Here is a 72089-nt window from a genome sequence, read left to right on the forward strand (position 1 = left end):
ATTGAAAATAGCTTTTTAAAAAATCACATTTGAAAACCCTTGTATGTTATATTCTACATCTGTCCTTCTAGTGCTGAACGTTAAAAAAATAATTTAGACCCTTTTCATGCAAAATGTATAAAAAATATGTTTCACGTTTTTTATTTAAAAAATCGTATCCCTTCATATGCCGAACTAGTTGCATTGTGGATTTTGCCTAAAACATGATTTTAGAAAATATTCATTGAAAAAAGCTTTTAAAAAAATCACATTTGAAAACCCTTGTATGTTTTATTCTACATCTGTCCTTCTAGTGCTGAACGTAAAAAAAACATTTTTGACCCTTTTCATGAAAATGTATAAAAAATATTTTTCTCGTCTGTTTTAAAGAACTTTGTATCCCTTCATATGCCGAACTAGTTGCATTGTGGATTTTGCCTAAAACATGATTTTTAGACAATATTCATTGAAAAAAGCTTTTAAAAAAATCACATTTGGAAAAAATATTTTAGACCCTTGTCATGCAAAATGTATAAAAAATAATTTTCTTGTTTGTTATAAAGAACTTTGTATCCCTTCATATGCCGAACTAGTTGCATTGTGGATTTTGCCTAAAACATGATTTTAGAAAATATTCATTGAAAAAAGCTTTTTAAAAAATCACATTTGAAAACCCTTGTATGTTATATTCTACATCTGTCCTTCTAGTGCTGAACGTAAAAAAAATAATTTAGACCCTTTTCATGCAAAATGTATAAAAAATATGTTTCACGTTTTTTATTTAAAAAATCGTATCCCTTCATATGCCGAACTAGTTGCATTGTGGATTTTGCCTAAAACATGATTTTAGAAAATATTCATTGAAAAAAGCTTTTAAAAAAATCACATTTGAAAACCCTTGTATGTTGTATTCTACATCTGTCCTTCTAGTGCTGAACGTTAAAAAAATAATTTAGACCCTTTTCCTGCTAAATGTATAAAAAATATGTTTCACGTTTTTTATTTAAAAAATCGTATCCCTTCATATACCGAACTAGTTGCATTGTGGATTTTGCCTAAAACATGATTTTAGAAAATATTCATTGAAAAAAGCTTTTTAAAAAATCACATTTGAAAACCATTGTATGTTGTATTCTACATCGGTCCTTCTAGTGCTGAACGTAAAAAAAATAATTTAGACCCTTTTCATGCAAAATGTATTAAAAATATATTTCACGTTTTTTATAAAAAAAATTGTATCCCTTCATATGCCAAACTAGTTGCATTGTGGATTTTGCCTAAAACATGATTTTAGAACATGTTAATGGAAAACTTTTTTTTTTAAATCACATTTGAAAACCCTTGTATGTTGAATTCTACATATGTCCTTCTAGTGCTGAACGTAAAAAAAATATTTTTGACCCTTTTCATGAAAATGTATAAAAAATATTTTTCTCGTCTGTTATAAAGAACTTTGTATCCCTTCATATGCCGAACTAGTTGCATTGTGGATTTTGCCTAAAACATGATTTTAGAAAATATTCATTGAAAAAAGCTTTTTAAAAAATCACATTTGAAAACCCTTGTATGTTTTATTCTACATCTGTCCTTCTAGTGCTGAACGTAAAAAAAACATTTTTGACCCTTTTCATGAAAATGTATAAAAAATATTTTTCTCGTCTGTTTTAAAGAACTTTGTATCCCTTCATATGCCGAACTAGTTGCATTGTGGATTTTGCCTAAAACATGATTTTTAGACAATATTCATTGAAAAAAGCTTTTAAAAAAATCACATTTGGAAAAAATATTTTAGACCCTTGTCATGCAAAATGTATAAAAAATAATTTTCTTGTTTGTTATAAAGAACTTTGTATCCCTTCATATGCCGAACTAGTTGCATTGTGGATTTTGCCTAAAACATGATTTTAGAAAATATTCATTGAAAAAAGCTTTTTAAAAAATCACATTTGAAAACCCTTGTATGTTATATTCTACATCTGTCCTTCTAGTGCTGAACGTAAAAAAAATAATTTAGACCCTTTTCATGCAAAATGTATAAAAAATATGTTTCACGTTTTTTATTTTAAAAATCGTATCCCTTCATATGCCGAACTAGTTGCATTGTGGATTTTGCCTAAAACATGATTTTAGAAAATATTCATTGAAAAAAGCTTTTTAAAAAATCACATTTGAAAACCATTGTATGTTGTATTCTACATATGTCCTTCTAGTGCTGAACGTGAAAAAAATAATTTAGACCCTTTTCATGCAAAATGTATAAAAAATATGTTTCACGTTTTTTATACAAAAAATGTATCCCTTCATATGCCGAACTAGTTGCATTGTGGATTTTGCCTAAAACATGATTTTAGAACTTGTTAATGGAAAACATTTTTTTTTAAAATCACATTTGAAAACCCTTGTATGTTGTGTTCTACATCTGTCCTTCTAGTGCTGAACGTTAAAAAAATATTTTAGACCCTTTTCATGCAAAATGTATAAAAAATATTTTTCTTGTTTGTTATAAAGAACTTTGTATCCCTTCATATGCCGAACTAGTTGCATTGTGGATTTTGCCTAAAACATGATTTTAGAAAATATTCATTGAAAAAAGATTTTTAAAAAATCACATTTGAAAACCCTTGTATGTTATATTCTACATCTGTCCTTCTAGTGCTGAACGTAAAAAAAAATATTTAGACCCTTTTCATGCAAAATGTATTAAAAATATGTTTCACGTTTTTTATTTTAAAAAATGTATCCCTTCATATGCCGAACTAGTTGCATTGTGGATTTTGCCTAAAACATGATTTTTAGACAATATTCATTGAAAAAAGCTTTTAAAAAAATCACATTTGGAAAAAATATTTTAGATCCTTTTCATGCAAAATGTATAAAAAATATATTTCACGTTTTTTATAAAAAAAATTGTATCCCTTCATATGCCAAACTAGTTGCATTGTGGATTTTGCCTAAAACATGATTTTAGAACATGTTAATGGAAAACTTTATTTTTTAAATCACATTTGAAAACCCTTGTATGTTGAATTCTACATATGTCCTTCTAGTGCTGAACGTAAAAAAAACATTTTTGACCCTTTTCATGCAAAATGTATAAAAAATATGTTTCACGTTTTTTATTTTAAAAAATGTATCCCTTCATATGCCGAACAAGTTGCATTCTGGATTTTGCCTAAAACATGATTTTAGAACATGTTAATGGCAAACATTTTTTTCAAAATCACATTTGAAAACCCTTGTATGTTGTATTCTACATCGGTCCTTCTAGTGCTGAACGTTAAAAAAATAATTTAGACCCTTTTCATGCAAAATGTATAAAAAATATGTTTCACGTTTTTTATTTAAAAAATTGTATCCCTTCATATGGCGAACTAGTTGCATTGTGGATTTTGCCTAAAACATGATTTTAGAACTTGTTAATGGAAAACATTTTTTTTTTAAATCACATTTGAAAACCCTTGTATGTTGTATTCTACATCTGTCCTTCTAGTGCTGAACGTAAAAAATATATTTTAGACCCTTTTCATGCAAAATGTATAAAAAATATTTTTCTCGTTTGTTATAAAGAACTTTGTATCCCTTCATATGCCGAACTAGTTGCATTGTGGATTTTGCCTAAAACATGATTTTAGAAAATATTCATTGAAAATAGCTTTTTAAAAAATCACATTTGAAAACCCTTGTATGTTATATTCTACATCTGTCCTTCTAGTGCTGAACGTTAAAAAAATAATTTAGACCCTTTTCATGCAAAATGTATAAAAAATATGTTTCACGTTTTTTATTTAAAAAATCGTATCCCTTCATATGCCGAACTAGTTGCATTGTGGATTTTGCCTAAAACATGATTTTAGAAAATATTCATTGAAAAAAGCTTTTTTAAAAATCACATTTGAAAACCCTTGTATGTTGTATTCTACATCTGTCCTAGTGCTGAACGTAAAAAAAACATTTTTGACCCTTTTCATGAAAATGTATAAAAAATATTTTTCTCGTCTGTTTTAAAGAACTTTGTATCCCTTCATATGCCGAACTAGTTGCATTGTGGATTTTGCCTAAAACATGATTTTTAGACAATATTCATTGAAAAAAGCTTTAAAAAAAATCACATTTGGAAAAAATATTTTAGACCCTTTTCATGCAAAATGTATAAAAAATAATTTTCTTGTTTGTTATAAAGAACTTTGTATCCCTTCATATGCCGAACTAGTTGCATTGTGGATTTTGCCTAAAACATGATTTTAGAACTTGTTAATGGAAAACATATTTTTTTTAAATCACATTTGAAAACCCTTGTATGTTGTATTCTACATCTGTCCTTCTAGTGCTGAACGTAAAAAATATATTTTAGACCCTTTTCATGCAAAATGTATAAAAAATATTTTTCTCGTTTGTTATAAAGAACTTTGTATCCCTTCATATGCCGAACTAGTTGCATTGTGGATTTTGCCTAAAACATGATTTTAGAAAATATTCATTGAAAATAGCTTTTTAAAAAATCACATTTGAAAACCCTTGTATGTTATATTCTACATCTGTCCTTCTAGTGCTGAACGTTAAAAAAATATTTTAGACCCTTTTCATGCAAAATGTATAAAAAATATGTTTCACGTTTTTTATTTAAAAAATCGTATCCCTTCATATGCCGAACTAGTTGCATTGTGGATTTTGCCTAAAACATGATTTTAGAAAATATTCATTGAAAAAAGCTTTTAAAAAAATCACATTTGAAAACCCTTGTATGTTTTATTCTACATCTGTCCTTCTAGTGCTGAACGTAAAAAAAACATTTTTGACCCTTTTCATGAAAATGTATAAAAAATATTTTTCTCGTCTGTTTTAAAGAACTTTGTATCCCTTCATATGCCGAACTAGTTGCATTGTGGATTTTGCCTAAAACATGATTTTTAGACAATATTCATTGAAAAAAGCTTTTAAAAAAATCACATTTGGAAAAAATATTTTAGACCCTTGTCATGCAAAATGTATAAAAAATAATTTTCTTGTTTGTTATAAAGAACTTTGTATCCCTTCATATGCCGAACTAGTTGCATTGTGGATTTTGCCTAAAACATGATTTTAGAAAATATTCATTGAAAAAAGCTTTTTAAAAAATCACATTTGAAAACCCTTGTATGTTATATTCTACATCTGTCCTTCTAGTGCTGAACGTAAAAAAAATAATTTAGACCCTTTTCATGCAAAATGTATAAAAAATATGTTTCACGTTTTTTATTTAAAAAATCGTATCCCTTCATATGCCGAACTAGTTGCATTGTGGATTTTGCCTAAAACATGATTTTAGAAAATATTCATTGAAAAAAGCTTTTAAAAAAATCACATTTGAAAACCCTTGTATGTTGTATTCTACATCTGTCCTTCTAGTGCTGAACGTTAAAAAAATAATTTAGACCCTTTTCCTGCTAAATGTATAAAAAATATGTTTCACGTTTTTTATTTAAAAAATCGTATCCCTTCATATACCGAACTAGTTGCATTGTGGATTTTGCCTAAAACATGATTTTAGAAAATATTCATTGAAAAAAGCTTTTTAAAAAATCACATTTGAAAACCATTGTATGTTGTATTCTACATCGGTCCTTCTAGTGCTGAACGTAAAAAAAATAATTTAGACCCTTTTCATGCAAAATGTATTAAAAATATATTTCACGTTTTTTATAAAAAAAATTGTATCCCTTCATATGCCAAACTAGTTGCATTGTGGATTTTGCCTAAAACATGATTTTAGAACATGTTAATGGAAAACTTTTTTTTTTAAATCACATTTGAAAACCCTTGTATGTTGAATTCTACATATGTCCTTCTAGTGCTGAACGTAAAAAAAATATTTTTGACCCTTTTCATGAAAATGTATAAAAAATATTTTTCTCGTCTGTTATAAAGAACTTTGTATCCCTTCATATGCCGAACTAGTTGCATTGTGGATTTTGCCTAAAACATGATTTTAGAAAATATTCATTGAAAAAAGCTTTTTAAAAAATCACATTTGAAAACCCTTGTATGTTTTATTCTACATCTGTCCTTCTAGTGCTGAACGTAAAAAAAACATTTTTGACCCTTTTCATGAAAATGTATAAAAAATATTTTTCTCGTCTGTTTTAAAGAACTTTGTATCCCTTCATATGCCGAACTAGTTGCATTGTGGATTTTGCCTAAAACATGATTTTTAGACAATATTCATTGAAAAAAGCTTTTAAAAAAATCACATTTGGAAAAAATATTTTAGACCCTTGTCATGCAAAATGTATAAAAAATAATTTTCTTGTTTGTTATAAAGAACTTTGTATCCCTTCATATGCCGAACTAGTTGCATTGTGGATTTTGCCTAAAACATGATTTTAGAAAATATTCATTGAAAAAAGCTTTTTAAAAAATCACATTTGAAAACCCTTGTATGTTATATTCTACATCTGTCCTTCTAGTGCTGAACGTAAAAAAAATAATTTAGACCCTTTTCATGCAAAATGTATAAAAAATATGTTTCACGTTTTTTATTTTAAAAATCGTATCCCTTCATATGCCGAACTAGTTGCATTGTGGATTTTGCCTAAAACATGATTTTAGAAAATATTCATTGAAAAAAGCTTTTTAAAAAATCACATTTGAAAACCATTGTATGTTGTATTCTACATATGTCCTTCTAGTGCTGAACGTGAAAAAAATAATTTAGACCCTTTTCATGCAAAATGTATAAAAAATATGTTTCACGTTTTTTATACAAAAAATGTATCCCTTCATATGCCGAACTAGTTGCATTGTGGATTTTGCCTAAAACATGATTTTAGAACTTGTTAATGGAAAACATTTTTTTTTAAAATCACATTTGAAAACCCTTGTATGTTGTGTTCTACATCTGTCCTTCTAGTGCTGAACGTTAAAAAAATATTTTAGACCCTTTTCATGCAAAATGTATAAAAAATATTTTTCTTGTTTGTTATAAAGAACTTTGTATCCCTTCATATGCCGAACTAGTTGCATTGTGGATTTTGCCTAAAACATGATTTTAGAAAATATTCATTGAAAAAAGATTTTTAAAAAATCACATTTGAAAACCCTTGTATGTTATATTCTACATCTGTCCTTCTAGTGCTGAACGTAAAAAAAAATATTTAGACCCTTTTCATGCAAAATGTATAAAAAATATGTTTCACGTTTTTTATTTTAAAAAATGTATCCCTTCATATGCCGAACTAGTTGCATTGTGGATTTTGCCTAAAACATGATTTTTAGACAATATTCATTGAAAAAAGCTTTTAAAAAAATCACATTTGGAAAAAATATTTTAGATCCTTTTCATGCAAAATGTATAAAAAATATATTTCACGTTTTTTATAAAAAAAATTGTATCCCTTCATATGCCAAACTAGTTGCATTGTGGATTTTGCCTAAAACATGATTTTAGAACATGTTAATGGAAAACTTTATTTTTTAAATCACATTTGAAAACCCTTGTATGTTGAATTCTACATATGTCCTTCTAGTGCTGAACGTAAAAAAAACATTTTTGACCCTTTTCATGCAAAATGTATAAAAAATATGTTTCACGTTTTTTATTTTAAAAAATGTATCCCTTCATATGCCGAACAAGTTGCATTCTGGATTTTTCCTAAAACATGATTTTAGAACATGTTAATGGCAAACATTTTTTTCAAAATCACATTTGAAAACCCTTGTATGTTGTATTCTACATCGGTCCTTCTAGTGCTGAACGTTAAAAAAATAATTTAGACCCTTTTCATGCAAAATGTATTAAAAATATGTTTCACGTTTTTTATTTAAAAAATTGTATCCCTTCATATGGCGAACTAGTTACATTGTGGATTTTGCCTAAAACATGATTTTAGAACTTGTTAATGGAAAACATTTTTTTTTTAAATCACATTTGAAAACCCTTGTATGTTGTATTCTACATCTGTCCTTCTAGTGCTGAACGTTAAAAAAATATTTTAGACCCTTTTCATGCAAAATGTATAAAAAATATTTTTCTTGTTTGTTATAAAGAACTTTGTATCCCTTCATATGCCGAACTAGTTGCATTGTGGATTTTGCCTAAAACATGATTTTAGAAAATATTCATTGAAAAAAGCTTTTTAAAAAATCACATTTGAAAACCCTTGTATGTTGTATTCTACATCTGTCCTTCTAGTGCTGAACGTAAAAAAAATTATTTAGACCCTTTTCATGCAAAATGTATAAAAAATATGTTTCACGTTTTTTATTTTAAAAAATGTATCCCTTCATATGCCGAACTAGTTGCATTGTGGATTTTGCCTAAAACATGATTTTTAGACAATATTCATTGAAAAAAGCTTTTAAAAAAATCACATTTGGAAAAAATATTTTAGACCCTTTTCATGCAAAATGTATAAAAAATATATTTCACGTTTTTTATAAAAAAAATTGTATCCCTTCATATGCCAAACTAGTTGCATTGTGGATTTTGCCTAAAACATGATTTTAGAAAATATTCATTGAAAATAGCTTTTTAAAAAATCACATTTGAAAACCCTTGTATGTTATATTCTACATCTGTCCTTCTAGTGCTGAACGTAAAAAAAATAATTTAGACCCTTTTCATGCAAAATGTATAACAAATATGTTTCACGTCTTTTATTTAAAAAATCGTATCCCTTCATATGCCGAACTAGTTGCATTGTGGATTTTGCCTAAAACATGATTTTAGAAAATATTCATTGAAAAAAGCTTTTTAAAAAATCACATTTGAAAACCCTTGTATGTTGTATTCTACATCTGTCCTTCTAGTGCTGAACGTAAAAAAAACATTTTTGACCCTTTTCATGAAAATGTATAAAAAATATTTTTCTCGTCTGTTTTAAAGAACTTTGTATCCCTTCATATGCCGAACTAGTTGCATTGTGGATTTTGCCTAAAACATGATTTTTAGACAATATTCATTGAAAAAAGCTTTAAAAAAAATCACATTTGGAAAAAATATTTTAGACCCTTTTCATGCAAAATGTATAAAAAATAATTTTCTTGTTTGTTATAAAGAACTTTGTATCCCTTCATATGCCGAACTAGTTGCATTGTGGATTTTGCCTAAAACATGATTTTAGAACTTGTTAATGGAAAACATATTTTTTTTAAATCACATTTGAAAACCCTTGTATGTTGTATTCTACATCTGTCCTTCTAGTGCTGAACGTAAAAAATATATTTTAGACCCTTTTCATGCAAAATGTATAAAAAATATTTTTCTTGTTTGTTATAAAGAACTTTGTATCCCTTCATATGCCGAACTAGTTGCATTGTGGATTTTGCCTAAAACATGATTTTAGAAAATATTCATTGAAAATAGCTTTTTAAAAAATCACATTTGAAAACCCTTGTATGTTATATTCTACATCTGTCCTTCTAGTGCTGAACGTTAAAAAAATAATTTAGACCCTTTTCATGCAAAATGTATAAAAAATATGTTTCACGTTTTTTATTTAAAAAATCGTATCCCTTCATATGCCGAACTACTTGCATTGTGGATTTTGCCTAAAACATGATTTTAGAAAATATTCATTGAAAAAAGCTTTTTAAAAAATCACATTTGAAAACCCTTGTATGTTTTATTCTACATCTGTCCTTCTAGTGCTGAACGTAAAAAAAACATTTTTGACCCTTTTCATGAAAATGTATAAAAAATATTTTTCTCGTCTGTTTTAAAGAACTTTGTATCCCTTCATATGCCGAACTAGTTGCATTGTGGATTTTGCCTAAAACATGATTTTTAGACAATATTCATTGAAAAAAGCTTTTAATAAATCACATTTGGAAAAAATATTTTAGACCCTTGTCATGCAAAATGTATAAAAAATAATTTTCTTGTTTGTTATAAAGAACTTTGTATCCCTTCATATGCCGAACTAGTTGCATTGTGGATTTTGCCTAAAACATGATTTTAGAAAATATTCATTGAAAAAAGCTTTTTAAAAAATCACATTTGAAAACCCTTGTATGTTATATTCTACATCTGTCCTTCTAGTGCTGAACGTAAAAAAAATAATTTAGACCCTTTTCATGCAAAATGTATAAAAAATATGTTTCACGTTTTTTATTTAAAAAATCGTATCCCTTCATATGCCGAACTAGTTGCATTGTGGATTTTGCCTAAAACATGATTTTAGAAAATATTCATTGAAAAAAGCTTTTAAAAAAATCACATTTGAAAACCCTTGTATGTTGTATTCTACATCTGTCCTTCTAGTGCTGAATGTTAAAAAAATAATTTAGACCCTTTTCCTGCTAAATGTATAAAAAATATGTTTCACGTTTTTTATTTAAAAAATCGTATCCCTTCATATGCCGAACTAGTTGCATTGTGGATTTTGCCTAAAACATGATTTTAGAAAATATTCATTGAAAAAAGCTTTTTAAAAAATCACATTTGAAAACCATTGTATGTTGTATTCTACATCGGTCCTTCTAGTGCTGAACGTAAAAAAAATAATTTAGACCCTTTTCATGCAAAATGTATTAAAAATATATTTCACGTTTTTTATAAAAAAAAATTGTATCCCTTCATATGCCAAACTAGTTGCATTGTGGATTTTGCCTAAAACATGATTTTAGAACATGTTAATGGAAAACTTTTTTTTTTAAATCACATTTGAAAACACTTGTATGTTGAATTCTACATATGTCCTTCTAGTGCTGAACGTAAAAAAAATATTTTTGACCCTTTTCATGAAAATGTATAAAAAATATTTTTCTCGTCTGTTATAAAGAACTTTGTATCCCTTCATATGCCGAACTAGTTGCATTGTGGATTTTGCCTAAAACATGATTTTAGAAAATATTCATTGAAAAAAGCTTTTTAAAAAATCACATTTGAAAACCCTTGTATGTTTTATTCTACATCTGTCCTTCTAGTGCTGAACGTAAAAAAAAACATTTTTGACCCTTTTCATGAAAATGTATAAAAAATATTTTTCTCGTCTGTTTTAAAGAACTTTGTATCCCTTCATATGCCGAACTAGTTGCATTGTGGATTTTGCCTAAAACATGATTTTTAGACAATATTCATTGAAAAAAGCTTTTAAAAAAATCACATTTGGAAAAAATATTTTAGACCCTTGTCATGCAAAATGTATAAAAAATAATTTTCTTGTTTGTTATAAAGAACTTTGTATCCCTTCATATGCCGAACTAGTTGCATTGTGGATTTTGCCTAAAACATGATTTTAGAAAATATTCATTGAAAAAAGCTTTTTAAAAAATCACATTTGAAAACCCTTGTATGTTATATTCTACATCTGTCCTTCTAGTGCTGAACGTAAAAAAAATAATTTAGACCCTTTTCATGCAAAATGTATAAGAAATATGTTTCACGTTTTTTATTTTAAAAATCGTATCCCTTCATATGCCGAACTAGTTGCATTGTGGATTTTGCCTAAAACATGATTTTAGAAAATATTCATTGAAAAAAGCTTTTTAAAAAATCACATTTGAAAACCATTGTATGTTGTATTCTACATATGTCCTTCTAGTGCTGAACGTGAAAAAAATAATTTAGACCCTTTTCATGCAAAATGTATAAAAAATATGTTTCACGTTTTTTATACAAAAAAATGTATCCCTTCATATGCCGAACTAGTTGCATTGTGGATTTTGCCTAAAACATGATTTTAGAACTTGTTAATGGAAAACATTTTTTTTTTAAATCACATTTGAAAACCCTTGTATGTTGTATTCTACATCTGTCCTTCTAGTGCTGAACGTTAAAAAAATATTTTAGACCCTTTTCATGCAAAATGTATAAAAAATATTTTTCTTGTTTGTTATAAAGAACTTTGTATCCCTTCATATGCCGAACTAGTTGCATTGTGGATTTTGCCTAAAACATGATTTTAGAAAATATTCATTGAAAAAAGATTTTTAAAAAATCACATTTGAAAACCCTTGTATGTTATATTCTACATCTGTCCTTCTAGTGCTGAACGTAAAAAAAATTATTTAGACCCTTTTCATGCAAAATGTATAAAAAATATGTTTCACGTTTTTTATTTTAAAAAATGTATCCCTTCATATGCCGAACTAGTTGCATTGTGGATTTTGCCTAAAACATGATTTTTAGACAATATTCATTGAAAAAAGCTTTTAAAAAAATCACATTTGGAAAAAATATTTTAGATCCTTTTCATGCAAAATGTATAAAAAATATATTTCACGTTTTTTATAAAAAAAATTGTATCCCTTCATATGCCAAACTAGTTGCATTGTGGATTTTGCCTAAAACATGATTTTAGAACATGTTAATGGAAAACTTTTTTTTTTAAATCACATTTGAAAACCCTTGTATGTTGAATTCTACATATGTCCTTCTAGTGCTGAACGTAAAAAAAACATTTTTGACCCTTTTCATGCAAAATGTATAAAAAATATGTTTCACGTTTTTTATTTTAAAAAATGTATCCCTTCATATGCCGAACAAGTTGCATTCTGGATTTTGCCTAAAACATGATTTTAGAACATGTTAATGGCAAACATTTTTTTCAAAATCACATTTGAAAACCCTTGTATGTTGTATTCTACATCGGTCCTTCTAGTGCTGAACGTTAAAAAAATAATTTAGACCCTTTTCATGCAAAATGTATAAAAAATATGTTTCACGTTTTTTATTTAAAAAATTGTATCCCTTCATATGGCGAACTAGTTGCATTGTGGATTTTGCCTAAAACATGATTTTAGAAAATATTCATTGAAAAAAGCTTTTTAAAAAATCACATTTGAAAACCATTGTATGTTGTATTCTACATATGTCCTTCTAGTGCTGAACGTGAAAAAAATAATTTAGACCCTTTTCATGCAAAATGTACAAAAAATATGTTTCACGTTTTTTATACAAAAAAATGTATCCCTTCATATGCCGAACTAGTTGCATTCTGGATTTTGCCTAAAACATGATTTTAGAACTTGTTAATGGAAAACATTTTTTTTTTTAAATCACATTTGAAAACCCTTGTATGTTGTATTCTACATCTGTCCTTCTAGTGCTGAACGTTAAAAAAATATTTTAGACCCTTTTCATGCAAAATGTATAAAAAATATTTTTCTTGTTTGTTATAAAGAACTTTGTATCCCTTCATATGCCGAACTAGTTGCATTGTGGATTTTGCCTAAAACATGATTTTAGAAAATATTCATTGAAAAAAGCTTTTTAAAAAATCACATTTGAAAACCCTTGTATGTTGTATTCTACATCTGTCCTTCTAGTGCTGAACGTAAAAAAAATTATTTAGACCCTTTTCATGCAAAATGTATAAAAAATATGTTTCACGTTTTTTATTTTAAAAAATGTATCCCTTCATATGCCGAACTAGTTGCATTGTGGATTTTGACTAAAACATGATTTTTAGACAATATTCATTGAAAAAAGCTTTTAAAAAAATCACATTTGGAAAAAATATTTTAGACCCTTTTCATGCAAAATGTATAAAAAATATATTTCACGTTTTTTATAAAAAAAATTGTATCCCTTCATATGCCAAACTAGTTGCATTGTGGATTTTGCCTAAAACATGATTTTAGAACATGTTAATGGAAAACGTTTTTTTTTAAATCACATTTGAAAACCCTTGTATGTTGAATTCTACATATGTCCTTCTAGTGCTGAACGTAAAAAAAACATTTTTGACCCTTTTCATGCAAAATGTATAAAAAATATGTTTCACGTTTTTTATTTTAAAAAATGTATCCCTTCATATGCCGAACAAGTTGCATTCTGGATTTTGCCTAAAACATGATTTTAGAACATGTTAATGGCAAACATTTTTTTCAAAATCACATTTGAAAACCCTTGTATGTTGTATTCTACATCGGTCCTTCTAGTGCTGAACGTTAAAAAAATAATTTAGACCCTTTTCATGCAAAATGTATAAAAAATATGTTTCACGTTTTTTATTTAAAAAATTGTATCCCTTCATATGGCGAACTAGTTGCATTGTGGATTTTGCCTAAAACATGATTTTAGAAAATATTCATTGAAAAAAGCTTTTTAAAAAATCACATTTGAAAACCATTGTATGTTGTATTCTACATATGTCCTTCTAGTGCTGAACGTGAAAAAAATAATTTAGACCCTTTTCATGCAAAATGTATAAAAAATATTTTTCACGTTTTTTATACAAAAACATGTATCCCTTCATATGCCGAACTAGTTGCATTGTGGATTTTGCCTAAAACATGATTTTAGAACTTGTTAATGGAAAACATTTTTTTTTTAAATCACATTTGAAAACCCTTGTATGTTGTATTCTACATCTGTCCTTCTAGTGCTGAACGTTAAAAAAATATTTTAGACCCTTTTCATGCAAAATGTATAAAAAATATTTTTCTTGTTTGTTATAAAGAACTTTGTATCCCTTCATATGCCGAACTAGTTGCATTGTGGATTTTGCCTAAAACATGATTTTAGAAAATATTCATTGAAAAAAGCTTTTTAAAAAATCACATTTGAAAACCCTTGTATGTTGTATTCTACATCTGTCCTTCTAGTGCTGAACGTAAAAAAAATTATTTAGACCCTTTTCATGCAAAATGTATAAAAAATATGTTTCACGTTTTTTATTTTAAAAAATGTATCCCTTCATATGCCGAACTAGTTGCATTGTGGATTTTGCCTAAAACATTATTTTTAGACAATATTCATTGAAAAAAGCTTTTAAAAAAATCACATTTGGAAAAAATATTTTAGACCCTTTTCATGCAAAATGTATAAAAAATATATTTCACGTTTTTTATAAAAAAAATTGTATCCCTTCATATGCCAAACTAGTTGCATTGTGGATTTTGCCTAAAACATGATTTTAGAACATGTTAATGGAAAACTTTTTTTTTTAAATCACATTTGAAAACCCTTGTATGTTGAATTCTACATATGTCCTTCTAGTGCTGAACGTAAAAAAAACATGTTTGACCCTTTTCATGCAAAATGTATAAAAAATATGTTTCACGTTTTTTATTTTAAAAAATGTATCCCTTCATATGCCGAACAAGTTGCATTCTGGATTTTGCCTAAAACATGATTTTAGAACATGTTAATGGCAAACATTTTTTTCAAAATCACATTTGAAAACCCTTGTATGTTGTATTCTACATCGGTCCTTCTAGTGCTGAACGTTAAAAAAATAATTTAGACCCTTTTCATGCAAAATGTATAAAAAATATGTTTCACGTTTTTTATTTAAAAAATTGTATCCCTTCATATGGCGAACTAGTTGCATTGTGGATTTTGCCTAAAACATGATTTTAGAAAATATTCATTGAAAAAAGCTTTTTAAAAAATCACATTTGAAAACCATTGTATGTTGTATTCTACATATGTCCTTCTAGTGCTGAACGTGAAAAAAATAATTTAGACCCTTTTCATGCAAAATGTATAAAAAATATTTTTCACGTTTTTTATACAAAAACATGTATCCCTTCATATGCCGAACTAGTTGCATTGTGGATTTTGCCTAAAACATGATTTTAGAACTTGTTAATGGAAAACATTTTTTTTTTAAATCACATTTGAAAACCCTTGTATGTTGTATTCTACATCTGTCCTTCTAGTGCTGAACGTTAAAAAAATATTTTAGACCCTTTTCATGCAAAATGTATAAAAAATATTTTTCTTGTTTGTTATAAAGAACTTTGTATCCCTTCATATGCCGAACTAGTTGCATTGTGGATTTTGCCTAAAACATGATTTTAGAAAATATTCATTGAAAAAAGCTTTTTAAAAAATCACATTTGAAAACCCTTGTATGTTGTATTCTACATCTGTCCTTCTAGTGCTGAACGTAAAAAAAATTATTTAGACCCTTTTCATGCAAAATGTATAAAAAATATGTTTCACGTTTTTTATTTTAAAAAATGTATCCCTTCATATGCCGAACTAGTTGCATTGTGGATTTTGCCTAAAACATGATTTTTAGACAATATTCATTGAAAAAAGCTTTTAAAAAAATCACATTTGGAAAAAATATTTTAGACCCTTTTCATGCAAAATGTATAAAAAATATATTTCACGTTTTTTATAAAATAAATTGTATCCCTTCATATGCCAAACTAGTTGCATTGTGGATTTTGCCTAAAACATGATTTTAGAACATGTTAATGGAAAACTTTTTTTTTTAAATCACATTTGAAAACCCTTGTATGTTGAATTCTACATATGTCCTTCTAGTGCTGAACGTAAAAAAAACATGTTTGACCCTTTTCATGCAAAATGTATAAAAAATATGTTTCACGTTTTTTATTTTAAAAAATGTATCCCTTCATATGCCGAACAAGTTGCATTCTGGATTTTGCCTAAAACATGATTTTAGAACATGTTAATGGAAAACATTTTTTTTTAAATCACATTTGAAAACCCTTGTATGTTGTATTCTACATCGGTCCTTCTAGTGCTGAACGTTAAAAAAATAATTTAGACCCTTTTCATGCAAAATGTATAAAAAATATGTTTCACGTTTTTTATTTAAAAAATTGTATCCCTTCATATGGCGAACTAGTTGCATTGTGGATTTTGCCTAAAACATGATTTTAGAACATGTTAATGGAAAACATTTTTTTTTTAAATCACATTTGAAAACCCTTGTATGTTGTATTCTACATCTGTCCTTCCAGTGCTGAACGTTAAAAAAATATTTTAGACCCTTTTCATGCAAAATGTATAAAAAATATTTTTCTTGTTTGTTATAAAGAACTTTGTATCCCTTCTTATGCCGAACTAGTTGCATTGTGGATTTTGCCTAAAACATGATTTTAGAAAATATTCATTGAAAAAAGCTTTTAAAAAAATCACATTTGAAAACCCTTGTATGTTGTATTCTACATCTGTCCTTCTAGTGCTGAACGTTAAAAAAATATTTTAGACCCTTTTCATGCAAAATGTATAAAAAATATGTTTCACGTTTTTTATTTAAAAAATCGTATCCCTTCATATGCCGAACTAGTTGCATTGTGGATTTTGCCTAAAACATGATTTTAGAAAATATTCATTGAAAAAAGCTTTTAAAAAAATCACATTTGGAAAAAATATTTTAGACCCTTTTCATGCAAAATGTATAAAAAATATATTTCACGTTTTTTATAAAAAAAATTGTATCCCTTCATATGCCAAACTAGTTGCATTGTGGATTTTGCCTAAAACATGATTTTAGAAAATATTCATTGAAAAAAGCTTTTAAAAAAATCACATTTGAAAACCCTTGTATGTTGTATTCTACATCTGTCCTTCTAGTGCTGAACGTTAAAAAAATATTTTAGACCCTTTTCATGCAAAATGTATAAAAAATATGTTTCACGTTTTTTATTTAAAAAATCGTATCCCTTCATATGCCGAACTAGTTGCATTGTGGATTTTGCCTAAAACATGATTTTAGAAAATATTCATTGAAAAAAGCTTTTAAAAAAATCACATTTGAAAACCCTTGTATGTTGTATTCTACATCTGTCCTTCTAGTGCTGAACGTTAAAAAAATATTTTAGACCCTTTTCATGCAAAATGTATAAAAAATATGTTTCACGTTTTTTATTTAAAAAATCGTATCCCTTCATATGCCGAACTAGTTGCATTGTGGATTTTGCCTAAAACATGATTTTAGAAAATATTCATTGAAAAAAGCTTTTAAAAAAATCACATTTGAAAACCATTGTATGTTGTATTCTACATATGTCCTTCTAGTGCTGAACGTGAAAAAAATAATTTAGACCCTTTTCATGCAAAATGTATAAAATATATGTTTCACGTTTTTTATACAAAAAAATGTATCCCTTCATATGCCGAACTAGTTGCATTGTGGATTTTGCCTAAAACATGATTTTAGAACTTGTTAATGGAAAACATTTTTTTTTTTAATCACATTTGAAAACCCTTGTATGTTGTATTCTACATCTGTCCTTCTAGTGCTGAACGTAAAAAAAACATTTTTGACCCTTTTCATGCAAAATGTATAAAAAATATGTTTCACGTTTTTTATTTTAAAAAATGTATCCCTTCATATGCCGAACAAGTTGCATTCTGGATTTTGCCTAAAACATGATTTTAGAACATGTTAATGGCAAACATTTTTTTCAAAATCACATTTGAAAACCCTTGCATGTTGTATTCTACATCGGTCCTTCTAGTGCTGAACGTTAAAAAAATAATTTAGACCCTTTTCATGCAAAATGTATAAAAAATATGTTTCACGTTTTTTATTTAAAAAATTGTATCCCTTCATATGGCGAACTAGTTGCATTGTCTGATCTGCGCTGGCTGAGGCATTAGCCTGCAGCAAGGCGTCATTCCCGGCTAGCGGCTGCGTCTTCATGTCACATTGGGACAGAGACAGCTGCCTGCTGTGTGAGACCTTTACTACAGAGCTCCTAGGAGTCTGTAGTAAAATATCTTTATTAAGTGAGCTAAGGCTGCGCCTTGCTACCTTTTCCCTTTTCCTCTCCTGAATGCGCTCAACTACGCACTCTTGGTGGGTTGAGCTACACTCAGGATGGTGAGGGAAAACCATAGAACGTGAAGTGTTCTGTAGTACGTTATGGAATAAATGTCCTTCTTTGACAATGTCAGTGAGAACCAGCTCTTTATTCACATAATCAGAAAACACACCCTCAACGCCCTGAACAGTGGGGTGGGGGGGAACAGTAGGCTCAATTGCGTCTTGCGCCGAGCCGTCTTCCGTCCTCTCCCCCTCGCCTCGTCATTGGTGCCGCCTTTTTTGGGAGACCTTCTGGTGCTGCCAGGCCGGCTTGACGACAACCTCCCTCGCCGGCGGGACCGTCGCTGCCACTGTCGCTGCTGGAGGGGCCGAACCCGCTCTCTTGCTGCCTGTGGTGGACGCCTGTCGCCTGGCCCGTCGCCTCCCTGTAGCTCTACTGGGGGCGTTGGAGGTGGACGGAGTAGCTGGGGCTCTGCTGGCCTTCATTGCCAATGGCAGATGTTTGGCCAGGTGCTTCCTCTCCTCATCCAGTTTAGCGATACGCTCTGTTGCGTCTTTCACAGCGACCCCAAATAGGCCCTCGCTGGAGACGGGAGCGTTGAGCAGTGAGGCTCTGTCGGTCTCCTTCATGGCCGTCATGGACAGCCACAGGTGACGCTCTGTGACCACCGAGGTGGCCATGGTCCTGCCTGCGCAAATTGCCACAGCCTGCGTCAGATGGAGGATGGCCCCGGAAATCCTGGACGCCTCCTCGATTTCCTCGCTGGTCAACTCAGACCTACCCGTTGTGAGACGGGATAGGGAGGCCGCGAGGAGGGCGATGTTATTCGCCGCTGACACGCCCTGGGCTCCCAGCGTGAAGGACTTCTCAGCCAGCTGTGCTGTGAGCCTGTCCTTTTGTGCTGGCAGGGTGGCCTTCTTGGAGGCTGCCCAGGGACTCGAACCTGGCACTAAGTACGCCGCCATGGCGCCTTCGAGCCTAGGGATTCCCTTAGCCGCCCACTCATTACCGGCCACTCTGGTGAATGGGATATACGCTCTGGCCGGCGAACGCGCCGCCAGAGGTGAACCCCACGAGCCCTCGACATATTTGCCAAGGGAAGGCATGGCTGGAGCCATTGGCTCAGCCGCCCTCCTTGGCTTGGAGTAGGGGCCGCCTTCCATCAGGTCCACTTCCACAGGAAGGGGAGCTGGGGGCAGCGCTATCTCCAGTCGATTAGCCGCCTTCTCAATGAGTTCGGGAAAGTCCGAACGCAGAGAGGCTGCCGCGAAGGACAGGGCTTCTGATCTCACAGAGCCCATGTCGTCATCGTACAAGGAGCCTTCAGACCTCGCGCTCTCCAACGGAAAGGGGGTCTTGAAAGCTGGCGCCAGAGCTCCGGATTGTCCCACTGGGATATCCATCTCTGCGCCTTCCTTGTCGTCCTCTGAGCCAGCACTGTCCGTCGACGCCTCTGAAGCAGAGGCGAGAGTGGACAACACATTCTCTAGAGGGACGTCCTCTCTAAAGAACGCCCAACGCTGCTTCCTCTCCTTCATAGGAAGGAGGGCGCAGGAGGCGCAGTTAGGAGGGTTGTCGAGACCGTCCTTAGCATGCTGCGGTCCCAAGCACACGAAACAAAGGTCGTGGGGGTCCGTAGCTGCCATGTCAGTGCATCGACATAGAGCCCTAAAAAGGGCTTTTGGGGGTGGGAATTTCCCTGGTGCGCTCATGCTGGAAGACGTTGATGGCTGGAAATCAACGACGAGATCTTCCTGAGTCTTCTATGGCTTCTTCAATTCTAGTCCAGTCGCTGAAGATAATGGGAGGCAGATTGAGGGAACGGGTCCCTGTATATAGGGGCACCTGTGCTCCCATTGGCTGCAGGTGTGTGCATAATTTTTGCTTCAGGCTGTTTCTGCCGTAGGGCAGAGGGTAAACCACTAGGAGCATAGCTCCCCTATGGGGCGGAGCGCCTGTCCTTCCAGTGCTGAACGAAAACCAATGAATTTGGACCCTGTTTTCATGCGAAATGGCTAAAAGAAATGTTTCACGTTTGTTACACTCAAACAGTGTCTCCTGTCATATGCTGAACTGGTCGCATTGTGGATTTTGCCTAAAACATGATTTTAGACAATGTTCATGGAACTCATCTTAAAACGTACTTGCAGACTTGAAAACCCTTGCCTACCGTAGAGCGCGCCTGTCCTTCCAGTGCTGAACGAAAACCAATGAATTTGGTCCCTGTTTTCATGCGAAATGGCTAAAAGAAATGTTTCACGTTTGTTACACTCAAACAGTGTCTCCTGTCATATGCTGAACTGGTCGCATTGTGGATTTTGCCAAAAACATGATTTTGGACAATGTTCATGGAACTCAGCTTAAAACGTACTTGCAGACTTGAAAACCCTTGCCTATTGTAGAGCGCGCCTGTCCTTCCATTGCTGAACGAAAACCAATTATTTTGGACCCTGTTTTCATGCGAAAAGGCTAAAAGAAATGTTTCACGTTTGTTACACTCAAACAGTGTCTCCTGTCATATGCTGAACTGGTCGCATTGTGGATTTAGCCTAAAACATGATTTTGGACAATGTTCATGGACTCAGCTTAAAACGTACTTGCAGACTTGAAAACCCTTGCCTACCGTAGAGCGCGCCTGTCCTTCCAGTGCTGAACGAAAACCAATGATTTTGGACCCTGTTTTCATGCGAAATGGCAAAAATAAATGTTTCACGTTTGTTACACTCAAACAGTGTCTCCTGTCATATGCTGAACTGGTCGCATTGTGGATTTTGACTAAAACATGATTTTGGACGATGTTCATGGAACTCAGCTTAAAACGTACTTGCAGACTTGAAAACCCATGCCTATTGTAGAGCGCGCCTGTCCTTCCAGTGCTGAACGAAAACCAATGATTTTGGTCCCTGTTTTCATGCGAAATGGCTAAAATAAATGTTTCACGTTTGTTACACTCAAACAGTGTCTCCTGTCATAAGCTGAACTGGTCTCATTGTGGATTTTGCCTAAAACATGATTTTGGACAATGTTCATGGAACTCAGCTTAAAACTTACTTGCAGACTTGAAAACCCTTGCCTATTGTAGAGCGCGCCTGTCCTTCCAGTGCTGAACGAAAACCAACGATTTTGGACCCTGTTTTCATGCGAAATGGCAAAAATAAATGTTTCACGTTTGTTACATTCAAACAGTGTCTCCTGTCATATGCTGAACTGGTCGCATTGTGGATTTTGCCTAAAACATGATTTTGGACAATGTTCATGGAACTCAGCTTAAAACGTACTTGCAGACTTGAAAACCCTTGCCTATTGTAGAGTGTGCCTGTCCTTCCAGTGCTGAACGAAAACCAATGATTTTGGACCCTGTTTTCATGCGAAATGGCTAAAATAAATGTTTCACGTTTGTTACACTCAAACAGTGTCTCCTGTCATATGCTGAACTGGTCGCATTGTGGATTTTGCCTAAAACATGATTTTGGACAATGTTCATGGAACTCAGCTTAAAACTTACTTGCAGACTTGAAAACCCTTGCCTATTGTAGAGCGCGCCTGTCCTTCCAGTGCTGAACGAAAACCAATGATTTTTGACCCTGTTTTCATGCGAAAAGGCTAAAAGAAATGTTTCACGTTTGTTACACTCAAACAGTGTCTCCTGTCATATGCTGAACTGGTCGCATTGTGGATTTTGCCTAAAACATGATTTTGGACAATGTTCATGGAACTCAGCTTAAAACGTACTTGCAGACTTGAAAACCCTTGCCTATTGTAGAGTGCGCCTGTCCTTCCAGTGCTGAACGAAAACCAATGATTTTGGACCCTGTTTTCATGCGAAATGGCAAAAATAAATGTTTCAAGTTTGTTACATTCAAACAGTGTCTCCTGTCATATGCTGAACTGGTCGCATTGTGGATTTTGCCTAAAACATGATTTTGGACAATGTTCATGGAACTCAGCTTAAAACGTACTTGCAGACTTGAAAACCCTTGCCTATTGTAGAGTGTGCCTGTCCTTCCAGTGCTGAACGAAAACCAATGATTTTGGACCCTGTTTTCATGCGAAATGGCTAAAATAAATGTTTCACGTTTGTTACACTCAAACAGTGTCTCCTGTCATATGCTGAACTGGTCGCATTGTGGATTTTGCCTAAAACATGATTTTGGACAATGTTCATGGAACTCAGCTTAAAACGTACTTGCAGACTTGAAAACCCTTGCCTATTGTAGAGCGCGCCTGTCCTTCCAGTGCTGAACGAAAACCAATGATTTTGGTCCCCGTTTTCATGCGAAATGGCTAAAAGAAATGTTTCACGTTTGTTACACTCAAACAGTGTCTCCTGTCATAAGCTGAACTGGTCTCATTGTGGATTTTGCCTAAAACATGATTTTGGACAATGTTCATGGAACTCAGCTTAAAACTTACTTGCAGACTTGAAAACCCTTGCCTATTGTAGAGCGCGCCTGTCCTTCCAGTGCTGAACGAAAACCAACGATTTTGGACCCTGTTTTCATGCGAAATGGCTAAAAGAAATGTTTCACGTTTGTTACATTCAAACAGTGTCTCCTGTCATATGCTGAACTGGTCGCATTGTGGATTTTGCCTAAAACATGATTTTGGACAATGTTCATGGAACTCATCTTAAAACGTACTTGCAGACTTGAAAACCCTTGCCTATTGTAGAGTGCGCCTCTCCTTCCAGTGCTGAACGAAAACCAATGATTTTTGACCCTGTTTTCATGCGAAAAGGCTAAAAGAAATGTTTCACGTTTGTTACACTCAAACAGTGTCTCCTGTCATATGCTGAACTGGTCGCATTGTGGATTTTGCCTAAAAAATGATTTTGAACAATGTTCATGGAACTCAGCTTAAAACGTACTTGCAGACTTGAAAACCCTTGCCTACCGTAGAGCGCGCCTGTCCTTCCAGTGCTGAACGAAAACCAATGATTTTGGACCCTGTTTTCATGCGAAATGGCTAAAATAAATGTTTCACGTTTGTTACACTCAAACAGTGTCTCCTGTCATATGCTGAACTGGTCGCATTGTGGATTTTGCCTAAAACATGATTTTGGACGATGTTCATGGAACTCAGCTTAAAACGTACTTGCAGACTTGAAAACCCATGCCTATTGTAGAGCGCACCTGTCCTTCCAGTGCTGAACGAAAACCAATGATTTTGCACCCCGTTTTCATGCGAAATGGTAAAAGAAATGTTTCACGTTTGTTACACTCCAACAGTGTCTCCTGTCATATGCTGAACTGGTCGCATTGTGGATTTTGCCTAAAACTTGATTTTAGACAATGTTCATGGAACTCAGCTTAAAACGTACTTGCAGACTTGAAAACACTTGCCTATTGTAGAGCGCGCCTGTCCTTCCAGTGCTGAACGAAAACCAATGATTCTGGACCCTGTTTTCATGCGAAATGGCTAAAATAAATGTTTCACCTTTGTTACACTCAAACAGTGTCTCCTGTCATATGCTGAACTGGTCGCATTGTGGATTTTGCCTAAAACATGATTTTGGACAATATTCATGGAACTCATCTTAAAACGTACTTGCTGACTTGAAAACCCCTGCCTACCGTAGAGCGCGCCTGTCCTTCCAGTGCTGAACGAAAACCAATGAATTTGGTCCCTGTTTTCATGCGAAATGGCTAAAAGAAATGTTTCACGTTTGTTACACTCAAACAGTGTCTCCTGTCATATGCTGAACTGGTCGCATTGTGGATTTTGCCTAAAACATGATTTTGGACAATGTTCATGGAACTCATCTTAAAACGTACTTGCAGACTTGAAAACCCTTGCCTACCGTAGAGCGCGCCTGTCCTTCCAGTGCTGAACGAAAACCAATGATTTTGGACCCTGTTTTCATGCGAAATGGCTAAAAGAAATGTTTCACGTTTGTTACACTCAAACAGTGTCCCCGTCATATGCTGAACTGGTCGCATTGTGGATTTTGCCTAAAACATGATTTTGGACAATGTTCATGGAACTCAGCTTAAAACGTACTTGCAGACTTGAAAACCCTTGCCTATTGTAGAGCGCGCCTTTCCTTCCAGTGCTGAACGAAAACCAATGATTTTGCTCCCTGTTTTCATGCGAAATGGCTAAAAGAAATGTTTCACGTTTGTTACACTCAAACAGTGTCTCCTGTCATATGCTGAACTGGTCGCATTGTGGATTTTGCCTAAAACATGATTTTGGACAATGTTCAAGGAACTCAGCTTAAAACGTACTTGCAGACTTGAAAACCCTTGCCTATTGTAGAGCGCGCCTGTCCTTCCAGTGCTTAACGAAAACCAATGAATTTGGTCCCTGTTTTCATGCGAAATGGCTAAAAGAAATGTTTCACATTTGTTACACTCAAACAGTGTCTCCTGTCATATGCTGAACTGGTCGCATTGTGGATTTTGCCTAAAACATGATTTTGGACAATGTTCAAGGAACTCAGCTTAAAACGTACTTGCAGACTTGAAAACCCTTGCCTATTGTAGAGCGCGCCTGTCCTTCCAGTGCTGAACGAAAACCAATGATTTTGGACCCTGTTTTCATGCGAAATTGATAAAATAAATGTTTCACCTTTGTTACACTCAAACAGTGTCTCCTGTCATATGCTGAACTGGTCGCATTGTGGATTTTGCCTAAAACATGATTTTGGACAATGTTCATGGAACTCAGCTTAAAACGTACTTGCAGACTTGAAAACCCTTGCCTATTGTAGAGCGCGCCTGTCCTTCCAGTGCTGAATGAAAACCAATGATTTTGGACCCTGTTTTCATGCGAAATGGCTAAAATAAATGTTTCACGTTTGTTACACTCAAACAGTGTCTCCTGTCATATGCTGAACTGGTCGCATTGTGGATTTTGCCTAAAACATGATTTTGGACAATGTTCATGGAACTCAGCTTAAAACGTACTTGTAGACTTGAAAACCCTTGCCTATTGTAGAGCGCGCCTGTCCTTCCAGCGCTGAATGAAAACCAATGAATTTGGTCCCTGTTTTCATGCGAAATTGCTAAAAGAAATGTTTCACGTTTGTTACACTCAAACAGTGTCTCCTGTCATATGCTGAACTGGTCGCTTTGTGGATTTTGCCTAAAACATCATTTTGGACAATGTTCATGGAACTCAGCTTAAAACGTACTTGCAGACTTGAAAACCCTTGCCTACCGTAGAGCGCGCTTGTCCTTCCAGTGCTGAGTGAAAACCAATGAATTTGGTCCCTGTTTTCATGCGAAATGGCTAAAAGAAATGTTTCACGTTTGTTACACTCAAACAGTGTCTCCTGTCATATGCTGAACTGGTCGCATTGTGGATTTTGCCTAAAACATGATTTTGGACAATGTTCATGGAACTCAGCTTAAAACGTACTTGTAGACTTGAAAACCCTTGCCTATTGTAGAGCGCGCCTGTCCTTCCAGCGCTGAATGAAAACCAATGAATTTGGACCTTGTTTTCATGCGAAATGGCTAAAAGAAATGTTTCACGTTTGTTACACTCAAACAGTGTCTCCTGTCATATGCTGAACTGGTCACTTTGTGGATTTTGCCTAAAACATCATTTTGGACAATGTTCATGGAAATCAGCTTAAAACGTACTTGCAGACTTGAAAACCCTTGCCTACCGTAGAGCGCGCTTGTCCTTCCAGTGCTGAACGAAAACCAATGAATTTGGTCCCTGTTTTCATGCGAAATGGCTAAAAGAAATGTTTCACGTTTGTTACACTCAAACAGTGTCTCCTGTCATATGCTGAACTGGTCGCATTGTGGATTTTGCCTAAAACATGATTTTGGACAATGTTCATGGAACTCAGCTTAAAACGTACTTGCAGACTTGAAAACCCTTGCCTATTGTAGAGTGTGCCTGTCCTTCCAGTGCTGAACGAAAACCAATGATTCTGGACCCTGTTTTCATTCGAAATGGCTAAAATAAATGTTTCACGTTTGTTACACTCAAACAGTGTCTCCTGTCATATGCTGAACTGGTCGCTTTGTGGATTTTGCCTAAAACATCATTTTGGACAATGTTCATGGAACTCAGCTTAAAACGTACTTGCAGACTTGAAAACCCTTGCCTACCGTAGAGCGCGCTTGTCCTTCCAGTGCTGAGTGAAAACCAATGAATTTGGTCCCTGTTTTCATGCGAAATGGCTAAAAGAAATGTTTCACGTTTGTTACACTCAAACAGTGTCTCCTGTCATATGCTGAACTGGTCGCATTGTGGATTTTGCCTAAAACATGATTTTGGACAATGTTCATGGAACTCAGCTTAAAACGTACTTGTAGACTTGAAAACCCTTGCCTATTGTAGAGCGCGCCTGTCCTTCCAGCGCTGAATGAAAACCAATGAATTTGGACCTTGTTTTCATGCGAAATGGCTAAAAGAAATGTTTCACGTTTGTTACACTCAAACAGTGTCTCCTGTCATATGCTGAACTGGTCACTTTGTGGATTTTGCCTAAAACATCATTTTGGACAATGTTCATGGAAATCAGCTTAAAACGTACTTGCAGACTTGAAAACCCTTGCCTACCGTAGAGCGCGCTTGTCCTTCCAGTGCTGAACGAAAACCAATGAATTTGGTCCCTGTTTTCATGCGAAATGGCTAAAAGAAATGTTTCACGTTTGTTACACTCAAACAGTGTCTCCTGTCATATGCTGAACTGGTCGCATTGTGGATTTTGCCTAAAACATGATTTTGGACAATGTTCATGGAACTCAGCTTAAAACGTACTTGCAGACTTGAAAACCCTTGCCTATTGTAGAGTGTGCCTGTCCTTCCAGTGCTGAACGAAAACCAATGATTCTGGACCCTGTTTTCATTCGAAATGGCTAAAATAAATGTTTCACGTTTGTTACACTCAAACAGTGTCTCCTGTCATATGCTGAACTGGTCGCATTATGGATTTTGACTAAAACATGATTTTGGACGATGTTCATGGAACTCAGCTTAAAACGTACTTGCAGACTTGAAAACCCTTGCCTATTGTAGAGCGCGCCTGTCCTTCCAGTGCTGTACGAAAACCAATGATTTTGGACCCTGTTTTCATGCGAAATGGCTAAAAGAAATGTTTCACGTTTGTTACACTCAAACAGTGTCTCCTGTCATATGCTGAACTGGTCGCATTGTGGATTTTGCCTAAAACATGATTTTGGACAATGTTCATGGAACTCAGCTTAAAACGTACTTGTAGACTTGAAAACCCTTGCCTATTGTAGAGCGCACCTGTCCTTCCAGCGCTGAATGAAAACCAATGAATTTGGACCCTGTTTTCATGCGAAATGGCTAAAAGAAATGTTTCACGTTTGTTACACTCAAACAGTGTCTCCTGTCATATGCTGAACTGGTCGCTTTGTGGATTTTGCCTAAAACATCATTTTGGACAATGTTCATGGAACTCAGCTTAAAACGTACTTGCAGACTTGAAAACCCTTGCCTACCGTAGAGCGCGCTTGTCCTTCCAGTGCTGAACGAAAACCAATGAATTTGGTCCCTGTTTTCATGCGAAATGGCTAAAAGAAATGTTTCACGTTTGTTACACTCAAACAGTGTCTCCTGTCATATGCTGAACTGGTCGCATTGTGGATTTTGCCTAAAACATGATTTTGGACAATGTTCATGGAACTCAGCTTAAAACGTACTTGCAGACTTGAAAACACTTGCCTATTGTAGAGTGCGCCTGTCCTTCCAGTGCTGAACGAAAACCAATGATTTTGGACCCTGTTTTCATGCGAAATGGCTAAAAGAAATGTTTCACGTTTGTTACACTCAAACAGTGTCTCCTGTCATATGCTGAACTGGTCGCATTGTGGATTTTGCCTAAAACATGATTTTGGACAATGTTCAAGGAACTCAGCTTAAAACGTACTTGCAGACTTGAAAACCCTTGCCTATTGTAGAGCGCGCCTGTCCTTCCAGTGCTTAACGAAAACCAATGAATTTGGTCCCTGTTTTCATGCGAAATGGCTAAAAGAAATGTTTCACGTTTGTTACACTCAAACAGTGTCTCCTGTCATATGCTGAACTGGTCGCATTGTGGATTTTGCCTAAAACATGATTTTGGACAATGTTCAAGGAACTCAGCTTAAAACGTACTTGCAGACTTGAAAACCCTTGCCTATTGTAGAGCGCGCCTGTCCTTCCAGTGCTGAACGAAAACCAATGATTTTGGACCCTGTTTTCATGCGAAATTGATAAAATAAATGTTTCACCTTTGTTACACTCAAACAGTGTCTCCTGTCATATGCTGAACTGGTCGCATTGTGGATTTTGCCTAAAACATGATTTTGGACAATGTTCATGGAACTCAGCTTAAAACGTACTTGTAGACTTGAAAACCCTTGCCTATTGTAGAGCGCGCCTGTCCTTCCAGTGCTGAATGAAAACCAATGATTTTGGACCCTGTTTTCATGCGAAATGGCTAAAATAAATGTTTCACGTTTGTTACACTCAAACAGTGTCTCCTGTCATATGCTGAACTGGTCGCATTGTGGATTTTGCCTAAAACATGATTTTGGACAATGTTCATGGAACTCAGCTTAAAACGTACTTGTAGACTTGAAAACCCTTGCCTATTGTAGAGCGCGCCTGTCCTTCCAGCGCTGAATGAAAACCAATGAATTTGGTCCCTGTTTTCATGCGAAATGGCTAAAAGAAATGTTTCACGTTTGTTACACTCAAACAGTGTCTCCTGTCATATGCTGAACTGGTCGCTTTGTGGATTTTGCCTAAAACATCATTTTGGACAATGTTCATGGAACTCAGCTTAAAACGTACTTGCAGACTTGAAAACCCTTGCCTACCGTAGAGCGCGCTTGTCCTTCCAGTGCTGAGTGAAAACCAATGAATTTGGTCCCTGTTTTCATGCGAAATGGCTAAAAGAAATGTTTCACGTTTGTTACACTCAAACAGTGTCTCCTGTCATATGCTGAACTGGTCGCATTGTGGATTTTGCCTAAAACATGATTTTGGACAATGTTCATGGAACTCAGCTTAAAACGTACTTGTAGACTTGAAAACCCTTGCCTATTGTAGAGCGCGCCTGTCCTTCCAGCGCTGAATGAAAACCAATGAATTTGGACCTTGTTTTCATGCGAAATGGCTAAAAGAAATGTTTCACGTTTGTTACACTCAAACAGTGTCTCCTGTCATATGCTGAACTGGTCACTTTGTGGATTTTGCCTAAAACATCATTTTGGACAATGTTCATGGAAATCAGCTTAAAACGTACTTGCAGACTTGAAAACCCTTGCCTACCGTAGAGCGCGCTTGTCCTTCCAGTGCTGAACGAAAACCAATGAATTTGGTCCCTGTTTTCATGCGAAATGGCTAAAAGAAATGTTTCACGTTTGTTACACTCAAACAGTGTCTCCTGTCATATGCTGAACTGGTCGCATTGTGGATTTTGCCTAAAACATGATTTTGGACAATGTTCATGGAACTCAGCTTAAAACGTACTTGCAGACTTGAAAACCCTTGCCTATTGTAGAGTGTGCCTGTCCTTCCAGTGCTGAACGAAAACCAATGATTCTGGACCCTGTTTTCATTCGAAATGGCTAAAATAAATGTTTCACGTTTGTTACACTCAAACAGTGTCTCCTGTCATATGCTGAACTGGTCGCATTATGGATTTTGACTAAAACATGATTTTGGACGATGTTCATGGAACTCAGCTTAAAACGTACTTGCAGACTTGAAAACCCTTGCCTATTGTAGAGCGCGCCTGTCCTTCCAGTGCTGAACGAAAACCAATGATTTTGGACCCTGTTTTCATGCGAAATGGCTAAAAGAAATGTTTCACGTTTGTTACACTCAAACAGTGTCTCCTGTCATATGCTGAACTGGTCGCATTGTGGATTTTGCCTAAAACATGATTTTGGACAATGTTCATGGAACTCAGCTTAAAACGTACTTGTAGACTTGAAAACCCTTGCCTATTGTAGAGCGCACCTGTCCTTCCAGCGCTGAATGAAAACCAATGAATTTGGACCCTGTTTTCATGCGAAATGGCTAAAAGAAATGTTTCACGTTTGTTACACTCAAACAGTGTCTCCTGTCATATGCTGAACTGGTCGCTTTGTGGATTTTGCCTAAAACATCATTTTGGACAATGTTCATGGAACTCAGCTTAAAACGTACTTGCAGACTTGAAAACCCTTGCCTACCGTAGAGCGCGCTTGTCCTTCCAGTGCTGAACGAAAACCAATGAATTTGGTCCCTGTTTTCATGCGAAATGGCTAAAAGAAATGTTTCACGTTTGTTACACTCAAACAGTGTCTCCTGTCATATGCTGAACTGGTCGCATTGTGGATTTTGCCTAAAACATGATTTTGGACAATGTTCATGGAACTCAGCTTAAAACGTACTTGCAGACTTGAAAACACTTGCCTATTGTAGAGTGCGCCTGTCCTTCCAGTGCTGAACGAAAACCAATGATTTTGGACCCTGTTTTCATGCGAAATGGCTAAAAGAAATGTTTCACGTTTGTTACACTCAAACAGTGTCTCCTGTCATATGCTGAACTGGTCGCATTGTGGATTTTGCCTAAAACATGATTTTGGACAATGTTCATGGAACTCAGCTTAAAACGTACTTGCAGACTTGAAAACCCTTGCCTATTGTAGAGTGTGCCTGTCCTTCCAGTGCTGAACGAAAACCAATGATTTTGGACCCTGTTTTCATGCGAAATGACTAAAAGAAATGTTTCACGTTTGTTACACTCAAACAGTGTCTCCTGTCATATGCTGAACTGGTCGCATTGTGGATTTTGCCTAAAACATGATTTTAGACAATGTTCATGGAACTCAGCTTAAAACGTACTTGCAGACTTGAAAACCCTTGCCTATTGTAGAGCGCGCCTGTCCTTCCAGGCTGAACGAAAACCAACGATTTTGGACCATGTTTTCATGCGAAATGGCTAAAAGAAATGTTTCACGTTTGTTACACTCAAACAGTGTCTCCTGTCATATGCTGAACTGGTCGCATTGTGGATTTTGCCTAAAACATGATTTTGGACAATATTCATGGAACTCATCTTAAAACGTACTTGCAGACTTAAAAACCCCTGCCTACCGTAGAGCGCGCCTGTCCTTCCAGTGCTGAACGAAAACCAATGAATTTGGTCCCTGTTTTCATGCGAAATGGCTAAAAGAAATGTTTCACGTTTGTTACACTCAAACAGTGTCTCCTGTCATATGCTGAACTGGTCGCATTGTGGATTTTGCCTAAAACATGATTTTGGACAATGTTCATGGAACTCATCTTAAAACGTACTTGCAGACTTGAAAACCCTTGCCTACCGTAGAGCGCGCCTGTCCTTCCAGTGCTGAACGAAAACCAATGATTTTGCACCCCGTTTTCATGCGAAATGGTAAAAGAAATGTTTCACGTTTGTTACACTCAAACAGTGTCTCCTGTCATATGCTGAACTGGTCGCATTTTGGATTTTGACTAAAACATGATTTTGGACGATGTTCATGGAACTCAGCTTAAAACGTACTTGCAGACTTGAAAACCCATGCCTATTGTAGAGCGCGCCTGTACTTCCAGTGCTGAACGAAAACCAATGATTTTTGACCCTGTTTTCATGCGAAAAGGCTAAAAGAAATGTTTCACGTTTGTTACACTCAAACAGTGTCTCCTGTCATATGCTGAACTGGTCGCATTGTGGATTTTGACTAAAACATGATTTTGGACGATGTTCATGGAACTCAGCTTAAAACGTACTTGCAGACTTGAAAACCCATGCCTATTGTAGAGCGCGCCTGTCCTTCCAGTGCTGAACGAAAACCAATGATTTTTGACCCTGTTTTCATGCGAAAAGGCTAAAAGAAATGTTTCACGTTTGTTACACTCAAACAGTGTCTCCTGTCATATGCTGAACTGGTCGCATTGTGGATTTTGCCTAAAACATGATTTTGGACAATGTTCATGGAACTCATCTTAAAACGTACTTGCAGACTTGAAAACCCTTGCCTATTGTAGAGTGCGCCTGTCCTTCCAGTGCTGAACGAAAACCAATGATTTTGGACCCTGTTTTCATGCGAAATGGCAAAAATAAATGTTTCACGTTTGTTACACTCAAACAGTGTCTCCTGTCATATGCTGAACTGGTCGCATTGTGAATTTTGCCTAAAACATGATTTTGGACAATGTTCATGGAACTCAGCTTAAAACGTACTTGCAGAATTGAAAACCCTTGCCTATTGTAGAGCGCGCCTGTCCTTCTAGTGCTGAACGAAAACCAATGATCTTTGACCCTGTTTTCATGCGAAAAGGCTAAAAGAAATGTTTCACGTTTGTTACACTCAAACAGTGTCTCCTGTCATATGCTGAACTGGTCGCATTGTGGATTTTGCCTAAAACATGATTTTGGACGATGTTCATGGAACTCAGCTTAAAACGTACTTGCAGACTTGAAAACCCATGCCTATTGTAGAGCGCGCCTGTCCTTCCAGTGCTGAACGAAAACCAATGATTTTTGACCCTGTTTTCATGCGAAAAGGCTAAAAGAAATGTTTCACGTTTGTTACACTCAAACAGTGTCTCCTGTCATATGCTGAACTGGTCGCATTGTGGATTTTGCCTAAAACATGATTTTGGACAATGTTCATGGAACTCATCTTAAAACGTACTTGCAGACTTGAAAACCCTTGCCTATTGTAGAGTGCGCCTGTCCTTCCAGTGCTGAACGAAAACCAATGATTTTGGACCCTGTTTTCATGCGAAATGGCAAAAATAAATGTTTCACGTTTGTTACACTCAAACAGTGTCTCCTGTCATATGCTGAACTGGTCGCATTGTGGATTTTGCCTAAAACATGATTTTGGACAATGTTCATGGAACTCAGCTTAAAACGTACTTGCAGAATTGAAAACCCTTGCCTATTGTAGAGCGCGCCTGTCCTTCCAGTGCTGAACGAAAACCAATGATTCTGGACCCTGTTTTCATTCGAAATGGCTAAAAGAAATGTTTCACGTTTGTTACACTCAAACAGTGTCTCCTGTCATATGCTGAACTGGTCGCATTTTGGATTTTGACTAAAACATGATTTTGGACGATGTTCATGGAACTCAGCTTAAAACGTACTTGCAGACTTGAAAACCCATGCCTATTGTAGAGCGCGCCTGTCCTTCCAGTGCTGAACGAAAACCAATGATTTTGCACCCCGTTTTCATGCGAAATGGTAAAAGAAATGTTTCACGTTTGTTACACTCAAACAGTGTCTCCTGTCATATGCTGAACTGGTCGCATTTTGGATTTTGACTAAAACATGATTTTGGACGATGTTCATGGAACTCAGCTTAAAACGTACTTTCAGACTTGAAAACCCTTGCCTATTGTAGAGCGCGCCTGTCCTTCCAGTGCTGAACGAAAACCAACGATTTTGGAACATGTTTTCATGCGAAATGGCTAAAATAAATGTTTCACGTTTGTTACATTCAAACAGTGTCACCTGTCATATGCTGAACTGGTCGCATTGTTGATTTTGCCTAAAACATGATTTTGGACAATGTTCATGGAACTCATCTTAAAACGTACTTGCAGACTTGAAAACCCTTGCCTATTGTAGAGTGCGCCTGTCCTTCCAGTGCTGAACGAAAACCAATGATTTTTGACCCTGTTTTCATGCGAAAAGGCTAAAAGAAATGTTTCACGTTTGTTACACTCAAACAGTGTCTCCTGTCATATGCTGAACTGGTCGCATTGTGGATTTTGCCTAAAACATGATTTTGGACAATGTTCATGGAACTCATCTTAAAACGTACTTGCAGACTTGAAAACCCTTGCCTATTGTAGAGTGCGCCTGTCCTTCCAGTGCTGAACGAAAACCAATGATTTTGGACCCTGTTTTCATGCGAAATGGCAAAAATAAATGTTTCACGTTTGTTACACTCAAACAGTGTCTCCTGTCATATGCTGAACTGGTCGCATTTTGGATTTTGACTAAAACATGATTTTGGACGATGTTCATGGAACTCAGCTTAAAACGTACTTTCAGACTTGAAAACCCTTGCCTATTGTAGAGCGCGCCTGTCCTTCCAGTGCTGAACGAAAACCAACGATTTTGGACCATGTTTTCATGCGAAATGGCTAAAATAAATGTTTCACATTTGTTACATTCAAACAGTGTCACCTGTCATATGCTGAACTGGTCGCATTGTGGATTTTGCCTAAAACATGATTTTGGACAATGTTCATGGAACTCATCTTAAAACGTACTTGCAGACTTGAAAACCCTTGCCTATTGTAGAGTGCGCCTGTCCTTCCAGTGCTGAACGAAAACCAATGATTTTGCACCCCGTTTTCATGCGAAATGGTAAAAGAAATGTTTCACGTTTGTTACACTCAAACAGTGTCTCCTGTCATATGCTGAACTGGTCGCATTTTGGATTTTGACTAAAACATGATTTTGGACGATGTTCATGGAACTCAGCTTAAAACGTACTTGCAGACTTGAAAACCCATGCCTATTGTAGAGCGCGCCTGTCCTTCCAGTGCTGAACGAAAACCAACGATTTTGGACCATGTTTTCATGCGAAATGGCTAAAATAAATGTTTCACGTTTGTTACATTCAAACAGTGTCACCTGTCATATGCTGAACTGGTCGCATTGTGGATTTTGCCTAAAACATGATTTTGGACAATGTTCATGGAACTCAGCTTAAAACGTACTTGTAGACTTGAAAACCCTTGCCTATTGTAGAGCGCGCCTGTCCTTCCAGCGCTGAATGAAAACCAATGAATTTGGACCTTGTTTTCATGCGAAATGGCTAAAAGAAATGTTTCACGTTTGTTACACTCAAACAGTGTCTCCTGTCATATGCTGAACTGGTCACTTTGTGGATTTTGCCTAAAACATCATTTTGGACAATGTTCATGGAAATCAGCTTAAAACGTACTTGCAGACTTGAAAACCCTTGCCTACCGTAGAGCGCGCTTGTCCTTCCAGTGCTGAACGAAAACCAATGAATTTGGTCCCTGTTTTCATGCGAAATGGCTAAAAGAAATGTTTCACGTTTGTTACACTCAAACAGTGTCTCCTGTCATATGCTGAACTGGTCGCATTGTGGATTTTGCCTAAAACATGATTTTGGACAATGTTCATGGAACTCAGCTTAAAACGTACTTGCAGACTTGAAAACCCTTGCCTATTGTAGAGTGTGCCTGTCCTTCCAGTGCTGAACGAAAACCAATGATTCTGGACCCTGTTTTCATTCGAAATGGCTAAAATAAATGTTTCACGTTTGTTACACTCAAACAGTGTCTCCTGTCATATGCTGAACTGGTCGCATTGTGGATTTTGCCTAAAACATGATTTTGGACGATGTTCATGGAACTCAGCTTAAAACGTACTTGCAGACTTGAAAACCCATGCCTATTGTAGAGCGCGCCTGTCCTTCCAGTGCTGAACGAAAACCAATGATTTTGCACCCCGTTTTCATGCGAAATGGTAAAAGAAATGTTTCACGTTTGTTACACTCAAACAGTGTCTCCTGTCATATGCTGAACTGGTCGCATTTTGGATTTTGACTAAAACATGATTTTGGACGATGTTCATGGAACTCAGCTTAAAACGTACTTGCAGACTTGAAAACCCATGCCTATTGTAGAGCGCGCCTGTCCTTCCAGTGCTGAACGAAAACCAACGATTTTGGACCATGTTTTCATGCGAAATGGCTAAAATAAATGTTTCACGTTTGTTACATTCAAACAGTGTCACCTGTCATATGCTGAACTGGTCGCATTGTGGATTTTGCCTAAAACATGATTTTGGACAATGTTCATGGAACTCAGCTTAAAACGTACTTGTAGACTTGAAAACCCTTGCCTATTGTAGAGCGCGCCTGTCCTTCCAGCGCTGAATGAAAACCAATGAATTTGGACCTTGTTTTCATGCGAAATGGCTAAAAGAAATGTTTCACGTTTGTTACACTCAAACAGTGTCTCCTGTCATATGCTGAACTGGTCACTTTGTGGATTTTGCCTAAAACATCATTTTGGACAATGTTCATGGAAATCAGCTTAAAACGTACTTGCAGACTTGAAAACCCTTGCCTACCGTAGAGCGCGCTTGTCCTTCCAGTGCTGAACGAAAACCAATGAATTTGGTCCCTGTTTTCATGCGAAATGGCTAAAAGAAATGTTTCACGTTTGTTACACTCAAACAGTGTCTCCTGTCATATGCTGAACTGGTCGCATTGTGGATTTTGCCTAAAACATGATTTTGGACAATGTTCATGGAACTCAGCTTAAAACGTACTTGCAGACTTGAAAACCCTTGCCTATTGTAGAGTGTGCCTGTCCTTCCAGTGCTGAACGAAAACCAATGATTCTGGACCCTGTTTTCATTCGAAATGGCTAAAATAAATGTTTCACGTTTGTTACACTCAAACAGTGTCTCCTGTCATATGCTGAACTGGTCGCATTATGGATTTTGACTAAAACATGATTTTGGACGATGTTCATGGAACTCAGCTTAAAACGTACTTGCAGACTTGAAAACCCTTGCCTATTGTAGAGCGCGCCTGTCCTTCCAGTGCTGAACGAAAACCAATGATTTTGGACCCTGTTTTCATGCGAAATTGCAAAAATAAATGTTTCACGTTTGTTACACTCAAACAGTGTCTCCTGTCATATGCTGAACTGGTCGCATTGTGAATTTTGCCTAAAACATGATTTTGGACAATGTTCATGGAACTCAGCTTAAAACGTACTTGCAGAATTGAAAACCCTTGCCTATTGTAGAGCGCGCCTGTCCTTCCAGTGCTGAACGAAAACCAATGATCTTTGACCCTGATTTCATGCGAAAAGGCTAAAAGAAATGTTTCACGTTTGTTACACTCAAACAGTGTCTCCTGTCATATGCTGAACTGGTCGCATTGTGGATTTTGCCTAAAACATGATTTTGGACGATGTTCATGGAACTCAGCTTAAAACGTACTTTGCAGACTTGAAAACCCATGCCTATTGTAGAGCGCGCCTGTCCTTCCAGTGCTGAACGAAAACCAATGATTTTGCACCCCGTTTTCATGCGAAATGGTAAAAGAAATGTTTCACGTTTGTTACACTCAAACAGTGTCTCCTGTCATATGCTGAACTGGTCGCATTTTGGATTTTGACTAAAACATGATTTTGGACGATGTTCATGGAACTCAGCTTAAAACGTACTTGCAGACTTGAAAACCCATGCCTATTGTAGAGCGCGCCTGTCCTTCCAGTGCTGAACGAAAACCAACGATTTTGGACCATGTTTTCATGCGAAATGGCTAAAATAAATGTTTCACGTTTGTTACATTCAAACAGTGTCACCTGTCATATGCTGAACTGGTCGCATTGTGGATTTTGCCTAAAACATGATTTTGGACAATGTTCATGGAACTCAGCTTAAAACGTACTTGTAGACTTGAAAACCCTTGCCTATTGTAGAGCGCGCCTGTCCTTCCAGCGCTGAATGAAAACCAATGAATTTGGACCTTGTTTTCATGCGAAATGGCTAAAAGAAATGTTTCACGTTTGTTACACTCAAACAGTGTCTCCTGTCATATGCTGAACTGGTCACTTTGTGGATTTTGCCTAAAACATCATTTTGGACAATGTTCATGGAAATCAGCTTAAAACGTACTTGCAGACTTGAAAACCCTTGCCTACCGTAGAGCGCGCTTGTCCTTCCAGTGCTGAACGAAAACCAATGAATTTGGTCCCTGTTTTCATGCGAAATGGCTAAAAGAAATGTTTCACGTTTGTTACACTCAAACAGTGTCTCCTGTCATATGCTGAACTGGTCGCATTGTGGATTTTGCCTAAAACATGATTTTGGACAATGTTCATGGAACTCAGCTTAAAACGTACTTGCAGACTTGAAAACCCTTACCTATTGTAGAGTGTGCCTGTCCTTCCAGTGCTGAACGAAAACCAATGATTCTGGACCCTGTTTTCATTCGAAATGGCTAAAATAAATGTTTCACGTTTGTTACACTCAAACAGTGTCTCCTGTCATATGCTGAACTGGTCGCATTGTGGATTTTGCCTAAAACATGATTTTGGACGATGTTCATGGAACTCAGCTTAAAACGTACTTGCAGACTTGAAAACCCATGCCTATTGTAGAGCGCGCCTGTCCTTCCAGTGCTGAACGAAAACCAATGATTTTGCACCCCGTTTTCATGCGAAATGGTAAAAGAAATGTTTCACGTTTGTTACACTCAAACAGTGTCTCCTGTCATATGCTGAACTGGTCGCATTTTGGATTTTGACTAAAACATGATTTTGGACGATGTTCATGGAACTCAGCTTAAAACGTACTTGCAGACTTGAAAACACATGCCTATTGTAGAGCGCGCCTGTCCTTCCAGTGCTGAACGAAAACCAACGATTTTGGACCATGTTTTCATGCGAAATGGCTAAAATAAATGTTTCACGTTTGTTACATTCAAACAGTGTCACCTGTCATATGCTGAACTGGTCGCATTGTGGATTTTGCCTAAAACATGATTTTGGACAATGTTCATGGAACTCAGCTTAAAACGTACTTGTAGACTTGAAAACCCTTGCCTATTGTAGAGCGCGCCTGTCCTTCCAGCGCTGAATGAAAACCAATGAATTTGGACCTTGTTTTCATGCGAAATGGCTAAAAGAAATGTTTCACGTTTGTTACACTCAAACAGTGTCTCCTGTCATATGCTGAACTGGTCACTTTGTGGATTTTGCCTAAAACATCATTTTGGACAATGTTCATGGAAATCAGCTTAAAACGTACTTGCAGACTTGAAAACCCTTGCCTACCGTAGAGCGCGCTTGTCCTTCCAGTGCTGAACGAAAACCAATGAATTTGGTCCCTGTTTTCATGCGAAATGGCTAAAAGAAATGTTTCACGTTTGTTACACTCAAACAGTGTCTCCTGTCATATGCTGAACTGGTCGCATTGTGGATTTTGCCTAAAACATGATTTTGGACAATGTTCATGGAACTCAGCTTAAAACGTACTTGCAGACTTGAAAACCCTTGCCTATTGTAGAGTGTGCCTGTCCTTCCAGTGCTGAACGAAAACCAATGATTCTGGACCCTGTTTTCATTCGAAATGGCTAAAATAAATGTTTCACGTTTGTTACACTCAAACAGTGTCTCCTGTCATATGCTGAACTGGTCGCATTATGGATTTTGACTAAAACATGATTTTGGACGATGTTCATGGAACTCAGCTTAAAACGTACTTGCAGACTTGAAAACCCTTGCCTATTGTAGAGCGCGCCTGTCCTTCCAGTGCTGAACGAAAACCAATGATTTTGGACCCTGTTTTCATGCGAAATGGCTAAAAGAAATGTTTCACGTTTGTTACACTCAAACAGTGTCTCCTGTCATATGTTGAACTGGTTGCATTGTGGATTTTGCCTAAAACATGATTTTGGACAATGTTCATGGAACTCAGCTTAAAACGTACTTGCAGACTTGAAAACCCTTGCCTATTGTAGAGTGTGCCTGTCCTTCCAGTGCTGAACGAAAACCAATGATTTTGGACCCTGTTTTCATGCGAAATGACTAAAAGAAATGTTTCACGTTTGTTACACTCAAACAGTGTCTCCTGTCATATGCTGAACTGGTCGCATTGTGGATTTTGCCTAAAACATGATTTTAGACAATGTTCATGGAACTCAGCTTAAAACGTACTTGCAGACTTGAAAACCCTTGCCTATTGTAGAGCGCGCCTGTCCTTCCAGGCTGAACGAAAACCAACAATTTTGGACCATGTTTTCATGCGAAATGGCTAAAAGAAATGTTTCACGTTTGTTACACTCAAACAGTGTCTCCTGTCATATGCTGAACTGGTCGCATTGTGGATTTTGCCTAAAACATGATTTTGGACAATATTCATGGAACTCATCTTAAAACGTACTTGCAGACTTAAAAACCCCTGCCTACCGTAGAGCGCGCCTGTCCTTCCAGTGCTGAACGAAAACCAATGAATTTGGTCCCTGTTTTCATGCGAAATGGCTAAAAGAAATGTTTCACGTTTGTTACACTCAAACAGTGTCTCCTGTCATATGCTGAACTGGTCGCATTGTGGATTTTGCCTAAAACATGATTTTGGACAATGTTCATGGAACTCATCTTAAAACGTACTTGCAGACTTGAAAACCCTTGCCTACCGTAGAGCGCGCCTGTCCTTCCAGTGCTGAACGAAAACCAATGATTTTGCACCCCGTTTTCATGCGAAATGGTAAAAGAAATGTTTCACGTTTGTTACACTCAAACAGTGTCTCCTGTCATATGCTGAACTGGTCGCATTTTGGATTTTGACTAAAACATGATTTTGGACGATGTTCATGGAACTCAGCTTAAAACGTACTTTCAGACTTGAAAACCCTTGCCTATTGTAGAGCGCGCCTGTCCTTCCAGTGCTGAACGAAAACCAATGATTTTGCACCCCGTTTTCATGCGAAATGGCTAAAATAAATGTTTCACGATAGTTACATTCAAACAGTGTCTCCTGTCATATGCTGAACTGGTCGCATTTTGGATTTTGACTAAAACATGATTTTGGACGATGTTCATGGAACTCAGCTTAAAACGTACTTGCAGACTTGAAAACCCATGCCTATTGTAGAGCGCGCCTGTCCTTCCAGTGCTGAACGAAAACCAATGATTTTTGACCCTGTTTTCATGCGAAAAGGCTAAAAGAAATGTTTCACGTTTGTTACACTCAAACAGTGTCTCCTGTCATATGCTGAACTGGTCGCGTTGTGGATTTTGCCTAAAACATGATTTTGGACAATGTTCATGGAACTCATCTTAAAACGTACTTGCAGAATTGAAAACCCTTGCCTACCGTAGAGCGCGCCTGTCCTTCCAGTGCTGAACGAAAACCAATGATTTTGCACCCCGTTTTCATGCGAAATGGTAAAAGAAATGTTTCACGTTTGTTACACTCAAACAGTGTCTCCTGTCATATGCTGAACTGGTCGCATTTTGGATTTTGACTAAAACATGATTTTGGACGATGTTCATGGAACTCAGCTTAAAACGTACTTGCAGACTTGAAAACCCATGCCTATTGTAGAGCGCGCCTGTCCTTCCAGTGCTGAACGAAAACCAATGATTTTGGACCCTGTTTTCATGCGAAATGGCTAAAAGAAATGTTTCACGTTTGTTACACTCAAACAGTGTCTCCTGTCATATGCTGAACTGGTCGCATTGTGGATTTTGCCTAAAACATGATTTTGGACAATGTTCATGGAACTCAGCTTAAAACGTACTTGCAGAATTGAAAACCCTTGCCTATTGTAGAGCGCGCCTGTCCTTCCAGTGCTGAACGAAAACCAATGATTCTGGACCCTGTTTTCATTCGAAATGGCTAAAAGAAATGTTTCACGTTTGTTACACTCAAACAGTGTCTCCTGTCATATGCTGAACTGGTCGCATTTTGGATTTTGACTAAAACATGATTTTGGACGATGTTCATGGAACTCAGCTTAAAACGTACTTTCAGACTTGAAAACCCTTGCCTATTGTAGAGCGCGCCTGTCCTTCCAGTGCTGAACGAAAACCAACGATTTTGGACCATGTTTTCATGCGAAATGGCTAAAATAAATGTTTCACGTTTGTTACATTCAAACAGTGTCACCTGTCATATGCTGAACTGGTCGCATTGTGGATTTTGCCTAAAACATGATTTTGGACAATGTTCATGGAACTCATCTTAAAACGTACTTGCAGACTTGAAAACCCTTGCCTATTGTAGAGTGCGCCTGTCCTTCCAGTGCTGAACGAAAACCAATGATTTTTGACCCTGTTTTCATGCGAAAAGGCTAAAAGAAATGTTTCACGTTTGTTACACTCAAACAGTGTCTCCTGTCATATGCTGAACTGGTCGCATTGTGGATTTTGCCTAAAACATGATTTTGGACAATGTTCATGGAACTCATCTTAAAACGTACTTGCAGACTTGAAAACCCTTGCCTATTGTAGAGTGCGCCTGTCCTTCCAGTGCTGAACGAAAACCAATGATTTTGGACCCTGTTTTCATGCGAAATGGCAAAAATAAAAGTTTCACGTTTGTTACACTCAAACAGTGTCTCCTGTCATATGCTGAACTGGTCGCATTGTGGATTTTGCCTAAAACATGATTTTGGACAATGTTCATGGAACTCAGCTTAAAACGTACTTGCAGACTTGAAAACCCATGCCTATTGTAGAGCGCGCCTGTCCTTCCAGTGCTGAACGAAAACCAATGATTTTGGACCCTGTTTTCATGCGAAATGGCTAAAAGAAATGTTTCACGTTTGTTACACTCAAACAGTGTCTCCTGTCATATGCTGAACTGGTCGCATTGTGGATTTTGCCTAAAACATGATTTTGGACAATGTTCATGGAACTCAGCTTAAAACGTACTTGCAGAATTGAAAACCCTTGCCTATTGTAGAGCGCGCCTGTCCTTCCAGTGCTGAACGAAAACCAATGATTCTGGACCCTGTTTTCATTCGAAATGGCTAAAAGAAATGTTTCACGTTTGTTACACTCAAACAGTGTCTCCTGTCATATGCTGAACTGGTCGCATTTTGGATTTTGACTAAAACATGATTTTGGACGATGTTCATGGAACTCAGCTTAAAACGTACTTGCAGACTTGAAAACCCATGCCTATTGTAGAGCGCGCCTGTCCTTCCAGTGCTGAACGAAAACCAATGATTTTTGACCCTGTTTTCATGCGAAAAGGCTAAAAGAAATGTTTCACGTTTGTTACACTCAAACAGTGTCTCCTGTCATATGCTGAACTGGTCGCATTGTGGATTTTGCCTAAAACATGATTTTGGACAATATTCATGGAACTCATCTTAAAACGTACTTGCAGACTTAAAAACCCCTGCCTACCGTAGAGCGCGCCTGTCCTTCCAGTGCTGAACGAAAACCAATGAATTTGGTCCCTGTTTTCATGCGAAATGGCTAAAAGAAATGTTTCACGTTTGTTACACTCAAACAGTGTCTCCTGTCATATGCTGAACTGGTCGCATTGTGGATTTTGCCTAAAACATGATTTTGGACAATGTTCATGGAACTCATCTTAAAACGTACTTGCAGACTTGAAAACCCTTGCCTACCGTAGAGCGCGCCTGTCCTTCCAGTGCTGAACGAAAACCAATGATTTTGCACCCCGTTTTCATGCGAAATGGTAAAAGAAATGTTTCACGTTTGTTATACTCAAACAGTGTCTCCTGTCATATGCTGAACTGGTCGCATTTTGGATTTTGACTAAAACATGATTTTGGACGATGTTCATGGAACTCAGCTTAAAACGTACTTTCAGACTTGAAAACCCTTGCCTATTGTAGAGCGCGCCTGTCCTTCCAGTGCTGAACGAAAACCAATGATTTTGCACCCCGTTTTCATGCGAAATGGCTAAAATAAATGTTTCACGTTGGTTACATTCAAACAGTGTCTCCTGTCATATGCTGAACTGGTCGCATTTTGGATTTTGACTAAAACATGATTTTGGACGATGTTCATGGAACTCAGCTTAAAACGTACTTGCAGACTTGAAAACCCATGCCTATTGTAGAGCGCGCCTGTCCTTCCAGTGCTGAACGAAAACCAATGATTTTTGACCCTGTTTTCATGCGAAAAGGCTAAAAGAAATGTTTCACGTTTGTTACACTCAAACAGTGTCTCCTGTCATATGCTGAACTGGTCGCGTTGTGGATTTTGCCTAAAACATGATTTTGGACAATGTTCATGGAACTCATCTTAAAACGTACTTGCAGAATTGAAAACCCTTGCCTACCGTAGAGCGCGCCTGTCCTTCCAGTGCTGAACGAAAACCAATGATTTTGCACCCCGTTTTCATGCGAAATGGTAAAAGAAATGTTTCACGTTTGTTACACTCAAACAGTGTCTCCTGTCATATGCTGAACTGGTCGCATTTTGGATTTTGACTAAAACATGATTTTGGACGATGTTCATGGAACTCAGCTTAAAACGTACTTGCAGACTTGAAAACCCATGCCTATTGTAGAGCGCGCCTGTCCTTCCAGTGCTGAACGAAAACCAATGATTTTGGACCCTGTTTTCATGCGAAATGGCTAAAAGAAATGTTTCACGTTTGTTACACTCAAACAGTGTCTCCTGTCATATGCTGAACTGGTCGCATTGTGGATTTTGCCTAAAACATGATTTTGGACAATGTTCATGGAACTCAGCTTAAAACGTACTTGCAGAATTGAAAACCCTTGCCTATTGTAGAGCGCGCCTGTCCTTCCAGTGCTGAACGAAAACCAATGATTCTGGACCCTGTTTTCATTCGAAATGGCTAAAAGAAATGTTTCACGTTTGTTACACTCAAACAGTGTCTCCTGTCATATGCTGAACTGGTCGCATTTTGGATTTTGACTAAAACATGATTTTGGACGATGTTCATGGAACTCAGCTTAAAACGTACTTTCAGACTTGAAAACCCTTGCCTATTGTAGAGCGCGCCTGTCCTTCCAGTGCTGAACGAAAACCAACGATTTTGGACCATGTTTTCATGCGAAATGGCTAAAATAAATGTTTCACGTTTGTTACATTCAAACAGTGTCACCTGTCATATGCTGAACTGGTCGCATTGTGGATTTTGCCTAAAACATGATTTTGGACAATGTTCATGGAACTCATCTTAAAACGTACTTGCAGACTTGAAAACCCTTGCCTATTGTAGAGTGCGCCTGTCCTTCCACTGCTGAACGAAAACCAATGATTTTTGACCCTGTTTTCATGCGAAAAGGCTAAAATAAATGTTTCACGTTTGTTACACTCAGTGTCTCCTGTCATATGCTGAACTGGTCGCATTGTGGATTTTGCCTAAAACATGATTTTGGACAATGTTCATGGAACTCATCTTAAAACGTACTTGCAGACTTGAAAACCCTTGCCTATTGTAGAGTGCGCCTGTCCTTCCAGTGCTGAACGAAAACCAATGATTTTGGACCCTGTTTTCATGCGAAATGGCAAAAATAAAAGTTTCACGTTTGTTACACTCAAACAGTGTTTCCTGTCATATGCTGAACTGGTCGCATTGTGGATTTTGCCTAAAACATGATTTTGGACAATGTTCATGGAACTCAGCTTAAAACGTACTTGCAGACTTGAAAACCCATGCCTATTGTAGAGCGCGCCTGTCCTTCCAGTGCTGAACGAAAACCAATGATTTTGGACCCTGTTTTCATGCGAAATGGCTAAAAGAAATGTTTCACGTTTGTTACACTCAAACAGTGTCTCCTGTCATATGCTGAACTGGTCGCATTGTGGATTTTGCCTAAAACATGATTTTGGACAATGTTCATGGAACTCAGCTTAAAACGTACTTGCAGAATTGAAAACCCTTGCCTATTGTAGAGCGCGCCTGTCCTTCCAGTGCTGAACGAAAACCAATGATTCTGGACCCTGTTTTCATTCGAAATGGCTAAAAGAAATGTTTCACGTTTGTTACACTCAAACAGTGTCTCCTGTCATATGCTGAACTGGTCGCATTTTGGATTTTGACTAAAACATGATTTTGGACGATGTTCATGGAACTCAGCTTAAAACGTACTTTCAGACTTGAAAACCCTTGCCTATTGTAGAGCGCGCCTGTCCTTCCAGTGCTGAACGAAAACCAACGATTTTGGACCATGTTTTCATGCGAAATGGCTAAAATAAATGTTTCACGTTTGTTACATTCAAACAGTGTCACCTGTCATATGCTGAACTGGTCGCATTGTGGATTTTGCCTAAAACATGATTTTGGACAATGTTCATGGAACTCATCTTAAAACGTACTTGCAGACTTGAAAACCCTTGCCTATTGTAGAGTGCGCCTGTCCTTCCAGTGCTGAACGAAAACCAATGATTTTTGACCCTGTTTTCATGCGAAAAGGCTAAAAGAAATGTTTCACGTTTGTTACACTCAAACAGTGTCTCCTGTCATATGCTGAACTGGTCGCATTGTGGATTTTGCCTAAAACATGATTTTGGACAATGTTCATGGAACTCATCTTAAAACGTACTTGCAGACTTGAAAACCCTTGCCTATTGTAGAGTGCGCCTGTCCTTCCAGTGCTGAACGAAAACCAATGATTTTGGACCCTGTTTTCATGCGAAATGGCAAAAATAAATGTTTCACGTTTGTTACACTCAAACAGTGTCTCCTGTCATATGCTGAACTGGTCGCATTGTGGATTTTGCCTAAAACATGATTTTGGACAATGTTCATGGAACTCATCTTAAAACGTACTTGCAGACTTGAAAACCCTTGCCTATTGTAGAGTGCGCCTGTCCTTCCAGTGCTGAATGAAAACCAATGATTTTGGACCCTGTTTTCATGCGAAATGGCTAAAATAAATGTTTCACGTTTGTTACACTCAAACAGTGTCTCCTGTCATATGCTGAACTGGTCGCATTGTGGATTTTGCCTAAAACATGATTTTGGACAATGTTCATGGAACTCAGCTTAAAACGTACTTGCAGAATTGAAAACCCTTGCCTATTGTAGAGCGCGCCTGTCCTTCCAGTGCTGAACGAAAACCAATGATCTTTGACCCTGTTTTCATGCGAAAAGGCTAAAAGAAATGTTTCACGTTTGTTACACTCAAACAGTGTCTCCTGTCATATGCTGAACTGGTCGCATTGTGGATTTTGCCTAAAACATGATTTTGGACGATGTTCATGGAACTCAGCTTAAAACGTACTTGCAGACTTGAAAACCCATGCCTATTGTAGAGCGCGCCTGTCCTTCCAGTGCTGAACGAAAACCAATGATTTTGCACCCCGTTTTCATGCGAAATGGTAAAAGAAATGTTTCACGTTTGTTACACTCAAACAGTGTCTCCTGTCATATGCTGAACTGGTCGCATTTTGGATTTTGACTAAAACATGATTTTGGACGATGTTCATGGAACTCAGCTTAAAACGTAATTTCAGACTTGAAAACCCTTGCCTATTGTAGAGCGCGCCTGTCCTTCCAGTGCTGAACGAAAACCAACGATTTTGGACCATGTTTTCATGCGAAATGGCTAAAATAAATGTTTCACGTTTGTTACATTCAAACAGTGTCACCTGTCATATGCTGAACTGGTCGCATTGTGGATTTTGCCTAAAACATGATTTTGGACAATGTTCATGGAACTCATCTTAAAACGTACTTGCAGACTTGAAAACCCTTGCCTATTGTAGAGTGTGCCTGTCCTTCCAGTGCTGAACGAAAACCAATGATTTTTGACCCTGTTTTCATGCGAAAAGGCTAAAAGAAATGTTTCACGTTTGTTACACTCAAACAGTGTCTCCTGTCATATGCTGAACTGGTCGCATTGTGGATTTTGCCTAAAACATGATTTTGGACAATGTTCATGGAACTCATCTTAAAACGTACTTGCAGACTTGAAAACCCTTGCCTATTGTAGAGTGCGCCTGTCCTTCCAGTGCTGAACGAAAACCAATGATTTTGGACCCTGTTTTCATGCGAAATGGCAAAAATAAATGTTTCACGTTTGTTACACTCAAACAGTGTCTCCTGTCATATGCTGAACTGGTCGCATTGTGGATTTTGCCTAAAACATGATTTTGGACAATGTTCATGGAACTCAGCTTAAAACGTACTTGCAGAATTGAAAACCCTTGCCTATTGTAGAGCGCGCCTGTCCTTCCAGTGCTGAACGAAAAACAATGATCTTTGACCCTGTTTTCATGCGAAAAGGCTAAAAGAAATGTTTCACGTTTGTTACACTCAAACAGTGTCTCCTGTCATATGCTGAACTGGTCGCATTGTGGATTTTGCCTAAAACATGATTTTGGACAATATTCATGGAACTCATCTTAAAACGTACTTGCAGACTTAAAAACCCCTGCCTACCGTAGAGCGCGCCTGTCCTTCCAGTGCTGAACGAAAACCAATGAATTTGGTCCCTGTTTTCATGCGAAATGGCTAAAAGAAATGTTTCACGTTTGTTACACTCAAACAGTGTCTCCTGTCATATGCTGAACTGGTCGCATTGTGGATTTTGCCTAAAACATGATTTTGGACAATGTTCATGGAACTCATCTTAAAACGTACTTGCAGACTTGAAAACCCTTGCCTACCGTAGAGCGCGCCTGTCCTTCCAGTGCTGAACGAAAACCAATGATTTTGCACCCCGTTTTCATGCGAAATGGTAAAAGAAATGTTTCACGTTTGTTACACTCAAACAGTGTCTCCTGTCATATGCTGAACTGGTCGCATTTTGGATTTTGACTAAAACATGATTTTGGACGATGTTCATGGAACTCAGCTTAAAACGTACTTGCAGACTTGAAAACCCATGCCTATTGTAGAGCGCGCCTGTCCTTCCAGTGCTGAACGAAAACCAATGATTTTTGACCCTGTTTTCATGCGAAAAGGCTAAAAGAAATGTTTCACGTTTGTTACACTCAAACAGTGTCTCCTGTCATATGCTGAACTGGTCGCATTGTGGATTTTGCCTAAAACATGATTTTGGACAATATTCATGGAACTCATCTTAAAACGTACTTGCAGACTTAAAAACCCCTGCCTACCGTAGAGCGCGCCTGTCCTTCCAGTGCTGAACGAAAACCAATGAATTTGGTCCCTGTTTTCATGCGAAATGGCTAAAAGAAATGTTTCACGTTTGTTACACTCAAACAGTGTCTCCTGTCATATGCTGAACTGGTCGCATTGTGGATTTTGCCTAAAACATGATTTTGGACAATGTTCATGGAACTCATCTTAAAACGTACTTGCAGACTTGAAAACCCTTGCCTACCGTAGAGCGGTCCTGTCCTTCCAGTGCTGAACGAAAACCAATGATTTTGCACCCCGTTTTCATGCGAAATGGTAAAAGAAATGTTTCACGTTTGTTACACTCAAACAGTGTCTCCTGTCATATGCTGAACTGGTCGCATTTTGGATTTTGACTAAAACATGATTTTGGACGATGTTCATGGAACTCAGCTTAAAACGTACTTTCAGACTTGAAAACCCTTGCCTATTGTAGAGCGCGCCTGTCCTTCCAGTGCTGAACGAAAACCAATGATTTTGCACCCCGTTTTCATGCGAAATGGCTAAAATAAATGTTTCACGATAGTTACATTCAAACAGTGTCTCCTGTCATATGCTGAACTGGTCGCATTTTGGATTTTGACTAAAACATGATTTTGGACGATGTTCATGGAACTCAGCTTAAAACGTACTTGCAGACTTGAAAACCCATGCCTATTGTAGAGCGCGCCTGTCCTTCCAGTGCTGAACGAAAACCAATGATTTTTGACCCTGTTTTCATGCGAAAAGGCTAAAAGAAATGTTTCACGTTTGTTACACTCAAACAGTGTCTCCTGTCATATGCTGAACTGGTCGCGTTGTGGATTTTGCCTAAAACATGATTTTGGACAATGTTCATGGAACTCATTTTAAAACGTACTTGCAGAATTGAAAACCCTTGCCTACCGTAGAGCGCGCCTGTCCTTCCAGTGCTGAACGAAAACCAATGATTTTGCACCCCGTTTTCATGCGAAATGGTAAAAGAAATGTTTCACGTTTGTTACACTCAAACAGTGTCTCCTGTCATATGCTGAACTGGTCGCATTTTGGATTTTGACTAAAACATGATTTTGGACGATGTTCATGGAACTCAGCTTAAAACGTACTTGCAGACTTGAAAACCCATGCCTATTGTAGAGCGCGCCTGTCCTTCCAGTGCTGAACGAAAACCAATGATTTTGGACCCTGTTTTCATGCGAAATGGCTAAAAGAAATGTTTCACGTTTGTTACACTCAAACAGTGTCTCCTGTCATATGCTGAACTGGTCGCATTGTGGATTTTGCCTAAAACATGATTTTGGACAATGTTCATGGAACTCAGCTTAAAACGTACTTGCAGAATTGAAAACCCTTGCCTATTGTAGAGCGCGCCTGTCCTTCCAGTGCTGAACGAAAACCAATGATTCTGGACCCTGTTTTCATTCGAAATGGCTAAAAGAAATGTTTCACGTTTGTTACACTCAAACAGTGTCTCCTGTCATATGCTGAACTGGTCGCATTTTGGATTTTGACTAAAACATGATTTTGGACGATGTTCATGGAACTCAGCTTAAAACGTACTTTCAGACTTGAAAACCCTTGCCTATTGTAGAGCGCGCCTGTCCTTCCAGTGCTGAACGAAAACCAACGATTTTGGACCATGTTTTCATGCGAAATGGCTAAAATAAATGTTTCACGTTTGTTACATTCAAACAGTGTCACCTGTCATATGCTGAACTGGTCGCATTGTGGATTTTGCCTAAAACATGATTTTGGACAATGTTCATGGAACTCATCTTAAAACGTACTTGCAGACTTGAAAACCCTTGCCTATTGTAGAGTGCGCCTGTCCTTCCAGTGCTGAACGAAAACCAATGATTTTTGACCCTGTTTTCATGCGAAAAGGCTAAAAGAAATGTTTCACGTTTGTTACACTCAAACAGTGTCTCCTGTCATATGCTGAACTGGTCGCATTGTGGATTTTGCCTAAAACATGATTTTGGACAATGTTCATGGAACTCATCTTAAAACGTACTTGCAGACTTGAAAACCCTTGCCTATTGTAGAGTGCGCCTGTCCTTCCAGTGCTGAACGAAAACCAATGATTTTGGACCCTGTTTTCATGCGAAATGGCAAAAATAAAAGTTTCACGTTTGTTACACTCAAACAGTGTCTCCTGTCATATGCTGAACTGGTCGCATTGTGGATTTTGCCTAAAACATGATTTTGGACAATGTTCATGGAACTCAGCTTAAAACGTACTTGCAGACTTGAAAACCCATGCCTATTGTAGAGCGCGCCTGTCCTTCCAGTGCTGAACGAAAACCAATGATTTTGGACCCTGTTTTCATGCGAAATGGCTAAAAGAAATGTTTCACGTTTGTTACACTCAAACAGTGTCTCCTGTCATATGCTGAACTGGTCGCATTGTGGATTTTGCCTAAAACATGATTTTGGACAATGTTCATGGAACTCAGCTTAAAACGTACTTGCAGAATTGAAAACCCTTGCCTATTGTAGAGCGCGCCTGTCCTTCCAATGCTGAACGAAAACCAATGATTCTGGACCCTGTTTTCATTCGAAATGGCTAAAAGAAATGTTTCACGTTTGTTACACTCAAACAGTGTCTCCTGTCATATGCTGAACTGGTCGCATTTTGGATTTTGACTAAAACATGATTTTGGACGATGTTCATGGAACTCAGCTTAAAACGTACTTTCAGACTTGAAAACCCTTGCCTATTGTAGAGCGCGCCTGTCCTTCCAGTGCTGAACGAAAACCAATGATTTTTGACCCTGTTTTCATGCGAAAAGGCTAAAAGAAATGTTTCACGTTTGTTACACTCAAACAGTGTCTCCTGTCATATGCTGAACTGGTCGCATTGTGGATTTTGCCTAAAACATGATTTTGGACAATATTCATGGAACTCATCTTAAAACGTACTTGCAGACTTAAAAACCCCTGCCTACCGTAGAGCGCGCCTGTCCTTCCAGTGCTGAACGAAAACCAATGAATTTGGTCCCTGTTTTCATGCGAAATGGCTAAAAGAAATGTTTCACGTTTGTTACACTCAAACAGTGTCTCCTGTCATATGCTGAACTGGTCGCATTGTGGATTTTGCCTAAAACATGATTTTGGACAATGTTCATGGAACTCATCTTAAAACGTACTTGCAGACTTGAAAACCCTTGCCTACCGTAGAGCGCGCCTGTCCTTCCAGTGCTGAACGAAAACCAATGATTTTGCACCCCGTTTTCATGCGAAATGGTAAAAGAAATGTTTCACGTTTGTTACACTCAAACAGTGTCTCCTGTCATATGCTGAACTGGTCGCATTTTGGATTTTGACTAAAACATGATTTTGGACGATGTTCATGGAACTCAGCTTAAAACGTACTTTCAGACTTGAAAACCCTTGCCTATTGTAGAGCGCGCCTGTCCTTCCAGTGCTGAACGAAAACCAATGATTTTGCACCCCGTTTTCATGCGAAATGGCTAAAATAAATGTTTCACGTTGGTTACATTCAAACAGTGTCTCCTGTCATATGCTGAACTGGTCGCATTTTGGATTTTGACTAAAACATGATTTTGGACGATGTTCATGGAACTCAGCTTAAAACGTACTTGCAGACTTGAAAACCCATGCCTATTGTAGAGCGCGCCTGTCCTTCCAGTGCTGAACGAAAACCAATGATTTTTGACCCTGTTTTCATGCGAAAAGGCTAAAAGAAATGTTTCACGTTTGTTACACTCAAACAGTGTCTCCTGTCATATGCTGAACTGGTCGCGTTGTGGATTTTGCCTAAAACATGATTTTGGACAATGTTCATGGAACTCATCTTAAAACGTACTTGCAGAATTGAAAACCCTTGCCTACCGTAGAGCGCGCCTGTCCTTCCAGTGCTGAACGAAAACCAATGATTTTGCACCCCGTTTTCATGCGAAATGGTAAAAGAAATGTTTCACGTTTGTTACACTCAAACAGTGTCTCCTGTCATATGCTGAACTGGTCGCATTTTGGATTTTGACTAAAACATGATTTTGGACGATGTTCATGGAACTCAGCTTAAAACGTACTTGCAGACTTGAAAACCCATGCCTATTGTAGAGCGCGCCTGTCCTTCCAGTGCTGAACGAAAACCAATGATTTTGGACCCTGTTTTCATGCGAAATGGCTAAAAGAAATGTTTCACGTTTGTTACACTCAAACAGTGTCTCCTGTCATATGCTGAACTGGTCGCATTGTGGATTTTGCCTAAAACATGATTTTGGACAATGTTCATGGAACTCAGCTTAAAACGTACTTGCAGAATTGAAAACCCTTGCCTATTGTAGAGCGCGCCTGTCCTTCCAGTGCTGAAAGAAAACCAATGATTCTGGACCCTGTTTTCATTCGAAATGGCTAAAAGAAATGTTTCACGTTTGTTACACTCAAACAGTGTCTCCTGTCATATGCTGAACTGGTCGCATTTTGGATTTTGACTAAAACATGATTTTGGACGATGTTCATGGAACTCAGCTTAAAACGTACTTTCAGACTTGAAAACCCTTGCCTATTGTAGAGCGCGCCTGTCCTTCCAGTGCTGAACGAAAACCAACGATTTTGGACCATGTTTTCATGCGAAATGGCTAAAATAAATGTTTCACGTTTGTTACATTCAAACAGTGTCACCTGTCATATGCTGAACTGGTCGCATTGTGGATTTTGCCTAAAACATGATTTTGGACAATGTTCATGGAACTCATCTTAAAACGTACTTGCAGACTTGAAAACCCTTGCCTATTGTAGAGTGCGCCTGTCCTTCCACTGCTGAACGAAAACCAATGATTTTTGACCCTGTTTTCATGCGAAAAGGCTAAAAGAAATGTTTCACGTTTGTTACACTCAAACAGTGTCTCCTGTCATATGCTGAACTGGTCGCATTGTGGATTTTGCCTAAAACATGATTTTGGACAATGTTCATGGAACTCATCTTAAAACGTACTTGCAGACTTGAAAACCCTTGCCTATTGTAGAGTGCGCCTGTCCTTCCAGTGCTGAACGAAAACCAATGATTTTGGACCCTGTTTTCATGCGAAATGGCAAAAATAAAAGTTTCACGTTTGTTACACTCAAACAGTGTCTCCTGTCATATGCTGAACTGGTCGCATTGTGGATTTTGCCTAAAACATGATTTTGGACAATGTTCATGGAACTCAGCTTAAAACGTACTTGCAGACTTGAAAACCCATGCCTATTGTAGAGCGCGCCTGTCCTTCCAGTGCTGAACGAAAACCAATGATTTTGGACCCTGTTTTCATGCGAAATGGCTAAAAGAAATGTTTCACGTTTGTTACACTCAAACAGTGTCTCCTGTCATATGCTGAACTGGTCGCATTGTGGATTTTGCCTAAAACATGATTTTGGACAATGTTCATGGAACTCAGCTTAAAACGTACTTGCAGAATTGAAAACCCTTGCCTATTGTAGAGCGCGCCTGTCCTTCCAGTGCTGAACGAAAACCAATGATTCTGGACCCTGTTTTCATTCGAAATGGCTAAAAGAAATGTTTCACGTTTGTTACACTCAAACAGTGTCTCCTGTCATATGCTGAACTGGTCGCATTTTGGATTTTGACTAAAACATGATTTTGGACGATGTTCATGGAACTCAGCTTAAAACGTACTTTCAGACTTGAAAACCCTTGCCTATTGTAGAGCGCGCCTGTCCTTCCAGTGCTGAACGAAAACCAACGATTTTGGACCATGTTTTCATGCGAAATGGCTAAAATAAATGTTTCACGTTTGTTACATTCAAACAGTGTCACCTGTCATATGCTGAACTGGTCGCATTGTGGATTTTGCCTAAAACATGATTTTGGACAATGTTCATGGAACTCATCTTAAAACGTACTTGCAGACTTGAAAACCCTTGCCTATTGTAGAGTGCGCCTGTCCTTCCAGTGCTGAACGAAAACCAATGATTTTGGACCCTGTTTTCATGCGAAATGGCAAAAATAAATGTTTCACGTTTGTTACACTCAAACAGTGTCTCCTGTCATATGCTGAACTGGTCGCATTGTGGATTTTGCCTAAAACATGATTTTGGACAATGTTCATGGAACTCATCTTAAAACGTACTTGCAGACTTGAAAACCCTTGCCTATTGTAGAGTGCGCCTGTCCTTCCAGTGCTGAATGAAAACCAATGATTTTGGACCCTGTTTTCATGCGAAATGGCTAAAATAAATGTTTCACGTTTGTTACACTCAAACAGTGTCTCCTGTCATATGCTGAACTGGTCGCATTGTGGATTTTGCCTAAAACATGATTTTGGACAATGTTCATGGAACTCAGCTTAAAACGTACTTGCAGAATTGAAAACCCTTGCCTATTGTAGAGCGCGCCTGTCCTTCCAGTGCTGAACGAAAACCAATGATCTTTGACCCTGTTTTCATGCGAAAAGGCTAAAAGAAATGTTTCACGTTTGTTACACTCAAACAGTGTCTCCTGTCATATGCTGAACTGGTCGCATTGTGGATTTTGCCTAAAACATGATTTTGGACGATGTTCATGGAACTCAGCTTAAAACGTACTTGCAGACTTGAAAACCCATGCCTATTGTAGAGCGCGCCTGTCCTTCCAGTGCTGAACGAAAACCAATGATTTTGCACCCCGTTTTCATGCGAAATGGTAAAAGAAATGTTTCACGTTTGTTACACTCAAACAGTGTCTCCTGTCATATGCTGAACTGGTCGCATTTTGGATTTTGACTAAAACATGATTTTGGACGATGTTCATGGAACTCAGCTTAAAACGTAATTTCAGACTTGAAAACCCTTGCCTATTGTAGAGCGCGCCTGTCCTTCCAGTGCTGAACGAAAACCAACGATTTTGGACCATGTTTTCATGCGAAATGGCTAAAATAAATGTTTCACGTTTGTTACATTCAAACAGTGTCACCTGTCATATGCTGAACTGGTCGCATTGTGGATTTTGCCTAAAACATGATTTTGGACAATGTTCATGGAACTCATCTTAAAACGTACTTGCAGACTTGAAAACCCTTGCCTATTGTAGAGTGTGCCTGTCCTTCCAGTGCTGAACGAAAACCAATGATTTTTGACCCTGTTTTCATGCGAAAAGGCTAAAAGAAATGTTTCACGTTTGTTACACTCAAACAGTGTCTCCTGTCATATGCTGAACTGGTCGCATTGTGGATTTTGCCTAAAACATGATTTTGGACAATGTTCATGGAACTCATCTTAAAACGTACTTGCAGACTTGAAAACCCTTGCCTATTGTAGAGTGCGCCTGTCCTTCCAGTGCTGAACGAAAACCAATGATTTTGGACCCTGTTTTCATGCGAAATGGCAAAAATAAATGTTTCACGTTTGTTACACTCAAACAGTGTCTCCTGTCATATGCTGAACTGGTCGCATTGTGGATTTTGCCTAAAACATGATTTTGGACAATGTTCATGGAACTCAGCTTAAAACGTACTTGCAGAATTGAAAACCCTTGCCTATTGTAGAGCGCGCCTGTCCTTCCAGTGCTGAACGAAAACCAATGATCTTTGACCCTGTTTTCATGCGAAAAGGCTAAAAGAAATGTTTCACGTTTGTTACACTCAAACAGTGTCTCCTGTCATATGCTGAACTGGTCGCATTGTGGATTTTGCCTAAAACATGATTTTGGACGATGTTCATGGAACTCAGCTTAAAACGTACTTGCAGACTTGAAAACCCATGCCTATTGTAGAGCGCGCCTGTCCTTCCAGTGCTGAACGAAAACCAATGATTTTGCTCCCCGTTTTCATGCGAAATGGTCAAAGAAATGTTTCACGTTTGTTACACTCAAACAGTGTCTCCTGTCATATGCTGAACTGGTCGCATTTTGGATTTTGACTAAAACATGATTTTGGACGATGTTCATGGAACTCAGCTTAAAACGTAATTTCAGACTTGAAAACCCTTGCCTATTGTAGAGCGCGCCTGTCCTTCCAGTGCTGAACGAAAACCAACGATTTTGGACCATGTTTTCATGCGAAATGGCTAAAATAAATGTTTCACGTTTGTTACATTCAAACAGTGTCACCTGTCATATGCTGAACTGGTCGCATTGTGGATTTTGCCTAAAACATGATTTTGGACAATGTTCATGGAACTCATCTTAAAACGTACTTGCAGACTTGAAAACCCTTGCCTATTGTAGAGTGCGCCTGTCCTTCCAGTGCTGAACGAAAACCAATGATTTTTGACCCTGTTTTCATGCGAAAAGGCTAAAAGAAATGTTTCACGTTTGTTACACTCAAACAGTGTCTCCTGTCATATGCTGAACTGGTCGCATTGTGGATTTTGCCTAAAACATGATTTTGGACAATGTTCATGGAACTCATCTAAAAACGTACTTGCAGACTTGAAAACCCTTGCCTATTGTAGAGTGCGCCTGTCCTTCCAGTGCTGAACGAAAACCAATGATTTTGGACCCTGTTTTCATGCGAAATGGCAAAAATAAATGTTTCACGTTTGTTACACTCAAACAGTGTCTCCTGTCATATGCTGAACTGGTCGCATTGTGGATTTTGCCTAAAACATGATTTTGGACAATGTTCATGGAACTCATCTTAAAACGTACTTGCAGACTTGAAAACCCTTGCCTATTGTAGAGTGCGCCTGTCCTTCCAGTGCTGAACGAAAACCAATTATTTTTGACCCTGTTTTCATGCGAAAAGGCTAAAAGAAATGTTTCACGTTTGTTACACTCAAACAGTGTCTCCTGTCATATGCTGAACTGGTCGCATTGTGGATTTTGCCTAAAACATGATTTTGGACAATGTTCATGGAACTCATCTTAAAACGTACTTGCAGACTTGAAAACCCTTGCCTATTGTAGAGTGCGCCTGTCCTTCCAGTGCTGAACGAAAACCAATGATTCTGGACCCTGTTTTCATGCGAAATGGCAAAAATAAATGTTTCACGTTTGTTACACTCAAACAGTGTCTCCTGTCATATGCTGAACTGGTCGCATTGTGGATTTTGCCTAAAACATGATTTTGGACAATGTTCATGGAACTCAGCTTAAAACGTACTTGCAGAATTGAAAACCCTTGCCTATTGTAGAGCGCGCCTGTCCTTCCAGTGCTGAACGAAAACCAATGATCTTTGACCCTGTTTTCATGCGAAAAGGCTAAAAGAAATGTTTCACGTTTGTTACACTCAAACAGTGTCTCCTGTCATATGCTGAACTGGTCGCATTGTGGATTTTGCCTAAAACATGATTTTGGACAATGTTCATGGAACTCAGCTTAAAACATACTTGCAGACTTGAAAACCCTTGCCTATTGTAGAGCGCGCCTGTCCTTCCAGTGCTGAATGAAAACCAATGATTCTGGACCCTGTTTTCATTCGAAATGGCTAAAAGAAATGTTTCACGTTTGTTACACTCAAACAGTGTCTCCTGTCATATGCTGAACTGGTCGCATTTTGGATTTTGACTAAAACATGATTTTGGACGATGTTCATGGAACTCAGCTTAAAACGTACTTGCAGACTTGAAAACCCATGCCTATTGTAGAGCGCGCCTGTCCTTCCAGTGCTGAACGAAAACCAATGATTTTGCACCCCGTTTTCATGCGAAATGGTAAAAGAAATGTTTCACGTTTGTTACACTCAAACAGTGTCTCCTGTCATATGCTGAACTGGTCGCATTGTGGATTTTGCCTAAAACTTGATTTTAGACAATGTTCATGGAACTCAGCTTAAAACGTACTTGCAGACTTGAAAACCCTTGCCTATTGTAGAGCGCGCCTGTCCTTCCAGTGCTGAACGAAAACCAATGATTTTGGACCCTGTTTTCATGCGAAATGGCTAAAATAAATGTTTCACGTTTGTTACACTCAAACAGTGTCTCCGGTCATATGCTGAACTGGTCGCATTGTGGATTTGGCCTAAAACATGATTTTGGACAATGTTCATGGAACTCATCTTAAAACGTACTTGCAGACTTGAAAACCCTTGCCTATTGTAGAGTGCGCCTGTCCTTCCAGTGCTGAACGAAAACCAATGATTTTGGACCCTGTTTTCATTCGAAATGGCTAAAAGAAATGTTTCACGTTTGTTACACTCAAACAGTGTCTCCTGTCATATGCTGAACTGGTCGCATTTTGGATTTTGCCTAAAACATGATTTTGGACAATGTTCATGGAACTCAGCTTAAAACATACTTGCAGACTTGAAAACCCTTGCCTATTGTAGAGCGCGCCTGTCCTTCCAGTGCTGAATGAAAACCAATGATTCTGGACCCTGTTTTCATTCGAAATGGCTAAAAGAAATGTTTCACGTTTGTTACACTCAAACAGTGTCTCCTGTCATATGCTGAACTGGTCGCATTTTGGATTTTGACTAAAACATGATTTTGGACGATGTTCATGGAACTCAGCTTAAAACGTACTTGCAGACTTGAAAACCCATGCCTATTGTAGAGCGCGCCTGTCCTTCCAGTGCTGAACGAAAACCAATGATTTTGCACCCCGTTTTCATGCGAAATGGTAAAAGAAATGTTTCACGTTTGTTACACTCAAACAGTGTCTCCTGTCATATGCTGAACTGGTCGCATTGTGGATTTTGCCTAAAACTTGATTTTAGACAATGTTCATGGAACTCAGCTTAAAACGTACTTGCAGACTTGAAAACCCTTGCCTATTGTAGAGCGCGCCTGTCCTTCCAGTGCTGAACGAAAACCAATGATTTTGGACCCTGTTTTCATTCGAAATGGCTAAAATAAATGTTTCACGTTTGTTACACTCAAACAGTGTCTCCTGTCATATGCTGAACTGGTCGCATTTTGGATTTTGACTAAAACATGATTTTGGACGATGTTCATGGAACTCAGCTTAAAACGTACTTGCAGACTTGAAAACCCATGCCTATTGTAGAGCGCGCCTGTCCTTCCAGTGCTGAACGAAAACCAATGAATTTGGACCCTGTTTTCATGCGAAATGGCTAAAAGAAATGTTTCACGTTTGTTAAACTCAAACAGTGTCTCCTGTCATATGCTGAACTGGTCGCATTGTGGATTTTGCCTAAAACATGATTTTGGACAATGTTCATGGATCTCAGCTTAAAACGTACTTGCAGAATTGAAAACCCTTGCCTATTGTAGAGTGTGCCTGTCCTTCCAGTGCTGAACGAAAACCAATGATTTTGGACCCTGTTTTCATGCGAAATGGCTAAAAGAAATGTTTCACGTTTGTTACACTCAAACAGTGTCTCCTGTCATATGCTGAACTGGTCTCATTGTGGATTTTGCCTAAAACATGATTTTGGACAATGCTCATGGAACTCAGCTTAAAACGTACTTGCAGACTTGAAAACCCTTGCCTACCGTAGAGCGCGCCTGTCCTTCCAGTGCTGAACGAAAACCAATGAATTTGGACCCTGTTTTCATGCGAAATGGCTAAAAGAAATGTTTCACGTTTGTTAAACTCAAACAGTGTCTCCTGTCATATGCTGAACTGGTCGCATTGTGGATTTTGCCTAAAACATGATTTTGGACAATATTCATGGAACTCATCTTAAAACGTACTTGCAGACTTGAAAACCCTTGCCTACCGTAGAGCGCGCCTGTCCTTCCAGTGCTGAACGAAAACCAATGAAGTTGGTCCCTGTTTTCATGCGAAATGGCTAAAAGAAATGTTTCACGTTTGTTACACTCAAACAGTGTCTCCTGTCATATGCTGAAATGGTCGCATTGTGGATTTTGCCTAAAACATGATTTTGGACAATGTTCAAGGAACTCAGCTTAAAACGTACTTGCAGACTTGAAAACCCTTGCCTATTGTAGAGCGCGCCTGTCCTTCCAGTGCTGAACGAAAACCAATGAATTTGGACCCTGTTTTCATGCGAAATGTCTAAAATAAATGTTTCACGTTTGTTACACTCAAACAGTGTCTCCTGTCATATGCTGAACTGGTCGCATTATGGATTTTGCCTAAAACATGATTTTGGACAATGTTCATGGAACTCAGCTTAAAACGTACTTGCAGAATTGAAAACCCTTGCCTATTGTAGAGCGCGCCTGTCCTTCCAGTGCTGAATGAAAACCAATGATTCTGGACCCTGTTTTCATTCGAAATGGCTAAAAGAAATGTTTCACGTTTGTTACACTCAAACAGTGTCTCCTGTCATATGCTGAACTGGTCGCATTTTGGATTTTGACTAAAACATGATTTTGGACAATGTTCATGGAACTCAGCTTAAAACGTACTTGCAGAATTGAAAACCCTTGCCTATTGTAGAGTGTGCCTGTCCTTCCAGTGCTGAACGAAAACCAATGATTTTGGACCCTGTTTTCATGCGAAATGGCTAAAAGAAATGTTTCACGTTTGTTACACTCAAACAGTGTCTCCTGTCATATGCTGAACTGGTCTCATTGTGGATTTTGCCTAAAACATGATTTTGGACAATGCTCATGGAACTCAGCTTAAAACGTACTTGCAGAATTGAAAACCCTTGCCTATTGTAGAGCGCGCCTGTCCTTCCAGTGCTGAACGAAAACCAATGATTCTGGACCCTGTTTTCATTCGAAATGGCTAAAAGAAATGTTTCACGTTTGTTACACTCAAACAGTGTCTCCTGTCATATGCTGAACTGGTCGCATTTTGGATTTTGACTAAAACATGATTTTGGACAATGTTCATGGAACTCAGCTTAAAACGTACTTGCAGAATTGAAAACCCTTGCCTATTGTAGAGTGTGCCTGTCCTTCCAGTGCTGAACGAAAACCAATGATTTTGGACCCTGTTTTCATGCGAAATGGCTAAAAGAAATGTTTCACGTTTGTTACACTCAAACAGTGTCTCCTGTCATATGCTGAACTGGTCTCATTGTGGATTTTGCCTAAAACATGATTTTGGACAATGCTCATGGAACTCAGCTTAAAACGTACTTGCAGAATTGAAAACCCTTGCCTATTGTAGAGCGCGCCTGTCCTTCCAGTGCTGAACGAAAACCAATGATTCTGGACCCTGTTTTCATTCGAAATGGCTAAAAGAAATGTTTCACGTTTGTTACACTCAAACAGTGTCTCCTGTCATATGCTGAACTGGTCGCATTTTGGATTTTGACTAAAACATGATTTTGGACGATGTTCATGGAACTCAGCTTAAAACGTACTTTCAGACTTGAAAACCCTTGCCTATTGTAGAGCGCGCCTGTCCTTCCAGTGCTGAACGAAAACCAACGATTTTGGACCATGTTTTCATGCGAAATGGCTAAAATAAATGTTTCACGTTTGTTACATTCAAACAGTGTCACCTGTCATATGCTGAACTGGTCGCATTGTGGATTTTGCCTAAAACATGATTTTGGACAATGTTCATGGAACTCATCTTAAAACGTACTTGCAGACTTGAAAACCCTTGCCTATTGTAGAGTGCGCCTGTCCTTCCAGTGCTGAACGAAAACCAATGATTTTTGACCCTGTTTTCATGCGAAAAGGCTAAAAGAAATGTTTCACGTTTGTTACACTCAAACAGTGTCTCCTGTCATATGCTGAACTGGTCGCATTGTGGATTTTGCCTAAAACATGATTTTGGACAATGTTCATGGAACTCATCTTAAAACGTACTTGCAGACTTGAAAACCCTTGCCTATTGTAGAGTGCGCCTGTCCTTCCAGTGCTGAACGAAAACCAATGATTTTGGACCCTGTTTTCATGCGAAATGGCAAAAATAAAAGTTTCACGTTTGTTACACTCAAACAGTGTCTCCTGTCATATGCTGAACTGGTCGCATTGTGGATTTTGCCTAAAACATGATTTTGGACAATGTTCATGGAACTCAGCTTAAAACGTACTTGCAGACTTGAAAACCCATGCCTATTGTAGAGCGCGCCTGTCCTTCCAGTGCTGAACGAAAACCAATGAATTTGGACCCTGTTTTCATGCGAAATGGCTAAAAGAAATGTTTCACGTTTGTTAAACTCAAACAGTGTCTCCTGTCATATGCTGAACTGGTCGCATTGTGGATTTTGCCTAAAACATGATTTTGGACAATGTTCATGGATCTCAGCTTAAAACGTACTTGCAGAATTGAAAACCCTTGCCTATTGTAGAGTGTGCCTGTCCTTCCAGTGCTGAACGAAAACCAATGATTTTGGACCCTGTTTTCATGCGAAATGGCTAAAAGAAATGTTTCACGTTTGTTACACTCAAACAGTGTCTCCTGTCATATGCTGAACTGGTCTCATTGTGGATTTTGCCTAAAACATGATTTTGGACAATGCTCATGGAACTCAGCTTAAAACGTACTTGCAGACTTGAAAACCCTTGCCTACCGTAGAGCGCGCCTGTCCTTCCAGTGCTGAACGAAAACCAATGAATTTGGACCCTGTTTTCATGCGAAATGGCTAAAAGAAATGTTTCACGTTTGTTAAACTCAAACAGTGTCTCCTGTCATATGCTGAACTGGTCGCATTGTGGATTTTGCCTAAAACATGATTTTGGACAATATTCATGGAACTCATCTTAAAACGTACTTGCAGACTTGAAAACCCTTGCCTACCGTAGAGCGCGCCTGTCCTTCCAGTGCTGAATGAAAACCAATGATTCTGGACCCTGTTTTCATTCGAAATGGCTAAAAGAAATGTTTCACGTTTGTTACACTCAAACAGTGTCTCCTGTCATATGCTGAACTGGTCGCATTTTGGATTTTGACTAAAACATGATTTTGGACAATGTTCATGGAACTCAGCTTAAAACGTACTTGCAGAATTGAAAACCCTTGCCTATTGTAGAGTGTGCCTGTCCTTCCAGTGCTGAACGAAAACCAATGATTTTGGACCCTGTTTTCATGCGAAATGGCTAAAAGAAATGTTTCACGTTTGTTACACTCAAACAGTGTCTCCTGTCATATGCTGAACTGGTCTCATTGTGGATTTTGCCTAAAACATGATTTTGGACAATGCTCATGGAACTCAGCTTAAAACGTACTTGCAGAATTGAAAACCCTTGCCTATTGTAGAGCGCGCCTGTCCTTCCAGTGCTGAACGAAAACCAATGATTCTGGACCCTGTTTTCATTCGAAATGGCTAAAAGAAATGTTTCACGTTTGTTACACTCAAACAGTGTCTCCTGTCATATGCTGAACTGGTCGCATTTTGGATTTTGACTAAAACATGATTTTGGACGATGTTCATGGAACTCAGCTTAAAACGTACTTTCAGACTTGAAAACCCTTGCCTATTGTAGAGCGCGCCTGTCCTTCCAGTGCTGAACGAAAACCAACGATTTTGGACCATGTTTTCATGCGAAATGGCTAAAATAAATGTTTCACGTTTGTTACATTCAAACAGTGTCACCTGTCATATGCTGAACTGGTCGCATTGTGGATTTTGCCTAAAACATGATTTTGGACAATGTTCATGGAACTCATCTTAAAACGTACTTGCAGACTTGAAAACCCTTGCCTATTGTAGAGTGCGCCTGTCCTTCCAGTGCTGAACGAAAACCAATGATTTTTGACCCTGTTTTCATGCGAAAAGGCTAAAAGAAATGTTTCACGTTTGTTACACTCAAACAGTGTCTCCTGTCATATGCTGAACTGGTCGCATTGTGGATTTTGCCTAAAACATGATTTTGGACAATGTTCATGGAACTCATCTTAAAACGTACTTGCAGACTTGAAAACCCTTGCCTATTGTAGAGTGCGCCTGTCCTTCCAGTGCTGAACGAAAACCAATGATTTTGGACCCTGTTTTCATGCGAAATGGCAAAAATAAAAGTTTCACGTTTGTTACACTCAAACAGTGTCTCCTGTCATATGCTGAACTGGTCGCATTGTGGATTTTGCCTAAAACATGATTTTGGACAATGTTCATGGAACTCAGCTTAAAACGTACTTGCAGACTTGAAAACCCATGCCTATTGTAGAGCGCGCCTGTCCTTCCAGTGCTGAACGAAAACCAATGATTTTGGACCCTGTTTTCATGCGAAATGGCTAAAAGAAATGTTTCACGTTTGTTACACTCAAACAGTGTCTCCTGTCATATGCTGAACTGGTCGCATTGTGGATTTTGCCTAAAACATGATTTTGGACAATGTTCATGGAACTCAGCTTAAAACGTACTTGCAGAATTGAAAACCCTTGCCTATTGTAGAGCGCGCCTGTCCTTCCAGTGCTGAACGAAAACCAATGATTCTGGACCCTGTTTTCATTCGAAATGGCTAAAAGAAATGTTTCACGTTTGTTACACTCAAACAGTGTCTCCTGTCATATGCTGAACTGGTCGCATTTTGGATTTTGACTAAAACATGATTTTGGACGATGTTCATGGAACTCAGCTTAAAACGTACTTGCAGACTTGAAAACCCATGCCTATTGTAGAGCGCGCCTGTCCTTCCAGTGCTGAACGAAAACCAATGATTTTTGACCCTGTTTTCATGCGAAAAGGCTAAAAGAAATGTTTCACGTTTGTTACACTCAAACAGTGTCTCCTGTCATATGCTGAACTGGTCGCATTGTGGATTTTGCCTAAAACATGATTTTGGACAATATTCATGGAACTCATCTTAAAACGTACTTGCAGACTTAAAAACCCCTGCCTACCGTAGAGCGCGCCTGTCCTTCCAGTGCTGAACGAAAACCAATGAATTTGGTCCCTGTTTTCATGCGAAATGGCTAAAAGAAATGTTTCACGTTTGTTACACTCAAACAGTGTCTCCTGTCATATGCTGAACTGGTCGCATTGTGGATTTTGCCTAAAACATGATTTTGGACAATGTTCATGGAACTCATCTTAAAACGTACTTGCAGACTTGAAAACCCTTGCCTACCGTAGAGCGCGCCTGTCCTTCCAGTGCTGAACGAAAACCAATGATTTTGCACCCCGTTTTCATGCGAAATGGTAAAAGAAATGTTTCACGTTTGTTACACTCAAACAGTGTCTCCTGTCATATGCTGAACTGGTCGCATTTTGGATTTTGACTAAAACATGATTTTGGACGATGTTCATGGAACTCAGCTTAAAACGTACTTTCAGACTTGAAAACCCTTGCCTATTGTAGAGCGCGCCTGTCCTTCCAGTGCTGAACGAAAACCAATGATTTTGCACCCCGTTTTCATGCGAAATGGCTAAAATAAATGTTTCACGTTGGTTACATTCAAACAGTGTCTCCTGTCATATGCTGAACTGGTCGCATTTTGGATTTTGACTAAAACATGATTTTGGACGATGTTCATGGAACTCAGCTTAAAACGTACTTGCAGACTTGAAAACCCATGCCTATTGTAGAGCGCGCCTGTCCTTCCAGTGCTGAACGAAAACCAATGATTTTTGACCCTGTTTTCATGCGAAAAGGCTAAAAGAAATGTTTCACGTTTGTTACACTCAAACAGTGTCTCCTGTCATATGCTGAACTGGTCGCGTTGTGGATTTTGCCTAAAACATGATTTTGGACAATGTTCATGGAACTCATCTTAAAACGTACTTGCAGAATTGAAAACCCTTGCCTACCGTAGAGCGCGCCTGTCCTTCCAGTGCTGAACGAAAACCAATGATTTTGCACCCCGTTTTCATGCGAAATGGTAAAAGAAATGTTTCACGTTTGTTACACTCAAACAGTGTCTCCTGTCATATGCTGAACTGGTCGCATTTTGGATTTTGACTAAAACATGATTTTGGACGATGTTCATGGAACTCAGCTTAAAACGTACTTGCAGACTTGAAAACCCATGCCTATTGTAGAGCGCGCCTGTCCTTCCAGTGCTGAACGAAAACCAATGATTTTGGACCCTGTTTTCATGCGAAATGGCTAAAAGAAATGTTTCACGTTTGTTACACTCAAACAGTGTCTCCTGTCATATGCTGAACTGGTCGCATTGTGGATTTTGCCTAAAACATGATTTTGGACAATGTTCATGGAACTCAGCTTAAAACGTACTTGCAGAATTGAAAACCCTTGCCTATTGTAGAGCGCGCCTGTCCTTCCAGTGCTGAACGAAAACCAATGATTCTGGACCCTGTTTTCATTCGAAATGGCTAAAAGAAATGTTTCACGTTTGTTACACTCAAACAGTGTCTCCTGTCATATGCTGAACTGGTCGCATTTTGGATTTTGACTAAAACATGATTTTGGTCGATGTTCATGGAACTCAGCTTAAAACGTACTTTCAGACTTGAAAACCCTTGCCTATTGTAGAGCGCGCCTGTCCTTCCAGTGCTGAACGAAAACCAACGATTTTGGACCATGTTTTCATGCGAAATGGCTAAAATAAATGTTTCACGTTTGTTACATTCAAACAGTGTCACCTGTCATATGCTGAACTGGTCGCATTGTGGATTTTGCCTAAAACATGATTTTGGACAATGTTCATGGAACTCATCTTAAAACGTACTTGCAGACTTGAAAACCCTTGCCTATTGTAGAGTGCGCCTGTCCTTCCACTGCTGAACGAAAACCAATGATTTTTGACCCTGTTTTCATGCGAAAAGGCTAAAAGAAATGTTTCACGTTTGTTACACTCAAACAGTGTCTCCTGTCATATGCTGAACTGGTCGCATTGTGGATTTTGCCTAAAACATGATTTTGGACAATGTTCATGGAACTCATCTTAAAACGTACTTGCAGACTTGAAAACCCTTGCCTATTGTAGAGTGCGCCTGTCCTTCCAGTGCTGAACGAAAACCAATGATTTTGGACCCTGTTTTCATGCGAAATGGCAAAAATAAAAGTTTCACGTTTGTTACACTCAAACAGTGTCTCCTGTCATATGCTGAACTGGTCGCATTGTGGATTTTGCCTAAAACATGATTTTGGACAATGTTCATGGAACTCAGCTTAAAACGTACTTGCAGACTTGAAAACCCATGCCTATTGTAGAGCGCGCCTGTCCTTCCAGTGCTGAACGAAAACCAATGATTTTGGACCCTGTTTTCATGCGAAATGGCTAAAAGAAATGTTTCACGTTTGTTACACTCAAACAGTGTCTCCTGTCATATGCTGAACTGGTCGCATTGTGGATTTTGCCTAAAACATGATTTTGGACAATGTTCATGGAACTCAGCTTAAAACGTACTTGCAGAATTGAAAACCCTTGCCTATTGTAGAGCGCGCCTGTCCTTCCAGTGCTGAACGAAAACCAATGATTCTGGACCCTGTTTTCATTCGAAATGGCTAAAAGAAATGTTTCACGTTTGTTACACTCAAACAGTGTCTCCTGTCATATGCTGAACTGGTCGCATTTTGGATTTTGACTAAAACATGATTTTGGACGATGTTCATGGAACTCAGCTTAAAACGTACTTGCAGACTTGAAAACCCATGCCTATTGTAGAGCGCGCCTGTCCTTCCAGTGCTGAACGAAAACCAATGATTTTTGACCCTGTTTTCATGCGAAAAGGCTAAAAGAAATGTTTCACGTTTGTTACACTCAAACAGTGTCTCCTGTCATATGCTGAACTGGTCGCATTGTGGATTTTGCCTAAAACATGATTTTGGACAATATTCATGGAACTCATCTTAAAACGTACTTGCAGACTTAAAAACCCCTGCCTACCGTAGAGCGCGCCTGTCCTTCCAGTGCTGAACGAAAACCAATGAATTTGGTCCCTGTTTTCATGCGAAATGGCTAAAAGAAATGTTTCACGTTTGTTACACTCAAACAGTGTCTCCTGTCATATGCTGAACTGGTCGCATTGTGGATTTTGCCTAAAACATGATTTTGGACAATGTTCATGGAACTCATCTTAAAACGTACTTGCAGACTTGAAAACCCTTGCCTACCGTAGAGCGCGCCTGTCCTTCCAGTGCTGAACGAAAACCAATGATTTTGCACCCCGTTTTCATGCGAAATGGTAAAAGAAATGTTTCACGTTTGTTACACTCAAACAGTGTCTCCTGTCATATGCTGAACTGGTCGCATTTTGGATTTTGACTAAAACATGATTTTGGACGATGTTCATGGAACTCAGCTTAAAACGTACTTTCAGACTTGAAAACCCTTGCCTATTGTAGAGCGCGCCTGTCCTTCCAGTGCTGAACGAAAACCAATGATTTTGCACCCCGTTTTCATGCGAAATGGCTAAAATAAATGTTTCACGTTGGTTACATTCAAACAGTGTCTCCTGTCATATGCTGAACTGGTCGCATTTTGGATTTTGACTAAAACATGATTTTGGACGATGTTCATGGAACTCAGCTTAAAACGTACTTGCAGACTTGAAAACCCATGCCTATTGTAGAGCGCGCCTGTCCTTCCAGTGCTGAACGAAAACCAATGATTTTTGACCCTGTTTTCATGCGAAAAGGCTAAAAGAAATGTTTCACGTTTGTTACACTCAAACAGTGTCTCCTGTCATATGCTGAACTGGTCGCGTTGTGGATTTTGCCTAAAACATGATTTTGGACAATGTTCATGGAACTCATCTTAAAACGTACTTGCAGAATTGAAAACCCTTGCCTACCGTAGAGCGCGCCTGTCCTTCCAGTGCTGAACGAAAACCAATGATTTTGCACCCCGTTTTCATGCGAAATGGTAAAAGAAATGTTTCACGTTTGTTACACTCAAACAGTGTCTCCTGTCATATGCTGAACTGGTCGCATTTTGGATTTTGACTAAAACATGATTTTGGACGATGTTCATGGAACTCAGCTTAAAACGTACTTGCAGACTTGAAAACCCATGCCTATTGTAGAGCGCGCCTGTCCTTCCAGTGCTGAACGAAAACCAATGATTTTGGACCCTGTTTTCATGCGAAATGGCTAAAAGAAATGTTTCACGTTTGTTACACTCAAACAGTGTCTCCTGTCATATGCTGAACTGGTCGCATTGTGGATTTTGCCTAAAACATGATTTCGGACAATGTTCATGGAACTCAGCTTAAAACGTACTTGCAGAATTGAAAACCCTTGCCTATTGTAGAGCGCGCCTGTCCTTCCAGTGCTGAACGAAAACCAATGATTCTGGACCCTGTTTTCATTCGAAATGGCTAAAAGAAATGTTTCACGTTTGTTACACTCAAACAGTGTCTCCTGTCATATGCTGAACTGGTCGCATTTTGGATTTTGACTAAAACATGATTTTGGACGATGTTCATGGAACTCAGCTTAAAACGTACTTTCAGACTTGAAAACCCTTGCCTATTGTAGAGCGCGCCTGTCCTTCCAGTGCTGAACGAAAACCAACGATTTTGGACCATGTTTTCATGCGAAATGGCTAAAATAAATGTTTCACGTTTGTTACATTCAAACAGTGTCACCTGTCATATGCTGAACTGGTCGCATTGTGGATTTTGCCTAAAACATGATTTTGGACAATGTTCATGGAACTCATCTTAAAACGTACTTGCAGACTTGAAAACCCTTGCCTATTGTAGAGTGCGCCTGTCCTTCCACTGCTGAACGAAAACCAATGATTTTTGACCCTGTTTTCATGCGAAAAGGCTAAAAGAAATGTTTCACGTTTGTTACACTCAAACAGTGTCTCCTGTCATATGCTGAACTGGTCGCATTGTGGATTTTGCCTAAAACATGATTTTGGACAATGTTCATGGAACTCATCTTAAAACGTACTTGCAGACTTGAAAACCCTTGCCTATTGTAGAGTGCGCCTGTCCTTCCAGTGCTGAACGAAAACCAATGATTTTGGACCCTGTTTTCATGCGAAATGGCAAAAATAAAAGTTTCACGTTTGTTACACTCAAACAGTGTCTCCTGTCATATGCTGAACTGGTCGCATTGTGGATTTTGCCTAAAACATGATTTTGGAGAATGTTCATGGAACTCAGCTTAAAACGTACTTGCAGACTTGAAAACCCATGCCTATTGTAGAGCGCGCCTGTCCTTCCAGTGCTGAACGAAAACCAATGATTTTGGACCCTGTTTTCATGCGAAATGGCTAAAAGAAATGTTTCACGTTTGTTACACTCAAACAGTGTCTCCTGTCATATGCTGAACTGGTCGCATTGTGGATTTTGCCTAAAACATGATTTTGGACAATGTTCATGGAACTCAGCTTAAAACGTACTTGCAGAATTGAAAACCCTTGCCTATTGTAGAGCGCGCCTGTCCTTCCAGTGCTGAACGAAAACCAATGATTCTGGACCCTGTTTTCATTCGAAATGGCTAAAAGAAATGTTTCACGTTTGTTACACTCAAACAGTGTCTCCTGTCATATGCTGAACTGGTCGCATTTTGGATTTTGACTAAAACATGATATTGGACGATGTTCATGGAACTCAGCTTAAAACGTACTTTCAGACTTGAAAACCCTTGCCTATTGTAGAGCGCGCCTGTCCTTCCAGTGCTGAACGAAAACCAACGATTTTGGACCATGTTTTCATGCGAAATGGCTAAAATAAATGTTTCACGTTTGTTACATTCAAACAGTGTCACCTGTCATATGCTGAACTGGTCGCATTGTGGATTTTGCCTAAAACATGATTTTGGACAATGTTCATGGAACTCATCTTAAAACGTACTTGCAGACTTGAAAACCCTTGCCTATTGTAGAGTGCGCCTGTCCTTCCAGTGCTGAACGAAAACCAATGATTTTGGACCCTGTTTTCATGCGAAATGGCAAAAATAAAAGTTTCACGTTTGTTACACTCAAACAGTGTCTCCTGTCATATGCTGAACTGGTCGCATTGTGGATTTTGCCTAAAACATGATTTTGGACAATGTTCATGGAACTCAGCTTAAAACGTACTTGCAGAATTGAAAACCCTTGCCTATTGTAGAGCGCGCCTGTCCTTCCAGTGCTGAACGAAAACCAATGATTCTGGACCCTGTTTTCATTCGAAATGGCTAAAAGAAATGTTTCACGTTTGTTACACTCAAACAGTGTCTCCTGTCATATGCTGAACTGGTCGCATTTTGGATTTTGACAAAAACATGATATTGGACGATGTTCATGGAACTCAGCTTAAAACGTACTTTCAGACTTGAAAACCCTTGCCTATTGTAGAGCGCGCCTGTCCTTCCAGTGCTGAACGAAAACCAACGATTTTGGACCATGTTTTCATGCGAAATGGCTAAAATAAATGTTTCACGTTTGTTACATTCAAACAGTGTCACCTGTCATATGCTGAACTGGTCGCATTGTGGATTTTGCCTAAAACATGATTTTGGACAATGTTCATGGAACTCATCTTAAAACGTACTTGCAGACTTGAA

The sequence above is a fragment of the Coregonus lavaretus genome (genome assembly GCF_964263955.1).
Source record: "Coregonus lavaretus genome assembly, chromosome: 1".
Taxonomy (NCBI): Eukaryota; Metazoa; Chordata; class Actinopteri; order Salmoniformes; family Salmonidae; genus Coregonus; species Coregonus lavaretus.